Genomic DNA, 72089 nt, shown 5'->3' with positions numbered 1-72089 from the left:
TTTATTCAATAAACACCAGGGCAGTTAAGTGCCACTGGTAAACGACCAAGTTTAATTCACTTTTTTATTATTTACTAGTAAAGAACAGTACTTACCATGCCATGAATGTAAATAGGAAAAATAAGCCTTGTGACCAAATTGTTCTGGATGTTCCTAAGTGCTGCCCAAGAAACATCGAGAACTTTCAATAAATAAGCTCATTTTATCTGGATTTTGCTCACTGGCAAATAAATGCAAAACTGTGAACAAATGAAGTGCTTTCAGACATTTTCTTGTGTTCATTATGAATTGTTTTTGACAACATTAACATAATTATTAGTTGCTTAGAAGGCTATTGGGCTACAAAATGGAACTGTTTCAATGCAATATGGCTGAGGATTTTCAGTTTCTTCACAATCACAAAACACAATATGGAATAGCATTATCAGCAGATGTTAAGTAAGCTACAGAATTTTTGGGCTGTATTTTTCAATGACTTGGCAGAGAAAGAGTGGAGTATGTCACCCTGAGAAATGGCATGTAAGTATAACGGGAGGGGGGGAAATGAAGTCTTGGAAGAATGAGGTGGTTGCAGGGAGATGTTGGATACTGGATCAATGTTGGCTGAAATCAGCAGGATTGGCAAAATGTGGACTTTAAAGCAGAGTTGTCATCTTTCAACCCAATCCTCACCTACACCACCAGCAGTTTGCTCCCACTGTAAATGGAGGCAGATACCTTTCTATAGGGCAGGGAGTCACAAGCAGAGAAAGATGGAACCCCCGAGTGAATGTGTGAAGCTGTCACAGCCCAAATTGCATACCTCAAAATTCTTTCTTTCTTTAAAATATTTCTATCCTGCCCTTCATCATACAAGATGATCCTAGAGCAGGTTACAATCACTTGCCAACAAAATACATAGCCAACTATAATAGACCATGTAACATACCAACAGACTCCAGAAATATAAAACACCAGCAACAATAAAATAAACTTCATCGCAGCAGCCATATAAGTCAATCAATCACCCAAAGGCCTGCATAAATAAATAAGCCTTTAATTGATGCTGGAAGCTTAAAAGAGTTGGCAACAGCTGGATTTGGGAGGGAGTGACATTCCAGAGTCGGAACCCCTAAACCAAGACCTTTCCCTGTATCGCCAGATATCTAATTTCAGGATGATGTAGAACCCTCAACAGGGCATCCTTGGCAAATCTTAGAGTATGGGTTGGTCTGTAAGAGTAAAGGCGCTCTTTCATGGTTCTCAATCCTAAGGGCTTTGTGTGTTAACAGGGATGGAAAGATCTGTCCATTTTGGTTCTCTCAGTTTCTCATTTTTCCGATCTTAAATTCAGTTCTCCACATTTCTCCAGGAAATTCATGGTTTTTTTAAAGAAAAACCTCATGAAAATTCTCCAGCATTTTAGTGCAAATTTCTCCTAACACATTTTTGTATGCAGTTTTGACTGATGTACACATTTTTGAAAGCAATTTCTACGAATATAAAGCATTTTTGCATGTTGTTTTCCCTCATATATTCATTTTATGATATTTCCCCTAATATGTGCATTTTCATAAATATTGTTTGGTTGACAAAATTCAACTAAGTGCAAATTTTGAAGGATGGCTGTGGTTCGGTTCTCATATTGTTTTAGAAAGTGTGAATTTGATAAATTCAACTTGAAATGCAAACTGAATCAAAATTCTTGCCCATTCCAAAAGAGGCATGCACAATGACAAGCAGAGGCCCAAGGTAAGAAGACCCTTGATTAGACTTTTAGGGGGGAAATGCTAACATATTTAAGGGTATGTTAATGGGCACACTGAGCTTAAGTTAAAAGTAAGTAAACACTTTAGGGAAAACTAGAACTCCACTTCCCAGAACAGGAAACCTATAGTCAACCTTTGCATGAATAATCATTTTAATTATATCCTGCTGCCTCTTTTATTACTTACATACTTATTTTGGGAGCCTTGGGATGAGACGCATAGGCAACCTGCTAATATTCCAAGTCTTTTGAACTCATAAGTCTCTAGCCCTTACTTCCTTTGTTCCCAGGGTGGCCAAGCTTGCACATGTCACAACATATAAGGCAGTGGGTTATGGTTGGCTCATAGATCATCATCTGTGCCTCTTAGGGTAGAAATTCTATCTGACATCTCAAAAGGAAATTGTTGCCACTATAATTTTATCTTAGCCCTTTGAATGGCTTGCTTCTATAATATACTGAATTGCAAAGCTCTTTTCACTGGAAACAGGGTACTTATTTAGAAAGCCAGCAATATGAACAATATTTAAAACAACATGGGGATAAAAATCCTGCTTGAACTTGCAAAAAGCAAATTCTCTCAGCAAGATGCTAAGTATTCATGTGTATGCATTCTCATACACAAACCCTCTCCGACATCTGTCTATTGTACTAGATGCAGATGGTAATGCTAGTCAAATGTTTGCTGGAAGGCAATTCGTAAGAGTATAAGCAGAAACACACAGCTAAAATATTTTCTGAAATTAGGGTTGCCAGGCTCAGGTGGGATAGCATCCAAAACCAGAAAAAAGAAAAAAAGGGGGGGAACCCCAAGATGCTAGAAAAATATATTTTATTCAATAGCCCAACGTGTTTCAGCCACTATATATAGGCCTTCATCAGGGGAAAAGCTGGTGTATAATATCTTTCTGTGCACAAAATTGGTAGCAATTATTATACACCAGCTATTCCCCTGATGAAGGCCTATATATAGGGGCTGAAACGCGTTGGGCTATTGAATAAAATATATTTTTCTAGCATCTTGGGGTTCCCCCCTTTTTTTTCTTTTTGCCAGGCTCAGGGCCTGAGAATGATTCTGTATCTATATATAAGAGAAGCGGAAATTCAGCCAAGCACAGGTTTTCTTGCAACACTGTAATGGGAAAAGCCACAAGGTGAAATTCTCCCTTCCCCCTGCACAACTTTTAAAGATACAGAAGACCGCTTGGTTGCCAGGCCCAGCCTCCAAGAGGTCTTCTGTATCTTTAAAAGTTGTGCAGGGGGAAGGGAGAATTTCACCTTGTGGTTTTTCCCATTACAGTGTTGCAAGAAAATCTGCTCTTGGCTGAATTTTCTCTTCTCTTAAAGATACAGAATCATTCTCAGGCCCAGAACCTGGCAACCCTATCTGAAATATGAAGTATTTTGAAATATCCCCCTTAGCTGTCTGATTTAATGGAGTGTAAATTAGCTGCCTCTGGCACAAATCTTGCATGTTTAGACAGAGTTCTCAGATGTACAGAAAGTCTGAATATGGAAGTGACATGAGGGGCCACACCACGGTTCACTGGACAAACAGATGAACATAGGAAACCTGGGTTTGTTAGATGCCTTGGGTAACGTATTATCTCTCACCCTGGTTTCCCCATCTATAAGACAGGAACAGCAGATCACTGCAAGGATGAGGAAAGGTTACAATGTTGGGCTTTTTCACTTTGAAAAACAGGCAAGTAAGGAGAGGAGCAGACATAAATGACAGAGGTGTACACAATTATGCATGATGTGGAGAGAGTGGATAGGGAAAACTTTTCTTCCATCTCACAGTGCGATAACCCAGAGACACCCAATGAAGCTGAATCTTGGAAGATCCAGGAGAGACAAAACAAAGTCTGTGCACACAGAGCATAGGTAAATGATGGAATTCACTCCCATAAGATGTAGTGATGGTCTTGGATGGTTTTCCACTATGGCTTTATAGCACATCTAGCTGGCAATTCAACCCACATTTAGCTCAAGCCATTTTCAACAGCTTCTACTGGCTGCTAAACTGAATATTCATTTATTTATCAAATTCATATTCCCCCATCTCCTTCACCATAAAATAGTCACAGGGCAGGTCAGAACATACACATTACATAGAAACTCATCCACTGCATATGAAATACCTTCAAAAGATAGACATTGAAGGAATCACAGGCCATTTTAGCATGTATCAATGACTTCAAAGTGTTCAGAACCCTTCAGTTTGGTCATGTGAATTGGTACTCAGTTGCATTTGCACCAAACCAATGATCTAGCTATCTTAAATACAGCAGAGAAGTCCCATAGAGCCTGACTATATGCATATTTACTAGGAAATAAGTACCTTGTCTTACATACCAGTCTTCTTCATGTTTCCTCATGTAAGCCCCATTCAGTTCAATCAGGCTTACTCCCAAGTAACCTTTAGGCTGCAGTCTTAGGCTTTGGGGATACATAGTCACTTCAAAAGCAGCGAGAATGGTTTTTCTGGCTGCATTTTGAAGTGACTATGCCCATGGCTGGACACACCTCCCTTCCTCACTGCTGACTTCAGACCTTTCAGGACCACCCACAGCAAAATGTTGGGCCAGTCACTGTCTCTGCCTGAGCCCAGAACAAAGCATCCTCATTGGCCCCACCTGAAGGGGCAATGGGTTGATCTATCAATCAGTTGTGAAATCTGTCTGAAGCTGAATTTAAAAAACGCACTCGAACTGATCCAACCAGATTTTACACTAAAAAGGTGCAGAGTTGACTAACGTCACATGCCCCCATTTTTCTGAAATAGAGGTGGAGACACACTGGAACTGGCACAACAGTAAGTGTGTCTCTACCTTTATACCTGCTCGCCCGGAAACAATCCTCGTTGAACTTGATGGGGCTTACTCCTGAATACATAGGTATAGGATCACTATGTACAATTCCTCTGTTATAGATATTAGGTGACATCTGACTTACTCAGACTAGGTGCAATAAAATTAATATACTTAAGTCCATTTATTTCAGGGGGTCTACTCCAAGTATGGTTAACATTGGCAATCACCACTGCACTAAACTTCCCCACAACTATTTCTTTAGGAACACTTTTAAGAAACTTTAAGGCCATTTTTTTTTACAAAAAAATAACTTAATCATATGTCTTATTTACTATTCCTTGAGTGGTTTGCTGGTTACAAGGCAATAAACCCCATTCATATCTCTGCATGGAGAGGAGTTCTTTAGGACTTGTCAGTTTGGGTTTTTTATTATTATTATTTGCTCCAGTCTGTTCAGTGTCACTGTGTTAGAACAGCAACAGGGCTCCAGCATCCAAGCCTAGGAAGCTGTACATCAGGCACACTTTAGCAGATTTATGTCATCAACCCCCACACAGTATCAATCATTCTTCAAGGTCAATTCTTAGCTGCCAGAGCAAGTGCTGTATTGAAATCAACCAAGACAGGCTAAGCCAGTTGAATCACAGATCAGTTTTCAGGTGCTGTGTGGAGGAAAGAGGGGGTCAGCTTAAAGCAGCCTTCCCTAACCCAGTGCCCTCCATATTTTGAACTACAACTGTGCTGGCTGGGGCTGATGGGAGTTGTAGTCCAAAACTTCTAGAAGGCACAGGGTTGGGAAAGGCTCGGTTAAAGAACTCTTGGCAACATGTCCCAAAAGGTTTGTGATGAGGGGGGGGGGGAAGAATGATGTTGTTGCCATCAGCATAAATGCAAGATGTCTGTGTTAAAGAAACCAGGGCACATTTTTTGAGACAAATAAACAGTGATTTATCAGTCTCTGGCTGCAGTTTTATGAAGTGCAACACTGAAAGGTCTCTTCTGTCTCTTTCAAACCTTGCCGAACTAAATAAGATGCATCCACTGATCAACAGAAAGGACCATGATCATTTCAAATAAATATCATCCAGATGATGTTGTTTCATGTTGTTTTTAGAAGTTATCATTTTTGAAAGCCAAAAAATTCTATTGATACAGAAATTTTGCAGCTTTATTATTGGTTCCAATTTCTAAAAGTTTACAATACAGAGGAACAAATGTCAGGGTCTTTTTTTCTTGTTCAGGAAATCTCAGAAATATTCCATCTCATTACTATTTGGAAGGTCAAATGCTTAGTGAGTTTGTTTCCTTATTAAGGGAATCTCATTAAAAGCATTTTTCTCTTTTGATCCTGAAAGAACCACAGCACAATAGCTTCAAATGGACATGAAAGTGAGATGAAAAGCAGTCTAAAGGTTCCCCAGCCCTATATCCTTCAGACCTTTTGATAAGGTTTCCAGACCCTGGCCTGGTTCACAGATCACATTAAACCAAACTATAGTTTAATGTAAACCCACAAGCATGTAGGCTCCTGGATGAAATCACAGCTGCTTTGCCCCCTTCCCATGTCATTTTGCTACTGTGCTGCGCTAAACCATGGTTTGGTTTAGCATGTTGTCTGAACCTGGGGTCCTGGTTTAGTACTCCCGGACTGTTGCGTGAAACCCCAATCTGCGAGGGGTGAGATTTCCAGGGGTCCCTGAGCTCGCCCAGGGTTTGGTTTCTTTGGGAAGAAGGTCAGCGGAGACTGTGGTGTCTTTATGAAATATGGTTTATTTACACACATCCAACCTGAGTTTAGGATGGAGGGGTTCAAGGCATCAGCAGTCCAATATCCAGCTTTTCCATCAGGGTTACAGGAGACATCCTAAAGCCATGGTGCAGAGAGCCAGTCTCTCTGTCTGCCTCCTGTTCCCAGCCTTTCTCACACACAACTCATAACACAAGCCTCTCCTTGGCCCCAGGAGGTGGGGAGAGGCTCTCCTGAAGAATTTCAATGACAAAAGAATTTCCCTGGCCCATTCACCAGTTGCTGGGCACGTGATAGACCCATTAACCCACCTGGCCACTCTATTAGATTAACAATGTATCTATGTCCACCGCCCAGAGAGCTATTGCTAGTCGGGCGGTATATAAGTTTTAAAAATAAAATAAAAATAAATAAATAAACAAAAGAAACTCATCTGACCAGCAGAGTGAGTTTCTCACCCCCCAGGTGCAAGTCTCCAAATCAGAGGTTGGAAGGGGACTCATAGGAATTATCCATCTCAACCCCCCAAACTCACAACACGGACAAACCATGAGCAGTAACTAGGGTTGTCAGGTTCATGGCTTGAGACTGATCCTGTATTTTTAGGAGAAGAGAAAGTCAGCCAAGTGCAGGTGTTCTTGTAACACTATAATGAGAAAAACCACAAGGTGGAATTTCCCCTTCCGCCTGCACAACTTTTAAAGATACAGAAGACCTCTTGGTTGCCAGGCCTGGCCTCCAAGAGGTCTTCCATATCTTTAAAAGTTATGCAAGGGGAAGGGAGAATTCCACCTTGTAGTTTTTCCCATTACAGTGTTGTTAGAACACGTGCACTTGGTTGACTTTCTCTTCTCCTAAGGATAAAAGATCAGTCTCAGGCCATGAACCTGGCAACCCTAGCCATAACCTATAGGACAAACCTTGGTTATAGCTCATGGTGTGTCTGAAAAGGGTTAAGCTACAAGCCCAGGTTTGAATGACATGCTAAGTCAAATCATGACTTAGCGCAGCACAGCAGCTGTCAGGCCCAGGATGTGACTCAGGAACCAGACCAACGGCTGTAGTTAATTCGTGTTTTATTAGGGTAATGTCCAAACAAAGACTGCGTTTTCTCATGAATCAATACAGGGATACAGGTCCTGCGGCATTGGGAGAAAGTTGACAGAGCAAGGGACTTCTTCCCGCCTGTTCTTTAAGAAGGGGCCAAACGGGCGCGCAATCTTTCGCTCCTCCTTAACTGCCCCTCAGGTACTGCCCGCCTTCCCCCCCTTCTCTCCTGTCTTTTCAGCTGTCTGCATGTGCGCGGTGAGGGGGGAAACATCACCCCCTCCTCTTCTGAAGTTTCCGATTCCAGGATGGGGGTTAGGGGAGGGGCTGATGGTAAACTGCCTCCCTGCTTTTCGGCTGTGAGCAGCCCTCCCTCTTTCCCCTCTTGCTCTGAGCCTGAAAGAGGGGGAGGCGTGAGAATGTCCAGGGAGGGCTCAGGCTCCCCGTCGCTAAGCGACCTTATCACTGGCAGTTCCTCTGTTTCGTCTTCGCTCCAAAGGGGGGAAGTTCCTCCCCCTTCCCTCTGCCATCCATCCGAATACTCTTCTCCCAACTCTCCGGGATCCAGCTCCCCGGGATTGGGACCCCAGCTCTGCCTTCCGACACCATCCCCCCTCCCAGGCTGTGCCCCCCTCCCCTTGTCTGGCTTGGGACGGTGGGGAAAACGTTGATGGAAAAGTTTTACCAATTCTGGAGCATGCACATCAGCTGCATCTTCCCATGATCTGTCAGCCACCCCATAGCCTTTCCAGTGAATCAAGTACTGCAGCTTGTGGCGTCTGATCCTGGAATCTAAGATCTCCTCAACTTCAAACTCAAGCTGCTCATTTACCAGGAGTGGAGCTCCGGGAGGTTCCTCCGGCCGTAACTCACTGGGAGGGGCGGCTTTCATTAAGAGGGATTGATGGAACACAGGATGTATTTTAAACGTGTCAGGCAGCTTCAGTCGGTACGCCACGGGATTGATTTGAGTTTCTATTTCGAAAGGACCCACCCTCTTGTCTTGTAATTTTCTACATTTGCCCGGCATCTGGAGGAAGCGGGTGGACAGCCATACCTGGTCTCCCGGTTGAAGGGGGGGGCCCTCCTTCCTGTGCAGGTCAGCAACTCGCTTGTACTCCGTTTTGGCTTCGTTTAACTGCTGTTTCAGTGTCTGTTGCGCCGCTTGCAATTCCTTAAGGAAGTTCTCAGCTGCTGGTACCAGCATTCCTTCTGAGCTGCTTGGAAAGACTTTAGGATGGAATCCATAATTAGTGAAGAACGGGGTTTGTTGAGTGCTGGAGTGCAGAGAATTGTTGTAGGCGAACTCTGCAAAGTGCAAATATGATACCCAGTCAGTCTGTTGATAGGACACATAACTTCGTAAATATCTTTCCAAAACGGCGTTCAAGCGCTCCGTCTGCCCATCTGTCTGGGGGTGATGGGCGGAGGAGAGTTTTAATTCCGTCTGCAACTGTTTCCACATTGCTCTCCAAAATTTGGCTGTGAACTGAGTTCCTCGGTCTGAGACTACGCTGTTTGGCAATCCATGCAGCCGGTAGACTTCTTTTATGAATAACTTGGCCATTTCTTTAGCCTCTAAGGCCCCTGCACAAGGAAGAAAGTGTGCCATTTTGGTAAGTAGATCCACCACTACTAAGATGGCTGTCATTCCTTGGGACTTGGGTAGATCAGTTATAAAATCCATGGAGAGGTCCTTCCAGGGTTCGTGTGGGACAGGCAACAGTTGTAACAGTCCTGCTGGTGTCCCTGTTTGTGTTTTTGTCCGCAGACAGACAGAGCAGGACTTTACATAACTCTCAATATCCCGACGCATTTAGGCCACCAGAAGTCCTTGGCCACGTTCTGAATGGTCTTGTAAATCCCAAAGTGTCCCGCTGTGATGGAATCATGCCACTGGCGTAGGATTCTGAGCCTTAATTCCCCTTCTGGCACATATCTGGCGGTTTTGAACCATAACAGTCCATTTCTCCAGTGAAAGGTTACTTCTGAGTCTTGACCTTGTCCTGTCTCCTGCTGATATTTTAGCATGTCTGCATCTTCTTGTTGTGCCTTTTTGAGTTCCTCTTCCCATGAAGGCTGGCATACTCCCAACGTTAATTTCTCTGGCGGGATTACGTACTGAGGCTGGTCCTCAGATTCACTTTCTTTGTATTGTGGCTGTCTGGATAAGGCATCCGCTCTCTGGTTTTTGGCTTGGGCATGGTAAGTAATCTGGAAGTTAAACCTAGTGAAGAACTGGGACCATCTTATCTGTCTCTGGTTCAGCTTTCTGGCTGTTTGGAGGCTTTCAAGATTCTTGTGGTCGGAGCGCACTTCAATTCGATGAGAGGTCCCCTCTAGGTATTGTCTCCAGTTTTCAAAAGAGTCCTTGATGGCCAGCAGCTCCTTCTCCCAAACTGTGTAGTTCTTCTCTGCAGGCTTTAACTTCCGAGAGAAGTACGCACAGGGGTGCAGCTCCTTCCCTTCTTGGTCTAATTGTAGCAGGACCACCCCGATGGCAAAAATCTGAAGCATCTGCTTCCACTACGAAAGGGCGGTTCGGATCAGCAAAGCGCAGAATGGGCTCAGTAGCAAACCTTCTCTTCAGCTCCTCAAAGGCCTCGGTGGCGTTCTCTGTCCATTGAAACTTCTTCTTCCCCCTTAAACAGTCAGTCAGAGGAGCTGTTAATTTGGAAAACCCTGGAATGAACTTTCTGTAATAATTGGCAAACCCCAAAAACCGTTGTACATCCTTTTTGGTGACAGGTTGGCCCCAGTCCAATATGCAGCTTACTTTCCCTGAGTCCATCTCCACGCCTTCCGCTGAGATTCGATATCCAAGGAAGTCTAGAGACTTGAGGTCAAATCCACATTTCTCTAATTTAGCATACAGGTGATTTTCTCTCAGTCTCTTCAACACCGTCTTCACATGCTGGTCGTGGTCTTCCTGGTTCTTTGAGAACACCAGGATATCATCTAAGTAACAGATTACATACGTGTCCAACAAGTCTCTAAACACGTCGTTCATGAATTTTTGAAAAATTCCTGAACTTCCACAAAGCCCGAACGGCATGACCAGGTATTCATACTGTCCGTAAGCGGTCAAGAATCCTGTTTTCCATTCATCTCCCTCCTTCATTCTGATCAGATTGTACGCTCCTCTCAAATCCAACTTCGTGAAGATTTTTGCAGAGCGCAGTCGGTCCAGCAACTCTGAGATCAGGGGCAGCGGGTAGCTGTTGGGGATGGTGATCTGGTTCAATGCGCGATAGTCGTTACAGGGTCTGAGTCCCCCCCCTTCTTTTTCACAAACAATAGTGGCGCTCCAGCAGGGAATTGTGAGGGGCGTATGAATCCTCGCCTCAGGTTTTTATCCAGGAATTCCTTCAGGGCCTCCCTCTCATTCTCTGTGAGAGGGTAGATTCTCCCTGATGGGATGCTGGCTCCTGGCACTAGGTCAATCGCACAGTCGTAAGGGCGGTGGGGGGGTAAAGTCTCTGCCTCTTTTTCATCAAACACATCTTTGAATTCTTCATACTTTGGCGGCAGGGTCACTTGCTCGATCTCTTGCACTGCCCCCGCTAGGGTGTTCTTGATTCCTTCAGGTTGATAGTTCTCCTGGCAATACTGTGAGGTGAACCACACCACCGCCTCCTTCCAACTTATTTTGGGTTCATGCTTTGCTAGCCAGGGCATTCCCAGAATCACCTCAAAGTTCGAGAGATCTGACACGTATAGCAAAATGAACTCTTCGTGCCCAGGGATTTGAAGTTTCACTTCCTCCGTGGCTTGTGTCACCCCTCCTGACTTCAGGGGTCTCCCATCGATAGTCTCCACAGCTAGGGGAGCGTCCAGTTTCCACCGGGAAATTCCATGACGCTTGACTAACTTTGCATCAATAAAATTTGTGGAGGCTCCACTGTCAATTAAGGCAGTGGAATTAAACACCGCTCCTCTGGAAGTTGTAATCCGAATAGGCAAGACCAACACCCCCTTTGAGGGAGGTTGGATTGTTGGGGGGCCTTTATACAACGCTGCCCCCAGTCCACCGGCCTGCACGTGGACTGGGTGTTCTAGTTTCCCGATGGCTTGGCTTTCCCCCCTTTCAGTCCACAGTCTCTGGCCACATGGCCCGGCTTTGAACAATAAAAGCATAAACGTTCCCGGTGTCGTCTTTCCTTTTCTTCTTCCGACAGTCTTGGCCTAGCCCCTCCCTGTCCCTCAGTTGCATTACCTGCCATCCCTGCAGTGGGAAGGGTCTTGTTGCGGGATGCCGAGGCTGAGTATCTCGGGACCTCCTGCTTCCTTTCCAGGCGCCTTCCTTCCATCCAGTGATCTATCTGTAGGCATAGCCGGATGAGCCCTGGTAGGTCAGCGGGGGGGGAGGTCCTGGCCAACTCATCCAGGATTTCAGCATTTAATCCACTCCGGTACATAAACATCAGGGCAGCGTCATTGTAACCAGTTTCCTGGGACAGAATTTTAAAAGCGTTAGTGTACTCGGAAACAGTCCCTGTAGCTTGCTTCAGAGCGCCTAGTTGCCGTGCTACTGTTTCAGCCCTTTGCGGGTCTTGAAACATCTCGGTCATCTCCTGTATAAATCCTCTGTACCTTCCTAAGACAGTATCCTTTCTCACGAGATACGGAGTCACCCATTTTGCAGCTTCTCCCTCCAGGAGGCTAATCACGAAAGCTACTTTAGCCCCATCGTCTGGAAATTCCATGTGCCTGACATCCAGATATAACTCACATTGAGCCACGAAGGTTGCCAACTGATCACTTTGTCCCGCGTATTTTGGGGGCAATCCAATGGGAACCTTTACTACGGCAGCTGGAGGGGTTGTTCGCATCTGGTCTATCGTGGCCTTCAAGGTTTGATTATCCGTCTTCAGCGCCTTGACTGCTGCTAGCAGGGCTTGAACATCCATCTGCAAATCAGCTACCTTAGTCCTCAAGAGTTCCACTTTTTCCGTCTCAGAAGTGGGGTTCGTCCCCCCCGCTGCTCCCTTTGACATCTTGTCCCAGTCAAGTGAAGAGAGCGTTGAGGGTGATTTAGGTGGCTCTGTCAAGCTGTCAGGCCCAGGATGTGACTCAGGAACCAGACCAACGGCTGTAGTTAATTCGTGTTTTATTAGGGTAATGTCCAAACAAAGACTGCGTTTTCTCATGAATCAATACAGGGATACAGGTCCTGCGGCATTGGGAGAAAGTTGACAGAGCAAGGGACTTCTTCCCGCCTGTTCTTTAAGAAGGGGCCAAACGGGCGCGCAATCTTTCGCTCCTCCTTAACTGCCCCTCAGGTACTGCCCGCCTTCCCCCCCTTCTCTCCTGTCTTTTCAGCTGTCTGCGTGTGCGCGGTGAGGGGGGAAGCATCACCCCCTCCTCTTCTGAAGTTTCTGATTCCAGGATGGGGGTTAAGGGAGGGGCTGATGGTAAACTGCCTCCCTGCTTTTCGGCTGTGAGCAGCCCTCCCTCTTTCCCCTCTTGCTCTGAGCCTGAAAGAGGGGGAGGCGTGAGAATGTCCAGGGAGGGCTCAGGCTCCCCGTTGCTAAGCGACCTTATCACTGGCAGTTCCTCTGTTTCATCTTCGCTCCAGAGGGGGGAAGTTCCTCCCCCTTCCCTCTGCCATCCATCCAAATACTCTTCTCCCAACTCTCCGGGATCCAGCTCCCTGGGATTGGGACCCCAGCTCTGCCTTCCGACAGCAGCAAAATGACCAGGGAGAAGCTAAGTGGCCATGATCTTCTCTCCACCAGCCTGTAAGTTTGGCTTAGCATGACATACGAGTCAGACCACTATAGTTGTGATCTAGAGTACTGCATGTTCAGTTGGAGTCAACTGCCAATAATGGCATGTGAAACTGAATAAGTGCCTAATATACAGGGCCAGCCCTATCATTAAACAGACAGAGTCAACTGCCTCAAGCAGCTGATTTTGGGTATCATGAAAGGAAACAAATTATTATTTATTTTTATTGTATTTTTACTGCCAGGAAAAGTTGCTTGTAGGATTTTATGTCTCAGGTGCCAAAATAACTTGGCCTACCTTGCGTGACTGTGGCCATGACTTTGCTGTTTCAACTCAGGCAACAAAATGCCTTGGGCCAGTCCTGATAGTGCAGCAACTCAATCTCTAGGTTTTAATCAAGGAGACTAGCCTTGAAAAATGGGTAAAGTCAGAAGAGACAGGTCACACTATGAGATGCATACAAATCTCCAGTTGGTCCTTTGCCCTCCTCCCGTAAACCTATTGTCTCTGTACTGAAGACAGTGGTCAGGGAAGCCATGAAGGAGGACAGTCCATTTAGTATAGGTCTTCCATATACATGGATTACTGACTGGCTAAAATAAGGAAGACATTTCCTATTGCACTCCTGTAGCCCCAAAACATTCACTGCTACTGCTTACGATATTTGCCATTATAAAATAAAAAAATGGTGGACCTTAAGTAAGGGCTGGCTCCAGGTTTGAGGGTCCCTCTGCAAAGTGCCCTCTTGTGTCTGCCTCCTATGTAGGTGGACCCTGACCGTGGGGGCAGGAGGCAACAGCACTCAAAATCAGCATGAGTTGCCTGATCAGGTGCATTGTGGGAAATTAAAGCAGTGGTACCTAGCACTGATTGTAGCTGATATAGAAAGGGGACACTGTGCCAGCAAAATCAGTGGCCCTGCTAGAGTGCCAGGGACCCTTGGCACCTGCCCAAGGATGATGCTTCCTGACACTGGGCCTGTTTTTCATAATTTCTCTAGAAGGAACAGCCTGAAATTTAGACAACCCCATCAGTGCCTAGAAGAGACTGCCCTCCCAACATGTCCCTAATAATGTTGCACCTTTCTATGTGTGTGTGTTATGTGCCTTCAAGTTGATTTTGACTTACGGTGACCCTATGAATCAGCGACCTCCAATAGCATCTGTTAGAAACCACTCTGTTAAGATCTTGTAAGTTCAGGTCTGTGGCTTCCTTTATGGAATCAATCCATCTCTTGTTTGGTCTTCCTCTTTTTCTACTCCCTTCTGTTTTTCCCAGTATTGTCTTTTCTAGTGACTCATATCTTCTTATGTGTCCAAAGTATGATAATCTCAGTTTCAACATTTTAGCTTCTAGTGATATACACCCACAGAAAAAAATGGGACTAATTAATTTAGGGAGGGTTCTGCAAGCAGTGAACTCTAGGATCAGACCCCCAGATGGTTGACTCCCTGCCTGCTTTGTTAGGTGGCATTCAGTGTGTGGGGGTGGAGAACCTTGAATTAATTATATATATGATCTTCAGAGGAATGGTTGTGACTGATTTTTTTTTTTTAAAAAAACATCTTAATGTTTGCTTAAATGTTTGGGGAAGTCATTAATCAAGACTAGCTGCCATCAATCTCAAAACCTGTAAAAGTCAACTGAAGGAGGCAGGAATACTTTAAAAAATGTGTTAAGCTAAAGGAATCATATGGAACTTTTTAAAGGAACGTATCAAGGGAATTTGCAAACTCTAACCCCATACTACTACAGGAAAGGCTACTGAGGTTGTGATCCTGGGCACACTTACCTGGGAGTAAGCTTCACTGAATCCAGTGTGTCTTACTTCTGAGTAAACATGTATTAGCTGCCGCTGCTGTGGAAGTGTGAATTAATTTAACACAGAATTCATCCTTAGTTGTTCATAAGAAAGAGCAGGCACCGGGGAAATGTAGAGAACAGAGTAGCATGTAAAATATAAATCTGAGCAAGAGAGAGAGAGAGACAGACAGAAGGCACACTTGAAAAGCTAGGCATCATTCTAAAATACACTAGACACGATGATTGATTTCCCATAGGGGGTTCTAAAAGATGTGCAAAGGGGGGAAGAGGAAGAGCCTATCATTTTCAAAAGGTCATGAGAAGAGCCAGAGCAGAAAAGAGCATTTGATCAAAGCAAAGCTGTCAAATCGATGTGCTGAGATATAGGCAGCTAAGTAAAAAGTGCTTCAGATCCTGAGCACCAGCCGCTGCATTGCAAAGAAGGTGAGCAGTTGTTAAGCATTGCTGGAAATTGGAACTTTTCAAAAGGGATAAAAGTTGGCTCATGTTTGGGTTGGCCCTCTTTTGACCATACATCAGATCTAAGCAACACCCAGTTTCCCCCTTACCACTTCCTCTTCAGCAGCGCCTCTGGCCCAAACTGATAAACTGCTGTTAAAACTCATAAAGAGGTTTGCACTGCAGCTATGTATGGATCACATCTTTTATTTATTTATATTTATAACTTGCTTTCAGTCAAGATTGGATCCCAAAGCAGCCTACAATTAAAAATCCACAGAAAATACAAGACAAGCAAAAAAGGTGGAGGCAGGCGGAAGGGTCAGTACTGGCCCAAGACATTTCACTGGCTAAATCCTAATGGACCTCCATCCCTCACTAGGGCTAATGCTTTAACACATCCTGCTGCACCATTGAAACACAAATTCCTGCCCTCGTCCCTCCCACATGCATGCACACACCCTCCCCAAGGTGCTCACCTGTCTCTGGGAAGGGTGGTGCTTGCATTTTGCTAGTCCAGCAACATGTCAGTGGGACTTATTCTGAGTAGACATGCATAGGATTGTCTATGCAATTAAATAAAAATTAAGGGAAGGGTAAAATGTCACACATAAGAGCAACTGCAGAAAAATTGACTTGATTTGATAAAAAGATTAACTAATACCGATTAATTATCTATTCTGATGCAAGTGCAGAGAGCAGCGTGTCTAATAATAAAACATCAACAGTCCAACCACATAAAGTTTCCATGGACTTTGGGAATGTTTCACCATTAAAATTCTAAGATATAATATGAAGCATAATAAGGTATAGTATTAAGGATGCTCATACTTGTCTGTAAATAGACATATACTATCCATCTGTCCATTGTGATTTTTTGATTGCTTTAGAAACATTAATGGTGAATCCTCTAGGATTTTTTATTCCATGGTTGCGCAGACAGAGCCCATTTATTTCAAAGGGGTTTTGCAAAGGAGAAATTCCCAGTAGTTTGTGTCCAAAATCTTTTCATTACTTTAGCATAGAATGTCTGATCCATATGTTAAGCAATACTCCACCATGTGGCATTATGTGAAAACAGAGCATTTTTAAAAAAAGCTTCCAGAATCATAGATACAAACTTTAAGTTACTTAAAAATACTACATCAGAGTCAGACTTATTTTTCTTCCTGTGGAAACACATTCTAAGAAACTTTTATACAGGATATTTTCTCGATCATGTTTCAAATAAATAAAAATAAATAAATAAAAATATAAATCTCAGCCAGAAAAATTCAACCAAAACCCATTTAACATGCCTACCCCTTGGGGAAAGGACCATAGCTCATCAGCAGAACGCAGGCTTTGCATGCCAAAGGTCCCAGTTTCAATCCCTGTCTTCTCCAGTCAGGGCCAGCTCAAGGCCTTTTGCTTTCCGAAGCAAAGGAGACAATGTCGCCCCACCCCTTTCCATGTACAGAAGCCAACCGGACTGGCACCTGAATCTTACTTCAACACTGGTTTTCCAGTACTTTGCTGCTGCTCCCTACTCTTCAAGCATGTGCCATTTGAGGCAGCAGCCTCACTCTGTACAAGGTTAGGACCAGCCCTGTCTCCAGTTAAAAGGTCAAAAGGCAATGCAAAAACTTTTGCCTGAGACCTTGGCTGCCAGTCAGAGCAGACAGCATGGAGTTAGATAGACAGTCTGTCCTGATATAAAGCTGCCCTTTTGGGGCTTTTTAGTTTAGAGAAAAGGCGGGTCAGAGGAGACATGATAGAAGTGTATAAAATTATGCATGGCATTGAGAAAGTGGATAGAGAAAAGTTCTTCCCCCTCTCTCATAATACTAGAACTCGTGGACATTCAAAGAAGCTGAATGTTTGAAGATTCAGGACAGACAAAAGGAAGTACTTCTTTACTCAGCGCATAGTTAAACTATGGAATTTGCTCCCACAAGATGCAGTAACGGCCACCAGCTTGGATGGCTTTAAAAGATTAGACAAATTCATGGAGGACAGGGCTATCAATGGCTACTAGCCATGATGGCTGTGCTCTGCCAGCCTAGTCAGAGGCAGCATGCTTCTGAAAACCAGTTGCCAGGCACCTGGTTGGCCACTGTGATAACAGGATACTGGACTAGATGGGTCACTGGCCTGATCCAGCAGGCTCTTCTTATGTTCTTATGTTTATGATCCAGATGTGCCAAGATGTTTATTTCATGCTTCCCTGGGAAGGGACTATAGTTCAAAAGCAGAGCATATGCTCTGCATGTAGAAGGTCCCAGATTCTACTCCTGGCATCTCCAATTACAAGGATCAAGTAGGCAGTGATAGGAAAGACCTCTGCCGGAGACCGTGGACAGCTGCTGCTGGTCAAAGTAGGTAGTACTGTACTTGATGAACAAATAGTCTGTCTCAGCTGGCATAAGGCAGATTTCTACCTTCCTATCTTTTTTAGGGTGGGGGAGGTGGCAGTTGTGTTGTAGAATAGTCTACAAATGCTTCATACCTGGTATGTGTAAATATGAATTAAATTAATTGAATTAAAATTCACTAGACCCAGTTTAAAGAAACAAACAGAATTTTAGAAATAAGAAATTGCTTTTCTCTCTTGGCAGCCCTTAACTAACATGTCTACATTTTTACTGGCTGTATAAAAATCGCATATACATAAGTGTTCTCTGCAATAATGCAAGAGTTCAACTGAGTACCAAAGAGTTACTTAGCATGCAATTCTGAAATGTATTAATATCAATGGGAACTTTACATTGACTTCAATAGCTGTGGGATGCACTGTTAACAGCTTTTTTGAATAGAGGCCTAAACGTTTTAAACAATGGAACAGACTAGACATCTCTTCCATATGGAAAACTATCATTCCCATAGATCTCAGATTTCATTCTACTGCTTTTAGTCATATTTTGGAGATCCATTTAACTACTTTTAAAAAAAGTCTTTGATCATGTTTTATTCATTTCCTGCAGCATGCTAACATCTCTTGGCTGTCTGCTCCATTAAGAGCTAGTTTTATCCAGCAATGTTCAGATGATTTAGAATCACAACTGTAACAACGCATTGTATGTTTCCAAGATCTTTTGAAATGAATGGACGGATGGAAAGGACCTCTAAGTTGTAGTCCAGAAAGCTCCTTTACTGAGCCTTTTTGATTGAATAGCAGCAGCCCTGTGTCACACTACAAGCTGCTTTTGAAAGTCCAGTTTCAAAAGCGTTCCCCCACCCCCGTACCTGAGACTTGCTGTTCATAGAAACAAAGTCAGAAATGCAACTGTGCTCACACAGTGATTTCATACAACTATGCCATACTCAGAGAAGACCCATTAAACTCAATGGATTTAAATTAGTGAAAATTACTGATTTCAGTCTGAGTATGACATAGCTGGATATGACCGATAGAGTTAATCCCACAATTTGGGATTGTGGCCCAAATGTCCTGGAAATCTATATTTCTTGCTTATTTATGTTTGGCATTTCTATACTGTTCCAATTAACCATGTTCTCTAAGTAGTTCACAAATTAACATCAATAGAATACAAAAACAATAGGCAATCAATTAAAACAATCATTACAGAAGCTACACTAGCCAAAGGTTAGCACAAAATCATATGAAGCCACATAGAATCAATAAAGAACCCAGTAAGGAGGAAAACAATTGTTTTGTTAAGGCCCAAGAGAACACAAAGATCTCCACCTGGTGCCAAAAAGATCCTAAAATATGTGTTGGGAGAGGGTCTCTGAGGAGGGCATTCCATAAATGGGATGCCACCACTGAAAAAGTATCTCCCTAGTAACTATTCACCTCACCTCATTAAGCAAGGGAATCTACAGTAGGGCCTTCATGGTCCAAGCAGGTATATATGGGAGAAGGCAATCCCTCAAGGATTCTAGCCCCGAGGTAACAGGTCAGATCACATCACTTGGAAAATAGTCACAAGATTAATTGCAAGTATGTGCTGCCACACTTTAGTCAAATTACTTACCTTTGAACTGAGAGGTTGTGCTTTCAAAATGGGCCATAAACAGTTAGTCAAACGTAATGGAATTAACGGATTCAAAGACTTCTAACTCCATGCAAGTGTTTCCATTGATTCCATAGGACTTTATTTTAGGGTCTCAAACACCTTCATGGAATTTCATTATGTGCTTATCCTCTAAATCGACAATGAAAATGCAATAGTCTAAGCTTCAGGTGCCTTCTAACATCACCAACCATGTCCTTTTGGTCTATAATGCATGTTAAATAATTGTAAGTTATGTCATAAATCAAGACAGAATGAGACATTTTTGAGGCCTATCAGCAGTGTCTGAAATCACCAGAAAACTCTGAAGTTGCATTTTTAGCACACTGTCTTTATTAAAATGATTCATATACACAGTCCTGGCAGCATAAACATAAACGTTGCCATATTTTATTAATTGGCCACATGATAGACATGGCTTCCAATGGATTTTTTAAATTGTGATGGATTTTTTAAATTGTGATGGGTGAGTTTATTTTAGCTTGATTCAGAAACACCTCAGTAATTATGAGCTTTCGGGGGAGAATCTGCTTGACAGCTTTCTCACAGCATCTGCAGTGATGACATTAGACCCCTGTAGTCCTCAGCTTCAGTCAGTGGAATCATGTGGAACTCCTAAGGAAAAAAAACAACCTAGGAACAAGAAAGCATTTTAGACCACCTAAACCACTTACAAGAAACCACCACATAAGCCATTTGCAAGAAACAATTGAAAACATTTCTTATAAAGAGAAACTACCAGCCCTCCTAACTCCCCAGGCTGTTTGGTCAAGTATCTCTGAATAAGGATGAGTGCATTAGCTTTGCCTCTTCATGCCCATCATCCTCTTCAAGTTGAAGTGCATCTTGGATGGCCAACATGGATAGCTTTAAACGGGATTTAAGACAGATTCATGGAGGGCAAGACTCTCAATGGCTACCAGTTGTGATGGCTACTACCTTCAGTACTGGAGGCAGTATGCCACTGAATACCATTTGCTGGGAACTGCAAGTAGAGACCACTGTTGCGCTCAGGTCCTGCTTGTGACTTCTTGTAAGCATTTGGTTGACTACTGTGAGAATCTCATTTTACATTCCAAGCTGGAGAAGCCTTTTGCAGGGAACTGCTGTTGTTTGTAATATAGCTGAGCATCACAAGCTGGACAAATTTGTATTAAGAACCAAGTAACAACACATTTCAGCAACATTACTTTTTAGTATACTTCCACTGAACTCCTAATTCTATTATGCTTTGAAAACCATACTTCACTAAATCTTTTTAACCCACAGTACATCGTTTAGGTTCCAGTCCAAGCTGGTTTATAGTTGATATACATATATTGCCAAGCATTTGTATCCATCCTTAGAAAGCAGTAATGGAAGCTGCTTTTTTAAAATGTGGGCCCAAGTCCATCAAGCAGTCACCTCTTCCTAAGGATGGACTTGAATTAGCTTAAGGTGGAACCTCTTCACAGCAGTGTTTGTGTTCTCTATACTCAGATTTTAAGTGACATCTACAGGTTAAGATGGAGATCAAGTGGTTGACTGGTGTGGAAAATATCAGGCAAATCTCTGGAGGAATTCCCACATCTGTCCAGCATCAGATCTATCATTTAGTTATATAGTATAGAAATAAAAACAGCAGCCATCCCCAAGGCTTATTTTTAATCACAGTTCATTTTTCTCTGTTTACAGAAGGTGTAAGATAATCAGAATGAAAACAGCTAACTTAGGTGGGCCTCAAATTCTAGACATACCCAATGAGATTTTCGTGTCCCCCCACCTTTGAACTGCAAATCTAAAGTAGCAAAAAAAAAAAAAAAAGATGGGGGGAACACATCATCAAAAAGACACCAATTTGCAAAAGATGCCAATAAATGCACATTTAGAAATAACTATTAATTTAAAGAGAAATACATGATAGAAGTCTGTGACCAGGTTACTTATGTGCCTGTTCAGTCTGCTGCCCAGGTGCTAACTACGGATAGGCAACTTCAATGTCCCCTGCTCTCCCTTCTTAGACGTTTTTTCTAAATTTTTAAACAAACTATAACAGAGGACACCTTCTCATAGAGCACTGGTTCCCAGACATTTCCCCCTATGGACCACTAATCAATGAGGGTCTTGACAGACCACTTAATGATTTTCTGCCTGTTGTAGCAGTTGTAATGTGCTGTGCTGGATGCTGTATGGTTTTTAATTGTATTTTTATTGCTGCTTTTAATCCTTTTATTGTATTTTACTGTATTACAATCTGAATTCCATGGAATTCAAATAATACAATAAAATACAAAAATAAAAGCAATTAGTTAAAACTCAGTATGAACATTTAATGGACACACCGCAGACCAGTTTGGGAACCCCTGACATGGAGGACTGTTCTCTTGTAAAATAGGCAATATCGCCACCCTAATTGTTGTTTTTATGAAATGTTATGGAATGTCATTGTTGTATTTTTATGTAAACCACTTAAGAGATTCCATGGTGACCATCAGGGAACCCCCAGCCCTGGATGTGTGCCACCTGGCAACTAGGGTCACATAGCACCAAATATGTGAGGCAGAGCATCTCAACTGGGCAGCTCAGGACTCTGAAGCTCCTAGCTCTCCCTGGGTGCAGGGTGCCCAATTAAGGTACTCAGGAAACAATGATGTGAAGTGTCAGCTGCCCAGACCTTAAGATATACTGCTAGTATAGTGGCTGTTCCAACAAAATTGCTTTATGTTTAGAAAATAAATACTAGGAGTCACTTGTACGTATTGCACAAGAGAACAATTGTTTCATAAATGTAAACAGACCACCACCACCACCCCGCTTACAGCAGTTTTCAAATAGAGGCTTTCTCCAGGCCTCCTTATTCCAAAATATCCCAAAACAATTTCAGTATCTTTTTATTGAATCCCTCCAATTATCTGCAGTTAGAGGGTTCATCTTGCAGACAGCAGCTGTCAGTAGGCCCAAACAATACTAAATGCAGAGAAGAGCACTCATGGGAGGCTAGTATCTCAAATGAAATTTGCCAAGTAAAACTGAAACCGGTTTCAGCTTTCTATCAGTAAAAATAAATTTTAAAAAGGAGCTACGGTTTTCCTAATTTTAGGATTGTAAACCCAATTATTACCAGAGTTAAAAAGCAAGCATTATATTAGCCTTTCACCAGTTGGTCCCAGGGCAGATTACAGGAATTTAAAATACGGTATTAATATGTACATTTATTCCCTGAATAGTGTAAAGATGCCATGATAGATAAATAAAACAACTGGACAAAAAAGGTTCAAGCTACATCACTGATGTATGCTTGTAAAGATCCTTATTCACCACATCAAAGCACTGTTCTTGAAACATCAATTCCTAGTTGTAATTAAATGAGATTTAGTCTATTAAAAATAAAAATTAGAGAAACCTCTCTGCTGAACATCCATGATTTCTCTTTCACTTTAAGAACAAGGACAAAACAGTTCATCATGACGCCATTTCTGAAATTCTACAAAGTATTTTTACACCATGTATTGACTAGACTTTGGTAACAAGGCAAAGCTGGTTTCCAACAGCCTCCAACCTGGTGCCAATCAGGAAGCAGGTCCTCTAAAACTGTGCTTTCTTTGTCACTTCTGAAGGAAGATTGATTAATGACCAGAGTTCTGAAAGGAGGTGTGTATTGCATGAGCTAGGACCTGTCAAAACAGAGGAGAATCTGCTCTAGATGTTGCTGGACTATAGTTCCCATCCTCCCTGCCCATGCTGGCTGAAGCCGATGGGAGGTGGGAGTCGAAAACCCTCTGAGGGCCAGAGTTTATCCATGCCTGTGCCAGAAGACAGAAGAAAATATTAAAGGAAATAAACTCTGAAACAACTTCAGGCCCTAGATGGGAAAAGTGAACACTCTCACTTCCCAAGCTTCCTAAGCAGTTGGGTACTTTATGGTATCAGAACATTTTATATAGGCATAACCGTTTCTTGCATTTGCCATGTCTTCTAAGTATTTTTTGGGTTATGGATGTTTAAAATTAAAAAAACATTTCCTGAGAAAGTTGGAAAGGATGGCGGTCCTGGCATCTCATTTAGCACTGTGTTTCAGTTTATGCAAACCCAAGTGGAAGCATCACACCAATTTATAACAGAGTAATCGCTCTACCTGCTATTTATATTAGTTTCACTTGTAAGAAAGGGTAACAGCTGTCTCTCTCCAAACCTCATAATAGAAGAAAATACATGTGTACAGTTATTCTTCAAAAATATCAGTTAACAAAAATTTTGTGGAATAGATTCATAGTTCATAACATGAGAATAAAGAATTTGATTTTTTAGAATGGATTTCATAAAGCAAAGTAATAGTATTTGGCAGCTAAAAACTGTACAAAATATTATTAAGTTCTCTTTTCTTATACTGTTTATCATATAATTTATTCATCTTTCCCACATGCGTGTATATATAATCTAGCCTCCTTCAAACACAACTGGTGAAAGAGTTCTAGGTTCAAATTAAGGCACTTTGGGTATTAGCCATACTCATTCCTTTCTGTTCTTTTTAGTTTTGGGTTTTAACAATCCAGGGAGCCCATTTTCTTCCTCGCTAAGTTTTCTTCTCTTTTTCTTAGATTTGCCGTGATCACTATAGTAGCCACTCGAGTCACTGGCAGGCAGTCCCAAGTCTGCTCTTTCTTGTCCATCCACGTTCTCTGGCATATCATATATTCCATTATCAATGTAATTATTTTGCATCTCTTCAACCCCAGTTGTTGCTATGTCAAGCTCCATCTCCTCTGTGCTATTCTGCGTATCACACGGATTGTCATGTTTTTTCTTGTGCTTTTCCTTTGGTAACTCTTTTCCAGTGCTACAGTGCAAAAAAATAAATAAATGCAGAGAATCAGCTTTCAATACTATCACATGAACATAAGGAACTGCATTATTAGACTTTAAAATTAAACCTACTTATTCTATTTTAATTCAACTGTTTCCTTCCTATACTATATTTCATTTTTTCTTTTCTTGTACAGACAGGCAAAAATAAATGTTTTTCCTACAATCTGGACTTGCTGGTAACCAAAACCTGAATACAGTGAACCTCATCAATTTTTTTTTGTATTTTACAACTTTCATCTTAGTCGTTACTCTCATTAACTAGACTGACATTACTCTTCAATCTGAAAATAGCAGAAGATCCAAAAACAGACTCTTGGGAGACCAACTATTTCCCACCCTCATTTTCACATTATGTTTTCAACTTCTGATGTATCTTACAAACCTGTTCTGTAATCCCTAGCATCTGGTGTGGAACCAGTCTGAGAGGCAAGTATTTGCTCCCTATTTATGTGCTTGGAGTAGTTTGTAAAAGCCACATTATTACTGTACCTCTTTCTACACAGTTTTCCTCGGATGCAGAATACTCCAGCAGAATCTGAATCAAAACACAACACTTTAAATATCAGTCTATTGCCTATTTGGAAGCCAAGGTTTTTCCATTCATCGGCTGACATGTAATCAGGTTTTGGGATGGAAGCATTGAAACATCCATGTACGAGACAGCCTATGTGGCTAGGTGCAATTTTATTGATCGTACCCTGGAAAGAAAAAGACAAGTTAAAGTCACACTACAAAACACAAACACAAGCATGGCTTAGTTACTATTCTCACTAGCCCCATGTACATTCTATATAGAGAATACAAAATGAGATTTAAGAGATGCTACTATTACATTAAAACAGAGACCAGTCTCACAAATATATAAAACATTTAGTCTGCCAGCTCACATTATACTGAGTGACTTAAAGATGGGGTATACGTTGTTTTAAGTTTAATGCTTACCACAGGATCTGGCCCCATCTTTAGTAGTATCGCATTCATTTGAAGATTCCTTGCATTGCGGATGCATAAAAAGGAGTATGGAGCTATGGTGTATGCTAAAACACACAGACACACATCATCTTGCTACTTTTAGAAACTACCTTACCCAGCATCTTTTAGGATTTCCGGAATCCTATTCTGTATCTGTTTAGATGACAGACATTGCAGATACATGAAATGCTATTTCCCTAACAGCTGAATCCGTAATCACTTGGAATTCGACTTTTCAGAAGCAACTGTAGTATCTTCTTTACAAAAAATAATTGACAATACCACCATACATCATCTACAGTTTTTGGTACTGCTGCATTACTAGCTGTTGCTAGGAGTAACTAAAGAGAACCACACTCAGAAAACAAAATGTTAGAAGACAACAGTGTTTGCAGTTAGGCACATCTAAAATATTTAATTTCAGAGGACAAGTATGCCCAATACTGCATGCAATCAGGCTGTAAAAGATAAATGCCTATAGCAAAGTAGTCTTGGATATTACACCCTGGAGCAATACAACAAATCAATTCAATCACTTTGTGGCTAGATTTACCACAGAATACTTGTAACATTTACAAGCACTTTAAGCATTAAAATCACTGGCCAAACAGAAGCATTTGTTTATTTACATACCACAAGTTTTTTCCCTGGTTTAGGCTGAAAGATGACAAAATTTGCTTCAACATCCAGATGGACAGCTCCAATGTCATCAATTATATCTCCCAGTTCATTTGTTATTTTAATATCATCATAAGCCACAGGAACACCTTGAAAGCTGCAAAATAAAAAGCCATTTTTAATAAATGAGAGCAATTATGAACTATGAAGGGCTTTAAGGCCCACTGAGGGTATGCGCTCAAGAACTCTACCAAAATCCTGAAGCTACCACTGGTTATGGCTTACTTGTCAACATATTATGCACTGTTACTCAGTAAATTTAACAAATGCTGGTGTGTCACAGTGATTCTGGTACAACAGGAATGAGGAATCTGTGGCTTCTCAGATATCATCAAACTTCAAGTCCCATCAGTTCTGGCCATCAGGGATGATGGGAGCTGGAGTCCAACAACATCTGGCAGGTCAAAGGTTTCCCATCTCTGTATTATAAAGTTAAGTAAAACAAAGGAGGCTGATACCAGCTTGTATACTCAAACCCACAGTAGTCCATTTATGTGTACTGCCTTAAAGAGTGACAGACTAGATTATCGCAAGCAGTAGCTGTACCCAAACCAACTTGCTTCATGCATGAAACAAGGCTTGGCATAATTACTCAAACAGAAACTCTAACATGGTTTGAGTCACTTTTTGCAACTTCACTGCCATATGTAAGCATCCTGCACCTTCAAAGGGATTTTCTCTGAATCGCTCTAAGTCAGGGGTAGCCAAAGTAGGCCCCTCCAGATGTAGCTGGTACCCCAACTTCCATCAGACAGATCCAACATGGCAAGGGTCAGGGATGATGCAAGTTGCATTCCAGCAGCTGGAGGGTGCTATTTTGGATACCCCTACTCTGAGCAAACATGATCTAGATGACACCTCCCTAATGTGCAATAATTTGGAATTAATACCACTCCTTAGTTCTGAATTCTGAGCAACTGATACACAATCAGCTCCACATCTAACTTGCCCACCTCCTGGGGACAGCCATCCACATGGGCAAGAAGTGTGTCTGGCTGGCTACTCACACTGCTACACACATACATGAACAGCCTCTTTACTGAAGGTGGTGGATACGAGGAAGAGACATCAGCCTTTCACAACTGGATTATAGAGATCTTGTACACCCACAAAAAGTAAAAGTACAAGGAGCAGCATTTAACACAGCAGGACCTGTGCACATCACTGCTCTCCGAGTCTGCTATTTTCAGCAACCGGCATCCAGAGGCATTCTGTCTCCAACAGTGCATGGAGAACATAGCCTTATCTTCTATAAATTTGTCTAATCCCTTTCTAAATCCATTTTATGGGAGCGAACTCCATCGCTTAACTGCGCTACCTGAACAACTGGCAGAGGCCGCCAAGGGTCTCAGACTAGAAGCCTGTCCCAATTCTACCTAGAGATACCAGAGACTGAATCTGGCACTTCCTTCAACAAAAACATATGGTCGCCCACTGGGCTTATAGTTCCGCCATCTCTCGCACCAGACGAGATTTTGCGCACACCCACCCACTTCTTGTTACCTCTCCGAGAAGCGGCGCAGCTCGGCGTCTAGCTGCGCGCGAATCCCCGTCCTCTTGCGACAGAGGAAACGCGGTGGCAGCGCGATGTGCCTCCTGTGCCCGGTCGCCACCAGGCAGGAGTAGTGGCTCTCCATCAGGGCTTGGGCAGCCTCGAACGAAGGTACCTCGACGCAGGGGGCAAAAGAGGGCGCCGGGGTCATCGTCGTCGTCATGGTAGATGCTCCTGCCTGGTCAGGGCCGTCCTCTACCTCCGCCATGACGTTATAAGACTGAACGGCCCGCTCCTGGAGGTGCTCGTCTCACTCACAGGACGCCTTGTCGCCTTGCTGTCGCCCAGCAATGACATTGCCATGACGAGGAGGATAACTTCCTCAAGCTTGCGACTTTCGGGGGGAGAAGGAAACAGTTGAGAGGTCTATCTTTACTTCCGGGATTGGCTTAGTAGCCATCTTGTGTGTGGCCTACCTCATCCGGGTCCTTCAGAAGGCAGACTTTTTTCCCCTAAAAGCCAAGAGGCTGGAGAACAGTTGGGTATCCGGCAGAGGACGCGCCCCTCCTAGCGTAGCGTCATCAGTCTGGCTGGAAACTCCTCCTACCTATGCATGATTAGCCAATCCTTGCTCTCCAGCTGTATTTGTTTCACCGTTCTACAGAGGCGGAGAATGTTTCTTTTTTGGTGTCACGTGTACTAGTTATTTGAGTTTACATAATTCACTTGCTGCATTGGTTTGATTGTGACCATGTTTTTTTCTTATGATATTTATTAATACCTGCGTCGGCCGCCGTGAAATTGTGCTTTGTTTTTATGCCTATATCGCTACGGTTAGGTCCTATATTTCTTGCTTAGCAAATCATAGTTAAAGTTTCACAGTTCTTTAGCGAGGAAAAGGGGGGGGGATCCGAATCTCCAGCACCACCGATAGGGTTTGTTCCGATTTTTTCTGTCCTAAAATCATGTCATAGAAAATTGCTTTCCCGGAGATAATTCATCTCAAAGTTTTAGGCTTGGTGGCAGAACGGAATCCTCTGGTTACAGTTCTTGAGATCCAGCTTGTCTGGACAAAATGCAGTAAGGAACATTTTCAGAAAATGGGGTAAAAACCTAAAACAGCCAAATGCAGAAGGGCAGTAGTTACTTGTGTTTTCTTCACTCTATATAGGATTAATGGGGAATGTTCATTTTGGTGTACGTAGTCACGTTGCCTACTTTTATGGAAATTATGGGATTAAATCAAAATTAGTAGAGAGACTAGAAGAAGGAGATGGTTTTGCAACTGAAATTAAATCCCTTAGTCTTTAATGCATGGGTGGGGAACCTGTGGCCCTTCAAATGTTGGACTTCAACTCCCATCAGCCCTGCTAATGATGAGGGGTAAATATGAAAGTTGTAGTCCAGCAATATCTGGACAACAGGTACCCCAACCCTGCTTTAATGGCTTCATCTAGAAAGTTGTACTGATACCATTTCTTTTCGTATTTTCTTTCTTCCAAATGACTGCATTATAGACACTCATTGCGTCCTTGCATGGAAGTCCCTGAGTTTTTGTCTTGTTACTAAAGTAGGGGAAATGACATCAGTGTGCACCCCCAGGTTCTACCTACACTTCATACACACTGTACAGAGCATCTTCTCACTCCAGCTGTATTCATTTATGGGTTCACCTTGGAAATAAACACTAGATTCATAGGCTCCAGCTGTCACGATACATTGGAGCCAATCCTTCGTCCTGACAAATCACTCTTCGGCTGTTTTTGCCTTTGGGATCATTTGTTAAAATGCTGCTAGTATGAGTTGTTAGATGATCAGTCTTCAGGGTCCAACTCTTTCCCTAAGGTGTCTCTATAGTTAAATATTTCCAGGGAAGGCTGATGGGCAAATAAGCTCAGGGCAAGAATAGGAGTGTTAGGTATGTATTTTCAACACACTATTTTCAACTTTGAGAGGTTGAACCGTTTGTAGATTTAGGACAATGGTGTGGAACCTGTGGCCCTCTAGATGTTGTTGAACTACAATTCCCATTATCCCTGTGTTACCATTTTTCCACTCACTGCCATAGACACTCCCCACAGACTCTGCTGCTACTCTCCATAGATTGTTCACCAGTGTTTCTAATAGGATTGAAATAATTCTAGAACATGGAAACCCTCTTCCTGATAATTCATGTGATGTTGTCAGTGTTATAGGAACATAGTAAACTGCCTTATACTGAGTCAGACCATCAGACCATCTAGCTCAGTTTTGTCTACCAGTCTTCTTCAACCTTGGGTCCCCAGATGTTGTTGGACTACATTTCCATCAACTCCAGCCAGCTTAGGCAATGGCCAAGGATGATGGGAGTTGTAGACCCAACAACATTTGGGGACCCAAGGCTGAAGAACAGTGGTTCAGCCTGTCCAGGGATTCAGGCTGGGTTTTCTCTCAGCCTTATTGAGAATGCCAGGGATTGAACTTGAGACCTTCTGCATGCAAGGCAGATGTTCTACTACTGCCAGAAATATCCAATATGAGATTCTTAACAGGGACCTTATTGCGGCAAAGCTACATGAAACATTGTTGCCTGAAAGTATCATCACAGCACAAAATTATTGAACATTAGTGTTGTCAAATTCCCGGTTGTGAGGATTTTCTCCCACTCTGTAGGCTTTTAAATGCAGTGGAATGTGACTAACCAAGAAAGCATGTATGCACACATGAAGAAAATGGATCAGTGTGTTGTACTGCCATGCACTTTGAGCACAAATTATCACCACATACCACTGAGCAGTTCTAAATTCTCCTTGAAAAAGGCACTGTCTGGTGAGGACCACAGGTTAGCCACCCCTGGCTGAGGAAATCTTTAGCAATGCTGATTGGGGACTGCTGTGAGACTGAGCAGTGAGACATGCCAGGGGTAGCACTACCCAGGTTTTGGATTCCTTCATGGGAGGAGAGTACTAGATTGTTTGGTTTATTATAAATACTCAAGTAGAGCATAAGTGGAATGCAGGCAAATGGCAGTTGCACTCCTACCAGGCAGCAGATTAGTCATCCCCACATCAGACCTCCAGAGAAAGAGTGTATGTACAGAGCCAGCCCTACCATTAGGTAGGGTAAAGCGGCCACCTAAGGTAGAGGATGCTGAGCTGGGGTTAAGGGCATCTGCAGCAACTCCCCTTGCTGTACCATGGTCATTCCCCTCTGTAGGAGGACAGAGTTGTGTGTTTACATGGTGTGCCTTGTGCCCCCTAAGCTAGTCTGCTGCCCTTAGGTGTGAAGGAGGACTCCATTCTGTCCCTAGTGTTGAAGTGAAATTCAACTGCCAATCCAGTTGGTATGCATGTGTGTGTGTGAGTGAGTGAGAGACATCTTTGCCTTTGCCTTAAGGCAGTGAAATGTTCTGAGCTGGTCCTGGAGAGGAGGACATCCTATACCCCCAGATCCTCCCAGCCTTAACTCTTAGCTGTTTTTCTACTTCTTTCTTTCTCTATGTCAAAACTGCCTCTTTTGTTCCTTCACACACACAAACACACCTTACTCCACCTCCCCTTAGTGATGGTAATGGCACAGTAAGAAGGGTGTGCCACTTCCCAAGCTCTCCTTGCTCTTCCATTCAAACGCTCATGGGAGATCTCCAGCTATTTCCTAACCATTAGCTCTCAACCTGGGCCATTAATATGCCTAACAAAAGGAATGACCTGGCCAGCAGCCATTAGCAGTGTGATATGCAGGGCTCACAAGCGCAAGAGCGATTGGCCATAAATGCAGAGAGCTTAAATAGGCAATATTTTACAGAATCTATTAAACAGCCCTTTCAATAAAGATTGACTTGGCTAAAGAGGTAGAAGGACATAGGGCTCATCCAAACGGAGTGGGATAATCCACGTTTTCCATATCCGGTTTGTCATCTGACAGTCCTCACTTTCCCTGTTTGTTCGCTCTTTCCCAATAAAAAACCCCCGCTTTTTTTGTGCCCACACACACAGCAAGAGGACCCGTACTTCTTCTCACTTTTCCCCAGCTCCGCCCATAACACTCCCCGCTATCAGCCAATTGGTCCGCAAAAATATGATGTATGCTTCTCTCCCCCTTTGCAACAAAGCACAACAAGGCGCATGCACTTGAAAGTACGAGCACGAAAGTTTGAATTTCCTAATGGTTTGGTAGTAGTGGCTGTAATGGAGTTCCTTGTCGCTCACCACTCTGGAGCAGTGCCAGCTGAGCGGGGGGTGTCTCCAGGTGCCCCTGACCATCCAGGGGGATTGTGGGCAGTGCAAGGGATCAGCACTTGTAATCGCTGGGCGAATCCCCCCATAACCCTTGGGCTCATTAACTGCAGGGTTCAGCCCCGGACTATTATGCGGCTCGGCGGCAGGAATGCTGCCCCTGAGGGAAGCAAACAGCCCCCCCCACGTGTGGCCGCTCTTGGCTCGGGCAGGGAATGCGGGCAAACAGCCCCACGTGCTGCTGTGTCAATCTGTGCTGAAGCAACCAGCACAGGCTTTGCAGTGTTCCCTCTGATAAAAGAAACATGCAAACCACTTATATGCCTATAATTCCTGTATTTTTGTTTGTCTGTATTTGCGATATTTTGCAAAACTGACTGTTTCTGGAGATACACATGATTGCAATTCCACTTATTTCTCCAGAACAGCAAGTAATGATGTGTCATGTCTAGGAAGGTAGACCACCAGTCTGTATGGTTGCGGGTGGCTGAGACACTCTAACAAACCACTCATATGCCAATAATTCCTGTGCATTTTTTGCTTGTATTTGCCATATTTGCAAAAGCGACTGTATGCTTTTCAGCTCATCTGGGCTGGGAGAACCTGCAGGCTGTGGTTGAAATTGAGAAGACTCAAAGAGAGTAGCCTTGCAGGCAGGAAAGCGAAATTGAATAAGGGTGCATGAGTGTCTGTAATCCAAGAGGAAAGCCTCTATTTCTCTTCTGCTCCCCTCTCCCTCCACTCTGGATGCCTGGAAGCAAAGACCAATACATTCAAGAAGGGCATTTGATGCAGGGGGTGAGGGGTGGGAGGTGGAGGTTAGGCAAAGATAAATATTTTCTCCCGTGAAAAAGTTTACGAACAACCACAATTGCAGATCTCACCCTGAGCGGCTGCCCAGTTTGCAGGCTGGCTAAAAATTAACCGCTGTTGCTGCTTCTGCGCAAATGCGCTTTTTTGCATCTGCGCAGTAGAAGTTGCAGGGGGTGGGGCCCAATACCACACCATTGCTCTGATAGGTTCCTTTTTCCCTGGCTTTCCCCGGACATTCGTGCACATACGCAACAGTGGAAATATGTGATTGGCTGAGAATGAGGGAAGGGATATGGGGAACCGCCCAAGAACCCCCCATCAAACGCCCACAGCTGTAAAGTCCGTGGTATTGCATCCAAGCGCCTGAAGGTACAGCGGATGATTCCTGGTTTAAAAAAGCAAATCGCATGATTTGCGGTATTGCAGGAGCTGATTTAACCACGTAAAAATGTGCAAAAGCATGCGTCGTCATATAGATGACCGAAAAATAATGAAAACACAAAGTGATCATGTCGCACATTTTACAGTCGTCTGGATGAGCCCTAAGATTTAACCATTTGGACATAGAACAGTAGACTCTAAATATTCCTTTTCCAAATTGCTCAGCAACAATATTTGAATCATAGTTGCCCTAGGCTCCTGCCAGGAGGAAGGGTGGGATATAAATCAAATAATAAATAAATGAAATAAATTGCCTACAAATAAGGTTAAATAAAGCCCCTCCCCAGTTCTGAAGGTTTCGTTCCTCAACATTTTGGCAAAGTCCAACCCTGAGCATGTTTGAGGCAATACAAGACATTTTAATGGTTGCGCACATGGATTATTTCTAGCCTTTTTTGGAAATTTTAGCACAATTTGTAGGTTTGAGTCAACTTCTCGCTCTGGAGAGAAGGCGAATATAGATGGGTGAGGAAAACTAGTGTTAAACAAATGTAGTTTCAGAAGGAGTCACCAGATGGCACAATTGAGCCTTGAATATATCTAGAATTGCTTTTAAGAAATCCTGCTCTTAACCTCACTGAAATCAATGGAAGCATTTTCCACTGTTTAATATCAAAAAGCTGAAGCACAGTATTCTGCAAAATATATGCTAAAATCTGAATTTGAACTTGTTCCTGTGACCATACTCAGTGCTGACTGTTGTGATCTAATTGTGACGTTTCATAGGAAATTGTAAAGATAGCATTATAGAATTATTTTGCATTTCTCTCACTTTGTTTTTGCTTGTTGAAAGCCAGTGTGGTGTAGTGGTTAAGGTGTTGGACTACGACCTGGGAGACCAGAGTTCAAATCCCCACATAGCCGTGAAGCTCACTGGGTGACCTTGGGCCAGTCACTGCCTCTCAGCCTTGTGAAAACCCTCTTGATAGGGTCACCATAAGTCAGAATCTACTTGAAGGCAGTACATTTACATTCTTGCTTGTTCTTCATAGTAACATTTGGAGGAGGATGGGCATTTCCATGAATATCCGCTGTGACTTGGACCTTAAATTTTGCCACCCTGGCCTCTGACTGGGAGGAAGAGAGGGATATAAATTAAATGATAAATAAATAAATTCATCTTAGAGGTCTTTAAATACTATGAAATTGGGTACCATTTTTGCCTACATTGAAGTCATTTTTTTTAAATTAAACACAGCTAAAATATTTCATAAACATGCCCAAAGACATGCATAGAAATAAATCCCATTGATTACCATTGGTCTCCCAGGTTTCTAAATGGTGTTGGGAGAGTGTAGCAATTTAGAGACATATCCTTAACAAGAAACATTGGGATGGGAGTTTAGAGATAAACCTTGGAAATTGGTGTGAGGAAGTGGAGCCTGACTGCCTGAAGAAGTTCCAGCAGAAAACTAGTTGCAAATGCTAATAAGTAAATCCACCATGTTAACTCTTGTCTCAAGATACTGAAACCAAAGTAGAGAGTCTGCCCAATTAGAGCTGTTCTCCACTAGAGAAGGGAATTTTGCATTGGGTAAAAACAGTTTACGAGTCAAGAGGTCAGATCGCTGAAATCATCCTGGCAGGTTAAATGCCTGCAGAATAAAAAATGTCTTAAGTAAGCCATGAAAAGAAAAATCAAGGAAGAGGAGCTGAAGAGCCTCCTGTGGCAAGGAGTTTCATTGGCTAGACCAGTGGTCCCAAACTTTTTTTCCCCGTGGACCGCTTGAAAATGGCTGAGGGTCTTGGTGGACCACTTAATGATTATTCTACCTATTATAGCAATTGTGATGCGCTGTGCGAGATGCTATATGATTCTTAAATGTATTTTAATTTTTAACCCATATTTTATGGTTTTAATTTTTCTCATAGTTTAATTCTTTTTTAATAGTATACTTCTGTATGCTTTAATTGGTTTTGTTTTTAGTTGTAAGCCGCTCTGAGTCCTATTGGAAAAAGGGCGGGGTAGAAATAAAGTTTATTATTATATTATTATTAATTGCTTCTTTTATTTCTTATATGTTATATAAGGTTGTATCCCATAGAATTCAAATTGCAATGCAATAAAATACAATATAAGAAATAAGAGAAGTATTTAAAATACAAATAAAAATCTATCTGAATATTTACCTCGGTGGATGTGCTCTCTCCTGTCTTCAAGCACAAATAACCTGCAGACCACCTGAATGATGCTCATTGGCCACTGGTAGTCCACAGACTACAGTTTGGGAACCCCTGGGCTAGATGCAGTCACAGAAGAGGCTGTCTCTTGCATCCTGTCCATCCATGCGTCCATTCTCTTTAAGGTGTGAATAAAAGCACACACACCTTGGTCTTAAAGATCACTTTTGTAGTTTTATTATCATATTTAATAGTGCAATCTGAACAATACCTTTGAACCATTAAATTCAATAGGGCTACCTCTAGGTAAGTGGGGTTAGGATTACAGCTAAAGTCACTAAATATGTCAATACCCTTTTAATTTACAGGGTTCTGTAAGATATTTAGAGAAGAAACCTGTAGTCCTTAAACTACCACATTAAAACTTGAGTTACAGTACCAGTTGGGTTATGATGTGATTCAGGAATGACAAAGCTGGTTGAATGATGTAAGGGAACATGTAAAGGCAAAGAGTTGGCCAACATTAATATAAATGCTAGATGATCCTATGCATATTTATTTAGAAGTAATTCTTGATTTAGGATTTGTCAGCACCATGATGACTATGCCACAGGTTAGTGCTGAGCTGAACTTGATTTAGCCAACAGCTGCCTTGAAGCATTTACCTTGAATATATTTGGGAATGAATATAAATGTTATCAACAGCTATCTATGCAAAGTTCACATAAAAGGAATATATGTTCTTCTTAGAGCAGGGATGGGGAACCTCTGCCCTTCAGATGTTGTTGGACTACAACAACAGTCAGGCCCAGTCAGCATGGACAATGGTCAAGGATGATGGGCTTTGTAGCCCAACAACATCTGGAGAGCCACCAGTTCCCCATCCTTGTCCTTGATTATAAAACAATTATACCCTTAGAGAACGAATCACAGATTATGTCACTGTTTAGATGTCATAGCCCCAAACATTTAATCTATTACAAGGAGTGAACATGTGGATCATTTATTAATCTCTCTTTTTTATGGTAGAATATTTCAATTAGCTGTTTTACTTCCTTTGGCAATGTCAGCTTTCCGTGACTTTGCTTTGAGCCAAAAACAAAGTTACTAGGATACAGCGAGTGGGATTATTCCATTGCTTCGTTAAACCAGATAGAAATCTCTTGAGACTTCTCAGACTTCCTGATCTGTGTTAGAAAGGCAACGGCAAAGAGAACTTTATTCCAGTTCAGATCTAAACCACCTTTCTGTTCATTGCTATGTTCTTAATGCCTTCAAAGGAGGAGACTATAGGGGAGAGTAAGGAATACATTTTGCTCAAGCAGTGGGAAAGGGCCATTGCAATGGCTGCACCACAAGCCTAGGATAGTTTCAGTCAATTGATTTTTAATGCACTGATTTAACAAACTGCCTCCATTTTGCACACTACTTACTCTGTGTGATTCAGGGTGGTAGACTTAACATCAGTTGAATATTTTTTACATAAGTAAAATTGAAGCCTAACATATGATATATATACTGAGGGAAAAGCAACTCAGCTGAGCAGCTCATTCATTTGGCAACAATGTTGCCATGGTCTGAGGACCTCACTGCCCAGGCTACATTTGATCCTATTTCAGATAGACATCAATTTTGTGTGGATACCTATTTGGACATCTGGAAGGCTTATATCAGTGGTTCCAAAACTTTTTTCCCCCACGGACCACTGGAAAATTGTTGAAGGTCTTGGCAGACCACTAAATGATTTTTCTGCCTGTTGTTGCAATTGTAATGCATTGTGCTAGGTGCTGTATGATTTTTAATTGTGTTTTTACACATGACACGTGGTTTTACATGCCATGTGACATGCCACAGATGACATGAATGAAACTCATGGACCACTAGTGGTCCAGAGACCATGGCTTATATAAGCCCTGGCTTATATTAATTTACATGTTTAACTCAAGATGCATGTACTGATTGTTACTGTATCTATAATGTAAACTGATGGTGGTTTATTGTTAGTATCAGTTTATTCACACATTTCTTTTTCCCATTTTTTCTTTATTTTTTCTATTCTTTTTCCTTGCCTTTGTTAAATTTTCAAATAAAATTAAATTAAAAACCAATGTTGATGGATAACTTTAAGGATGAAAATCAAACAGACTAATGCTGCAGTCCTATACATCAGGTGGGGAACCCATGGCCCTCCGGATGTTGATGGACTTCAACTCCCATCAGCCCCAGCTATAGGGTCAATGGTCAGGGATGATGGGAGTTGTAGTTTAGCAACATCTGGAAGGCTACAGGTTTCCTGCCCCTGCTGCACATGCTTACCTGGGAGCAAGTCCCACTGAACTCAGCAGGACTTGCTTCTGCATAGACATGCAAGGAGTGCACTGTAAATGTTCCCATTAATATTTAACTCAGCTTTGTTCTCTTCAGACAATTGCAACTAGGGATGGGTGAGACTTTTGATTCAGTTCGCATTTCAAGCAGAGTTTATCAAATTTGCAATTTCTTAAACAATATGAGAACCAAAACACAGCCATCCTTCAAAATTTGCATTTATTCAAATTTTGGGATGCAGTTTGCCAACTAAACAACATTTACAAAAATGCATATATTAGGGGAAAGCATGCATAAAAAAGAACACATGAGTGAAAATAACATGCAAAAAGGCATGAAATGATGAGAAATGGCTTGCAATAATATGTACCTTTGTCAAAACTGCCTACAGAAATGTGTTTATTTGGAGCAATTCACATTAAAATGGTGGGGAATTTTCATGAGGATTTGAAAAAAAAATCCGCAGATAGCTGTAGAAATGTAGAGAACTAAATTTAACATTGGAAAAATGAGAAACTAAGAGAACTGAAACAGACAAATTTTCCATTCTAATTGCAACTAAATCAGCTTAAGTGCAAATAAGCTGTCTTCAGTGCCATATAAATCATGCCATTCAACTCCTTACAATTATACCAGAGAGAGCTCTTTTGGAATCAGCTTGTGATGACACTGTGATGAAAGTGGCATTGTTTTCTGGGCCAAGCGGCATTTATTTACTAAATGTTTTTCCTTGTACCGAGTCTGACATTTAAGTCTTCATTTCTTCTCCTAGTACCCACTTCAAGATTCAGCTCTTGACTAGGCTTCATATATGCTTATGTTGCAAAGGTTCTCTGGGTTGAACCTCTGAGTCAAACATTTGCAATGCCAGAGCCAATATTTTGTGAGCTCAGCCAGGCTCCATTTATCCTCCTTTTCTTCTCCATTCCTGTTTTATACTTGTAGGGAAACTGAAGCCTCCTTGCTCCTGAAGGGATGAAACGCCCTGCTGAGAATCCACTGGTGTGTGCTTCAGTGTTGCATTAACCTCAGTGGTGTTTTGCAGGCTTCTGCTCTTCCTCTGCTTCCCACTCAGCTTAAGATTTAACTTGGCAGCTCTTCAGGTTCTCAGTGTAACTGGTTTGACTGTTTACCATCCTATTCATCCACCCACATGTGAAAAATAAAGTAAAAACCCAAGATGTCAAAAGTCAGTGTTGTCTTTTATTTTATTTTAGACAAGCAAAACACAAGAAATATGGAATATCTGAGAATTGTGGCAGAAGCATAGCCTTAGTTGTGAGCCCACGTATTTGTAAGAATGCTGAAGCAAATGCCCTGAAGCCTAGCTCTTTTTGCTAGGCTAATATTCAAGCCATTTAAGAGGATGGTTGCTTAACTGTTGCTGTGACTACAATCTGTTTTAAACGTGGAATCAATCATACAGATCTTTCATGAGCATCCAAATGACAAACGAATCTTGTTAATTAATGAAGGCAAAATAACAGTCTGCTCCAGGCAAAATGAAGTACTGTTGATTTCAGTTAGTTGGAGGTTTGAATCTCTCCCAGTTGTGTCTGCCAGGTTGCTCTGAAGCCTTTTGTTCATGGAATGCCTCAGAGTTCCATCTTGTCCTCCGTGCTGTTTAACATCTCCATGAAACCACTGTGAGAGGTCATTCAGGGATTTGGGCCCAGGTGTCACCAGTTTGCAGATGATAGTCATGGAAAAGCCATTTCTCTGTGGTAGAGCATCTGTTTTGCATGCTGAATGTCCCTGGTTCAGTCCCTGGCATCTCCAGGTAGAGCTGAGAAAGTCCCCTGACTGAAACCACTGCTAGTCAGTGTAGATAATACTGAGCTAGATGGATCCACAGTCTGGCTGTGTATATCCTGTGTTGTACCTCTAGTTTCCATGAGGTTGTTCTGATGTGGATGAGTGTGAATAAGCTGAAACTTGATCCAAATAAAATGGAGATGGTCGTCCTAATCCTGTTCTGAATAGGGTTTAAATCAACATGTGAGGAGGGGAGTGGGTTCATGGGTACACTAGCTCTGCTCCATCTCATTGTCCTAAGTGTGTTCCAGGTTGACACTCTGCAGCAGGAACGGCTCCTGCACATTTTGGAACCCTGGTTTTCCAGGGACATAAACCCCATTCAAGATGCCTGAATAGGGCTGCTGTTGAATGGGAGTTTTACTAACCTGGATGGAGGTATGCATACTGTTTTCATGGGGTTACACTCTGCCTTTAGAATCAGGTTTGCAATTGGGGGTTTCTCCTGAGCCATATTCACGGTTTACTTGCATGTTGACATTCATGTGTGTAGCAATAGGAGCAAGGCTGTACTATCAGCCCTGCCCCTCTATTTGTGTGTGTGAGGCACTGACATTGCTTCCCTGCCACTGAGATTTCCTGCTTGGACCTCCAAGCTCATGTCAATACTCCAGCTCAACTGCATTTAGAGGGCCCCCAACCCCACATTATCTTTAGCTGTTTGGGTGTCATCATGGCTAAGCCAGTGGGGTCAAACCGGAATCTGAGAGACCAGAGTTCAAATCCCCACTCGGCCCTGGAGCTCACTGGATGACCTTGGGCCAGTCACTGTTTCTCAACCTAACCTACCTCACCGGGTTGTTGTAAGGATAAAATCGGGGGGGGGGATTATGTTGGTATACCACCTTCAGCTCCTTGGAGGAAAGGTGGGATATAAATATAAATAAAAAACAGGATCTTTTCCTAGTTTCGGTTGGTTTGCTATCTGGAAAGAGCAGACCTTCTCTCTAGTACCCATGCACTCGTTACATCTCAGCTGGGCTGTGTAATGCTCTCTACAAGGTGCTGTCTTGAAAGATAGTTCAGAAACTGCAGTAGGTTCAAAATACAGCCTCCAGGTTGCTGGTAGGAGCAAGACAGTCACTACACATTTTACACCATTGTAATTATAACTACATTGGTTGCCAATTAACTTCTGGGCTCTGTTTGGATGACTTTAAAAGAAGATTGGACAAATTCATAGAGGATAAGGCTGTCAGTAGCTACTAGCCACAATGGTTATGTTACCCTTGCACTGTGGGAGGCAATATGCCTCTGAATACCAACTGATGGGAACTGCAGGTGGGGAGAGCACAATTGCACTCATATTCTGCTTGCTGGCTTTCCAGAGGCATCTGGTTAGCTACCCAGAAAAGAGGATGCTGGACTAGAGGGGCCTTTGGCCAGATCCAACAGGGCTTTTGTTATGATTTCAACCGTTAAAGTCCCTTAGCCATCTAGGACCAGATTATCTGAATGATAGCTTGCCCATATGAATCTACCCATGCCCTTAGATCACCTTCTGATGTCCTTCTCTCTGGTCCATGATTAGCAGTTATCAGATTAGTGGGTACCCAGGATGAGGCTTTCTCAATAGTGGCTCCACAATTTGGGGGTGTCTCGACCCACTATGAGCAAATGTCAGATTGACCTGAATTCACCTGATTCTGTTTGGGATCCAGGATTTGTCTGGAGCTGGTGCATAGCCCTATTTACCAGGGGCCTCTGAAATATAGTCTCTCTCCATGCATGCTCCACTAGCCATGTAATAAAAGTAATAATTTCCATTTATATATATAATTTATTACGGTCAAGGACCAGCAATATAATTTACATTTGTATAACACTTTCAAGTGTTCAAAGTACTTCACATGCATTATCTAGTTGTAATCCTTACAACAACCATGTAAGGTTGTATTTTTCCCCATAATAATAAATGCAGATGGGGGGAGAGTGGCTTGCCTAGAGACACCTAGTGAGTTTATGGCAAAGGGTAAATTCAAGCTGCGGACTTCTGGATTCATAGGTTAGTCAGTTTAGCCACCATGTTAAACATGACAATCATTTTCGTAGATTATATGTATATAATACATACACATACATCTCCATCTTTTTTATTATTTGCATTATTTGTTGTGTGTGCATGTTTTTGTGTGGGTGAAAATATCCACATGTATTGAAATAGCATCCTATTTCCTGGAATATGTTGCCAAAATACACAGTGGAACCATTTGAACATTCTGCATGTGAAACAGACAAAAATGGCTTCCCCTGAGGGCTGCAGTTACTCAGAGTATGCTGGGATTAATAATGGAATAATGGTGTGTGGGTTTCTGAGGTCATTATTAACCAATAAATAGAGGATTAATGGCTGGTTAGAGGATTTAATGACTTCTTTAAACAAATTTAAGCAAAGTCTTGCTGAGGGCATTCCATGGCTTTCTCTCTTTCCCCCCTCAGTCATTATTTTACCCTCTGTCATCTGAGAGATTTACAGTACAATCATCTGTCTGAAATGGAAATGGACTGCCTTCAAGTTGATCCCAATTTATGGCGACCCTATGAATAGGGTTTTTATGGTAAGCGGTATTCAGAGGGGGTTTACCATTGCCTCCCTCTGAGGCTAGTCCTCCCCAGATGGCTAGGGTCTGCTCAGCTTGCCACAGCTGCACAAGTCAGCCCCTTCCTTGTCCTCAACTGCCAGCTGGGGATCAACTGGGCTCCTTGGGACTATACAGCTTGCCCACGGCTGCAGAGATGGCTTTACTCCTTAGTAAGTGAATATAGGATTACTGCTTTAGCTTCTGAAATATCTGGTATCATCATAATTGTATCAAGTAGCTGGTATGATCATCACCAGTTAGGGGAAGGGCTGTAGCTTGGTTGTAGAGCAGTTGTTTTGCATGCAGCAGGTCCCAGGTTCAATCCCCAGCATCTCCAGTTAGGGCTGGGAGAGACCCCTGTCTGAAACTCTGGGGAGCCACTGCCAGGCAGTGTAGGCCATACAAAGGACACATCCACACCAGACATTCATTCCACTTTAAACAGTCTTGGCTTCTCCCAAAGAAGACTGGGAACTGAAGTTTATGAAGGGTGCTGTGCGTTATTAGGAGACTCTGTTTCTCCTGACAGAGCTCCAATGGCCATAGTGGTTTAACAGTCAGCCCTTCTTCCCAGAGAATTCTGGGAATTGGAGCTCTGTGAAGGGAATGAGTCTCCTAACAACTGGTGAGACAGACCAGTGGTTTGTAAGGCAGAGTAAGGCAGAATTCTGTGTTTCTATGTTCTATCGTCATCGATGTTATGTTATGGTTTATTTTTATGCCGCCTTTTGGCCAAAAAGGCCCTCAAGGCGGCTCACAAAAGTTAAACACAAATACAAAATACACATCAGAAAAGAACAATACAGTTTACAAAAAATTAAATAACAAACTATTAACATTGTTAAAAAAGCAACAGCAACATTATTGTTTTAAACTGTATATTGCTTGTTTTTAATTGATTATGGTTTTTATTTGTAAGCCGCCCTGAGTTCCTTGGAAATAGGGCGGGGTATAAATATTTTAAATAAATAAATAAATAATAATAAACATCTTTCAATAACAATACAGTAACAACCAGTCCTTTCCTAATGTTTTGACGGTGTCTACTAGTCCTTAACATCAATGTATTGACATCAAAGCGTGGTGCCACTGGGGTGTCCTGCTGGTACTGCACCTGCCAGTCCTGGTGCAGGAAAGGGAACAGGAGCAACCCCAGCTTTTTGCCAACATAGACAGTGTCCACAGCAAAATAATACTTCAGCTTGGTCACGGGAATGAAGCGATCAGTGTTCTGGCCCACAATCTCCTTGCTCGTGTGTGTGTCTGGTCATCAGTTCAAAATACACCTCAGCTGCTGCCGCGTGTCAAATGGCAGGCCGTGCATTGCATTGTACTTTAGCAGCCATTTTAATGCACTGGCAAGTGTTATAGAATTGCTTCCTTAGTCTCTGCTTGCTTATTGTGCCTTATCCTTTGTACAAGAAATGACACCTTGAGCTCCTTTCAGGGACAGCAGGATGGATGTACATGCATCCATACATATTTTGGGTACTCCCTTCATCTTTTTTGTCAGATGATCAATATCATCATGATTATTTTAAAAAAGGTAATTCAGGCACGATGATATGCAGGTTTAATATCTCAATTTTATTTCGCCAAGGTACATTCTGAATTTATCTTAGAATATTTTTGTCTCTGTGTGTGTGGTTGTTCATGTATGAGCGCAATCCAACCAAAATTAGTGTTTTTGAGTTCAATTTGAAAGCTGCATCCTATGTCCACTTACCTGGAAGTAAGCCATATTAAACATAATGGATTTTCTGGGTAAGACATATTTAGGATTACACATTTTCCATAGAAATAAATAGGACTTAAAAGTACTTGACTCTGACTTACCTGCAGTGATTTGGGTTTTCTGGAAAATTCTGAATTTAAAAAAAACACGCCATGAAATCAATGGAGATATACTTTTGCTTATTTATTTGGCTTATGTTTAGTAAACAAATCTAAAAATACATTACAAATTAGATGGAATGTGGCCTCTTCTATCAGTTCATTGAGAAGGGATAGACAAGTCATACTCTCTCAGGCCACATTTGCACCCTACATTTAAAGCTGTATTATACTACTTTAAAGGTCATGGCTTCCCCAAAGAATTCTGGGAGCTGCAGTTTGTGAAGGGGGCTGAGAGTTGTCAGGAGAACCCTATTCCTCTCACAGAGGTACAATTCCCAGAGTTCCCTGGGAAGAGGGATTAACTGCTAAATCCCTCTGGAAATTGTAGCTCTCTGAGATCAAGAAGCTGGAGCAAGGCCATAGTCCCTGTGTTTCACTCTCTGTAAAAGTCATCCATCTGGGTAACCAAGGCTGATGTAAGGCTGAATCCAGACTGGAATGAATTTAAATAAGCTTCCAAAATATCTGGTATCAAGAATGCTTGTGGCTGCCCCACCACAACTCTATTCACCACCTTCCCTAAGAAGGGGGTATTTACAACTGATTGATAGTTATTCCAATCAAAGGGGTCCCGGGCTAGTTCATTAGGAATGGCTGCACCACTGTCTCTTCCTAGATATCAGGGATCACCCGCTCAGGCAAGGAAATGTTAACAATGCTCTGGACAGAACCAGTCAAACCCCCTCTGCTAGATTTAATAAATCAGGAGGGATGGGGGGGAGGGCATGTGGTTGGGTGTAAAGCCGCCAGCACCTTGTCCACATCAGCTGACTTTACAGGCTGAAACCATGATGCATCATTGGCTACTTCATCTAGAACTGAAACAACCACAAAGTCACAGTCACTCTGAAGCCGAGCAACTTTTTCCTCAAGATGTTCTACTTCCACTGTTGGAGGCAGTATGCCTCTGAATAGCAGTTGTGGGAATTAAAGCAGGGAGAGTGCACTCATGTCCTCTTTGTGGGCTTCCCATGGTTGGTTGATATGACTATGACTATGAGTACAGGATGCTTGTCTAGATGGGTCTTTAGCCTGATCCAGTAGGGCTCTTCTTGTGTTCTCTCTCCCCACTCTCTGCTCCCTGCTGTGTGTAAATATGAGTTAGGATTGCTCTGCCTGTTAATAATTAGTGTTAAGAAACAAAGCATTTCTAAAAATGGGGGAAATTACACAGAGATATATAGTAGTGGAATATTTTCTATATTTCTTTTCTGTGGAAAAATGTCTACCCCCCCCATCTGTGCCCTATATTTCTATAGGCAATCCTACACGTATGAAAATGTCTAGTAAGTGTGCCAGGTTTGTCAATTATTTAATGCAGTTATTTTCAATTTTGTCCATTAGTATAAGGATCTGACAATGTTAGATTTATAGATATAGAATGACTGAGATTTTTGGCTGTTACAAGCTTTTAGTAAGAAATATTAGATGTGTTTCCATGGGAAAGGCTCAAGAGTTCATATATTTACAAAATGAGTGTGCATTTGCCAAGTTATGAAACAGTATTTGGATGTAAAGTTTGTTTTATTCTGTACTTAACAATGCTTTTATAAACTTCAGAAATAAAATGCCTAAGCTCGATATCTTTAAAGGGAAATATGAGAAAACTCTTAATTTTAAATAAATGTATTGTTTTGCAAGCCTCAGTGTTGCCTTGAAGCAAAATATCACTTTGAGACATCCCTTCTGACATAGTAAGAATAAAACTAGCCAGAGTTCCCATTAAAACATACACCAACTTCAGTTAAAAGGTCTATGAAATAAAACTGCCATAACCTGCCTTCCAAGAACTCGGACAACAACGGGCAGACACACCAGGAGGAAAAAGGAGAACTCGACAACTGGGGTGCCAACAGCAAAGAAGCTCTACATCTTGTTCTGACGGCAATACTTCTAATGTGGGGCACTCACAAAAGAATCTCCTTGGCTGATTTCCATGAGTGGGGAAGAAGTATATGAGAAGTAGTATTTCTTCAGATAGAGGACCTAGATCAGAACTGCAGGATCTCTAGTACTCCAACTCCCATCAGCTCCAGCCAACAAGGCCAATAGTCAGGGATGATGGGAGCTGTAGTGAAGCAATATTTGGGGGCCTAGAGGTTTCCCATCCCTGGTCTAGACTGTGGGTCAAACTATGACATAGTTCTTCACATTTAACGCGTAGGGTTTTTCTTTCAATTTAAAAAATGCAAATAGCATATCAGTATCACAACATGTGCAAAGGGGGTTAACCCTTTCCTCCCCTAGTTTGGTCCTAAGAAAAATCCCTGCCCTGAAGGTGGGATTTGCATTGGGAGAAAATCCAGTGCCGGGCTGTGCTTGTTGGAGGGAGGGAGATATTTTTTTAAAAATGTTCTACAGAGCTATTGCATCAGGTCACCCCTGGTGTGAGGAGATAGAGAGGAGTGGAGACATACAGGCACTTCAGAAGTATCTTGCCAACTTTGCCTATAACTGGGTAGGCAAAGGGAGATGAGACATTGGAAGCCAATGAAGTTATTACCTAGCATGGGGATGGGTAGGTGGGTAGAGGTACAAAAAAAAGCAGTGGTACATGGAGGCAAAGGAGAAGCCAGGAGGAAGGTGAAGAGAGAGCACTGGAAATTATTTCATTTCCAAAGGCTTCCCCAAGACAAGTTATAGTATGTGAGCAACCCCTTAATCTGGGAATGTCCTAAACACCTACCAGTGCAATCCTATACATCTCTACCAAAAATGGAAATGGACTGCCTTCAAGTAGATCCCAACTTATGGCGACCCTATGAATAGGGTTTTCATGGTAAGCGGTATTCAGAGGGGGATTACCATTGTCTCCCTCTGAGGCTAGACTTCCCCAGCTGGCTAGGGCGTGCTCAGCTTGCCACAGCTGCACAAGCCAGCCCCTTCCTTGTCCTCAACTGCCAGCTGGGGGGCAACTGGGCTCCTGGGGACTATGCAGCTTGCCCACAGCTGCACAGGTGGCAGGGCACGTAACCCCTGAGCCACTCACTGTGGGGGTGATCTTTAGCTGGCTCTTGACACCCAGGAGACATGCAAGGGGATTTGAACTCACAGACTCTGGACTCCCAGCCAGGCTCTCCTCCCCACAGTGCTATACCAGCTGTCTCTACCCCACTGAATTCAATGAGGCTTACTTCCACGTAAGTGAGGACAGGAGTGCCCACTTGCAGAGGAAAACCACTGAGTAATGGTGGAGCTATGCCTTACTGCTGGTACCTCCGATTTAAGACCAGCTATTATTATTATTATTATTATTATTATTATTATTATTATTATTATTATTATTATTAAACAATAACAACAACAAAATTTCTATTCCTTTCTCTCAGAAGAAACCCAGAGTGATTACCCAGTCAGCAAAGTTTCAGAAACATTTGATCATCTGCAAGGAAACAATCTGGTGGCCACAGCCCTCCAATCTCAAACATTCACCCTTGGTGCATTTTTTATGTTTTGTGACACAGGTGTAACTTCTCTATGCCCTGTGTGCATCATGCATTAATCTATTAGGGCTGTTGCTAAACTCCTGTCTCATACTCTAAAAATGGAACACTTAACCCGTCTGAGATTTTAAAACCTATATTACTCAGAATCCAATTATATTTCAACTTTTGATAGCCTGACAACTCAGAGATAACTTTGCAAAGGAAAATCCTTGGCCTCAAGGAGAGCTCTTGATATGAATATTGGTCTGCATGAGATAATAAATTGCTTTTGTGTAAGCCTAGCACTGAACTTGATTCTCCCACTGTCCAAGCAGTTGCTAATTCATCTTAATGCAATAAATATGTATTCAAGAGAGGACAGTGCAAAGTGTTTAGTCATATATCACATGCACCACTTTGTTCCTCATAATCTGCACTAAGATTCCCCCCCTTTTGTCAAAATTCAAACCGTCTTTGCTCATGAAAACACGTAGTTCATTTCCCATAAATCAGCAGGTATAAATATTTTGCAGCCTGTCTAAATGTTAATGCACACCAGAAGGAGTCCTTTTCCCCAAAATAATGCCGTTTAGTTTTTAGGAAGTAGCTTGAAATGAACTAGAATTTTACAAATCTATTTAGGACTGATTCACACATGATTCTTTTTATCTACCTAAAACAATTTTACACAGCCATGCAAAAATCCCTACAAAACACCATACAAGTATCAAAATGATCAAAACCACACCCCAAAGCCCCATAGCAACAACAACATCATAAAATCATCACCACACTCTATGTACACCTAGTAGCCTTCTTCACCAACCACCATCAAATGCCTTCTGTAAAAATCTTAAGAACATAAGAAGAGCCTGCTGGATCAGGCCAGTGGCCCATCTAGTCCAGCATCCTGTTCTCACAGTGGCCAACCAGATGCCTGGGGGAAGCCCGCAAGCAGGACCCGAGTGCAAGAAGACTCTCCCCTCCTGAGGCTTCTGGCAACTGGTTTTCAGAAGCATGCTGCCTCTGACTAGGGTGGCACAGCACAGCCATCATGGCTAGCAGCCATTGATAGCCCTGTCCTCCATGAATTTGTCTAATCTTCTTTTAAAGCCATCCAAGCTGGTGGCCATTGCACTGTTTCCTGAAGGCCACAAGATTAGTAGTCTGGTCTCCTGTAGGAAATTGTTCTATAACCCCTGGGCCACTTCCCATAACGTCTCCACTTTATACTGAGGTCTTCTGGCGCATGAAGCAAGGGGGCACATAAGGAGAAAAGCAGTTTCTGGAATGTACAAATCTTGGGCCATGACAATCTTTAAAGGTTAGAAACATATTCAGGTGTTTGTCTGAACACATGGTGGTTAAATGTGAGGAGGGAGCAGGGACATGCATCCAAGCCCTATCTCCACATTTCTGTGTGCATCCATTCTCTATGTTCATCAGCCCTGACCTTCCTGTCCTGAGTGGGGAAAGTCTGTGGGGCTTTTTCATGTTTGCTTGATAAGCAGGGTCCCTGATTATGCTGAGAGTTGTACTCACCTTCAGGCAAACATGAGCAAAAGCCAACTGCAGACCTTCCCTGCTCAATATGGAAAGATCAGAGATTGGGCAGGTGGAGCTGATGTACACAGTGATGTTGGGGTTTGCATGGGTGCCCTGACCCCCATCCCTACTTTTAACCGTGGTGTGTTTAGGGAATGAATTCATGATTAGAAAATCATGGCTGCAATTGTATGAAATGCTGGTAGGTGTATCTATAATCCAGCTCTCTTTAGCACCAGGATAATAGGCAGGGATGATGAGAGCTGCAGTCCAATAACTTCTCGAGGGCACCTCACTGGCTGTCCCTGCTGTAGTCCAACACACAAACAGGGAGCTGCTTTATACCAAGACAGTCCATTGGTCCATCTAGTTCAGTATTGTCTACAATGCGTGGCAGCAACTTGCTAGGGCGGTCTTTTCCCACATGATGCCTTCTAGATGTTTTGGACAAAACTCCCATAATCCCTGGCCATGCTGGTTGGGGCTGATGGGAGATGTACTCCAAAACATCTGTAGGTCTCCAGGTTGAGGAAACCTGCTGTAGGGTTTCAGGTGGGAATCTTTCCCAACCCTTCCTGGAGGTTCCAGATCACACACTGCATCTTTACTTAAGCTCGCGTATGCAGACTGATCAGGACCAATCATGTTAGACCCAAAACTTTGTGTCGAACTGCCTTTTCCCTGTTAGTGGCTACTAGAAACAAAAACACCAGACCCAAACAATCAGCTTATAACTACACAACATTGTACTTGCAATCAATTCAATTCAAGACCTTTTAGACAAAAAGTTGCTCATTAAAACCATGAGGACATTTATTTATTTATTTATTTTATTAGATTTGTTAGTTGCCCATCTGGTTGGTTGTCCAGTCACTCTGAACAACGTACACAAAAAAGCATACAAATACATTAAAACAATACAATCTCAACCAAGAATAAATAAAAACCTAACCCTCCCCGAAGGCCTGCCTAAAAAGCCAGGTCTTCAAGGCTATTAAGTTTCTAATATCAAACTATAAAGACAGATTTGTGAAGAAGCATGTTGGTAATTCTTTTGCTGCTCACTAATAAGCCCCTGGGCTGCATTCACATTTTCACATGATCTGAGTTCAGTATGCCAGCTGGACAGAAGGAGCTGGAAACATCTGCATCATGTGTAATCTTTGGCAGCTTGTTCAAAATCACCCGCCTGTACTCTACCCTTTGAAGTTCAGTGCAATACTGGACACTTGATGAAAGTCATTACATGCATAGGATGCTGCCTTACATGAGCCTCTATCTAGCCCAATATTGTCTACACTACTGTTCTTCAACCCTGGGTTCCCAGATATTGCTAGACAACAACTCCCATCAACTCCAGCCAGCTTAGGCAATGGCCAAGGATGATGGGAGTTGTAGTCCAACAATATCTGGGGATCCAAGGTTGAAGAATAGTGGTCTACACTGACTGGCAGTGTTATCAGATAGGGGACTTTTCCACTTGCACCTGGAAATGCTGGGGGTTGAACTTGTCACCTTCAAGCAGATGCTCTACCTTGAGCTATGGATCCTCCTTTCCCTGTCCCTTTGGTAGAGAAACAGGCTTATTTGGGATCCTCCAGATCACCTTTGAATGACTAAAGGGAGAAGGATGTTCCCTTTGACTGCCTATGGATTAACTATTCCAGATTTAATCTATTTCAAAGTCCATTGATCTATCGTTATTTTAGTGGGCTACTGCAGGTCAAAGAAATACAATGCCAAGCCAAGCAGAGAGAGTCCAGATCTAATTACATGATTAGCCATCACATCGTCAGTTTTAAAAAATGACACAGCAGGCATGGGGAGAGCCCTCTCTCCACAGTCATGATATTGGTTAAAATCCACCCTTCCCCGGGAACAGCAGTTAACAGTAGTAAAAAATCTGCCATTGATGCCAATGGAACAGTGAAAATAGCCTATTATTGGTATGGTTTCCCAATTTTTTTAAGTTACTGGGAAAAAAGCTGGGGGGGATAAATGGCTTGCCCATGATCTTCAGTAGTACTCACAACACAAGGTGTGGGCATTTTGAGTTTTAGCCCTACAAGAGATTGTGAGAGATGGTCAAGGAGGGGCTCAGTCTTCCTCTTGTCAATCACCCACACCTCCCCATCACACTTTGAGAACTCCTGCATTAGACCAATAAGAATCACCACCACCTCTTTGTGAGGGGCAAGATATGACATTTTCTGGAAGCAGTGAAACTGTTGTTACTCTTAAATTCAAGCAAGACATTAACAGCTACAGAGTTCATCTACATTCTGTTCTCTCTCTACATATAATTATACAGCCAAGGGATTTTTCACATTGCGCAATGTTAAATTGAAAATACCCCCATGCCAATCTCCTGCTTCCCATAATCACATTTCAAAACAGAACCTTACAAAACCTATAGTCCTGAACTCAGAAACACTTGCTTAACAACCCTCTAAGTTTTCATGGCAATACACAAAACACTCACAGAGAATCGAGAGATCAAAGTCTAAAACAAGATAAAAAAATCCAGAACTCTGTTGGACTTTTTTCTGTCAGAGTTCTTATAATTTGTTGCAATTAATTAAAAATCAGCCATGTTCACAGATTACCTGTAATCCTATTACTGTCCTTGCCCCATAATCTGACCTTCATCTTCTGAGTTTAAAAGTTAAAAAAATGCATGGTTGATCTTTAATTGATTTAATTAATTAATTTAAGAAATTTAACATTGGAGTCAATGATAAGCATGAAACCAACTGTCAGTGTTCTAAATGCCAGACTCACAACTGTTTCGCTTGGCTAATCAGGTGGCCAAACCCACACCAGACATTGATTCCACTTTAAACAGCCCTGCCCCCCCCAAGAATCCTGGGAAGTGTAGTTTGTGAAGCGTGCTGAAAGTTATTAAGGGACTCCTATTCCCCTGACAAATCTCCAGTGGCCAGACTGGTTTAACAGTCAGCCCCTCTTTTGGGGACTGTAGCTCTGTGAGGGGAATAGGGTCTCTCCTAGCAACTCTCAGTACCCTTCACAAACTAAACTTCCCAGGATTATTTGGGGGAAGCTATGACTGTCTAAAGTGAAATAAAGGTCTGATGTGGGTGTGGTGAGGGACAGCTTTGGTTTAAATTTGGGTGGGAGGCTACATGTGCCTACTGTAGAATAAAAAGGTGGGGAAATGCTGAAAAAGAATGATGCTGTTCACAATGTTTTCCTTTTGGAGAGGAAAGGGGCTTCCCCTCTGCCCAGTGCCCACCCACTCAATCTCCTCCCCTCCCTTCTCTTCCCCCTCCCTCTCCCCTCCACCTTCTTCCCTACTCCGCCCCTTCCTCCCCCTCTCTCTGCCTACTCCCCCTCCCTGCCCCTCCTCCATGCCAGTTTCACTTATCCAAAGCATAATTGTACAGGAGTGAATCCCACTGATCTCAAAAAGCATGCAAAGATCAAACCTGCCCTCCCCTCCTCCTCCCTCTATCCCCTCCCTTTTGCCCCTTCCACCCCTCTCCCTCCAGAGGCACATGTTACCAAATTCTTCCAAGCTACGAAGGAAGTGGATTGGACTTTGAAAGACCAACCCAAATTGTGTTTGCATTTTTACAAATCTGTAGGGCAGTCAGGGTTCCTGCTCCCCTGGTGCATTCACTATAGCTGCCCAATTTTCTTGCTTTTTAACATTTGATACAAACATCTGTTGGCTATAGGTACATTCTTAAAACACAAGGGGTTTTTCTGGCCTATTAGTGAATGTGTTCTCTAGGATGCACTGCCCCCTAGGATGCACACCTTAATGTGGTGAGGAGGTTTGAGAGTGTCGAAGAAGCTGAGAGCAATGCCATCAGAGGCTAGACCAAGAGGCTAGACTCCTAGCAGAGTCACCCAAGGCGGAATGGTCAAAGCTGAGACACCAGACTAAGACGCATCCAAACTCAGAGGAAGGCAATGGTGAAACCACCTCTTACCACGAAAATGCAACACAAGATACTGCTGGAAGATGAGACACCCAGATCAGAAGGCACTCAACAAGCTACTGGGGAAGAACAAAGGACAAGTACGAGTAGTGCTGTGACTAATGGCACAGCTGGGTCAAAGCCGAAAGGAAGCCCAGAGGCTGATGCACACAGATGCAAAACTGGTAGAAAGTATTATTAAAGCTAGATTAACTAAGCACATAGAAGAACAAGCCTTGCTGAAGCAGAGCCAGCATGGCTTCTGCAAGGGAAAGTCCTGTCTCAGTAACCTATTAGAATTCTTTGAGAGTGTCAACAAGCATATAGATAAAGGTGATCCAGTGGACATAGCGTACTTAGACTTTCAAAAAGCTTTTGACAAGGTAACTCACCAAAGACTTCTGAGGAAGCTTAGCAGTCATGGAATAAGAGGAGAGGTCCTCTTGTGGATAAGGAATTGGTTAAGAAGCAGAAAGCAGAGAGTAGGAATAAACGAACAGTTCTCCCAATAGAGGGCTGTAGAAAGTGGAGTCCCTCAAGGATCGGTATTGGGACCTGTACTTTTCAACTTGTTCATAAATGACCTAGAATTAGGAGTGAGCAGTGAAGTGGCCAAGTTTGCTGACGATACTAAATTGTTCAGGGTTGTTAAAACAAAAAGGGATTGCGAAGAGCTCCAAAAAGACCTCTCCAAACTGAGTGAATGGGCGGAAAAAATGGCAAATGCAATTCAATATAAACAAGTGTAAAATTATGCATATTGGAACAAAAAATCTGAATTTCACATATACGCTCATGGGGTCTGAACTGGCGGTGACCGACCAGGAGAGAGACCTCGGGGTTGTAGTGGACAGCACGATGAAAATGTCGACCCAGTGTGTGGCAGCTGTGAAAAAGGCAAATTCCATGCTAGGGATAATTAGGAAACGTATTGAAAATAAAACAGCCGATATCATAATGCCGTTGTATAAATCTATGGTGCGGTCGCATTTGGAATACTGTGTACAGTTCTGGTCGCCTCATCTCAAAAAGGATAATACAGAGTTGGAAAAGGTTCAGAAGAGGGCAAACAGAATGATTAAGGGGATGGAGCGACTCCCTTACGAGGAAAGGTTGCAGCATTTGGGGCTTTTTAGTTTAGAGGCGGGTCAGAGGTGACATGATAGAAGTGTATAAAATTATGCATGGCATTGAGAAAGTGGATAGAGAAAAGTTTTTCTCCCTCTCTCATAATACTAGAACTCATGGGCATTCAAAGAAGCTGAATACTGGAAGATTCAGGACAGACAAAAGGAAGTACTTCTTTACTCAGCACATAGTTAAACTATGGAATTTGCTCCCACAAGACGCAGTAATGGCCACCAGCTTGGATGGCTTTAAAAGAAGATTAGACAAATTCATGGAGGACAGGGCTATCAGTGGCTGCTAGCCATGATGGCTGTGCTCTGCCACCCTAGTCAGAGGCAGTATGTTTCTGAAAACCAGTTGCCAGAAGCCTCAGGAGGGGAGAGTGTTCTTGCACTCGTGTCTTGCTTGCAGGCTTCCCCCAGGCACCTGGTTGGCCACTGTGAGAACAGGATGCTGGACTAGATGGGCCACTGGCCTGATCCAGCAGGCTCTTCTTATGTTCTTATGAGAGTCCGGAGTTGTACGATGCACACAATAGGAACATGGAATGTGAGAAGCATGAACCAGGGAAAGTTAGAAATTGTCAAACAAGAAATGGAACATATCAACATTGCAATACTTGGCATAAGTGAATTAAAATGGACGGGAATAGGACATTTTCAATCAGGCAACTACAAAATATTTTATGCAGGAAATGAGAAATTAAGAAGAAATGGGATTGCTTTAATAGTGAGAAGTGATGCAGCAAAAGCAATTAGGAGCTATAATGCAAGGTCTGAGTGAATGATATCAATGAGATTTAATGGGAAACCTATTAACATAACTATCATCCAAGTCTACACTCCAACAGCAAACAGAAGAGGAATTGGAGAGATTTTATACAGAAGTACAGGAAGAAATTGATCACACACCAAAACAAGATATGCTGATAATGGGGGACTGGAATGCAAAAGTAGAGAACAGAGAAGAACTAGGAATTGTGGAGAATTGGCTTAGGAGATAGAAATGAAGCAGGAGAAAGACTTATTGAATTCTGTGAAGCCAATAATTTATTTCTTGCAAACATATTTTTTGAGTAACCGAAAGGACGACTGTACATGTGGACATCACCAAATGGTCAATATAGGATTCAAAATGATTATATAATTGGTAACAGAAGATGGAGAAGTTCCATACTTTCTGCAAAAGCAAGCCCAGATCATGAACTGGTAATATTGAAAATCAGAGTAAAGCTGAAGAACAACAAAGCAATCATAATGCCAAAAGACATGATCAGGGAAGAATGCAAAAAGACAATACCTGTACTTAAAAAGAGAAAAAAACTTCAATGGATGACTGAAGAAACTGTTAAAATGGTTAAAGAGAGAAGGAAAGCAAAATGAGATAGAAACACAGTTAGAACCCTAAATGCAACAATACAGCGACTAGTACGTAGGGACAAAGAGAACTATTACAGTAGTTACTGTATAAAAATAGAAGAGGACAACAAAAAGGGTAGAACAAGATGCCTATTCCAAAAGATTAGAGAAATGAAAGGGAAATTTAAACCACGAGTAGAGATGATGAATAATCAACAGGGGAACACACCAGCTGACTTAGATGAAATAAAAGGAAGATGGAAGCAATACACTGAAGAACTCTATAAAAGAGATGCTACAAGCTACTGAGACTGAATCTGTCCAAATTTTGAGTAAAATCTGTCAAGAAATATGGAAAACTAAACAATGGCCCACAGACTGGAAGCATTCCATATACATCCCAATTCCAAAGAAAGGGGATCCCAGGTAACGCAGTAATTATCGAACTATTGCCTTAATATCCCATGCAAGTAAAGTAATGCTCAAGATTCTACAACACAGGCTCTTGCCATATATGGAGCGAGAAATGCGAGATGTCCGAGCTGGATTTAGAAAGGGAAGAGGTACCAGAGATCATATCGCAAACATACGTTGGATAATGGAACGGACCAAGGAATTTCAGAAGAAAATCACCCTGTGCTTTATAGATTACAGCAAAGCCTTTGACTGTGTAGATCATGAAAAACTATGGAAAGCTTTAAAAGAAATGGGGGTCCCACAGCGTCTGATTGTCCTGATGTGCAACCTATAATCTGGACAAGAGGCTACTGTAAGGACAGAATATGGAGAAATTGATTGGCTCCCAATAGGAAAAGGTGTGAGACAGGGGTGTATTTTATTACCCTATTTGTTTAATCTGTATGCAGAACATATCATATGAACAGTGGGATTGGACCAAGATGAAGGAAATATGAAAGTTGGAGAGAGAAATAATCATTTAAGATATGTAGATGTTACCATACTACTAGCAAAAACCAGTAATGATTTGAAACAAATTCTGATGAAAGTGAAAGAGGAAAGTACAAAAGCAGCACCACAGCTGAATGTCAAGACTAAAGTAATGACAACAGAAGATTTATGTAACTTTAAAGTTGACAATGAGGACATTGAACTTGTCAAAGATTATCAATATCTTAGCACAGTCATTAACCAAAATGGAGACAATAGTCAAGAAACCAAAAGAAGGCTAGGACTGGGGAGGACAGCTATGAGAGAACTAGAAAAGGTCCTCAAATGCAAAGATGTATCACTGAACACTAAAGTCAGGATCATTCAGACCATGGTATTCCCGATCTCTATGTATGGATGCGAATGTTGCACAGTGAAAAAAATTGGATTAGAGAAAAATTAACTCATTTGAAATGAGGTGTTGGAGGAGAGCTTTGTGCATACCATGGACTGCAAAAAAGACAAATAATTGGGTGTTAGAACAAATTAAACCAGAACTATCACTAGAAGCTAAAATGATGAAACTGAGGTTATCATACTTTGGACACATCATGAGAAGACATGATTCACTAGAAAAGACAATAATGCTGGGAAAAACAGAAGGGAGTAGAAAAAGAGGAAGGCCAAACAAGAGTTGGATTGATTCCAATAAGAAAGCCACAGACCTGAATCTAGAAGATCTGAACAGGCTAGTTAACGACAGATGCTCTTGGAGGTCACTGATTCATAGGGTCACCATAAGTCATAATTGACTTGAAGGCACATAACAACAAGTGAATGTATATTTAAAGCATTGATAACCCACCCTTTAACCAAAAATGAGTAGTAAGATGGCCCCTGCCATCAAACTCACAATCTGAAAAAACATGGCACACAAGGGAAAAAGGTTGGGGAGGGAGGAGGGGTTAAAAAAAAGAGCAAGCTTTGGCACCAGTCCTTAAAGTTATAGGTTTTCTAACACCATTACGTTGTTCTGCCTACTTCAATTCCATCTGGCCTCCCTAAATGTAGGATGAGCATCCATCGTATGCACAGGAGCAGTAATATGATAATGGTATCTCTGAAGGGAAGATGCTTGAGGCTTCTCGTTGCATGTGAATGATGAATACTAGCATCATGACTCAGTTGGGTTTCCTATATTTGCATATATAACTCCTGTTCAAAGACATTCAACCTAGTACCGTGGCATAATGCGGATGACTGGCTGGGGTGAACGGGAGCAAGACTGGTCCCCTTCAAGGGTGTTTCAAATATTTAGGGCAAGATCCATTTATAGAATAGTTGCTCTCTAGTAATAGTATAGGGGAAGACAAACTGCTCAAAGATACCCTCAGTAATATTCAAGCGGAATATATTTAGCTTATACTGATGCTTCTGTATTTAATTTATAATTTATATTATATTTAATTTCATACAAGGGGGTCACCTGAACATTATTCTTGGCAGCTTCATGCTTTGCCTTTGTGAGAGCTTTTGTGCTGAGCACAAACGTATTACAAAGTCCTCTGCCTGCTTGTCTATATTCTATGAACTTGGCAGCAATGTCTGACAAAGCAATTTAATTATACTTTGGGTTTATTGTCCTTGGCCCAGATCCTGCTTCCAAAAATATGCAACTGGTGGATTTGTGTGCCCTGAAAAATAGTGGCATCTGTGCCATTGCAGCCCATGACCTGGGTATCAGCCAGATGATCTTTCCCCAGAATCATGTTATTATACAGAAAACAACCACTCTGCACTGTTGCAACAGTTTTGGCATAGAGAAAGCCACTGCATTGTGGATTTCATCTGAAGATTAACTATTTGAATGTTGTTATATACTTGCTTATTTATTTATTTATTTATTTTATTATACTTGTACACCCCCACATAGCCGAAGCTCTCTGGGCAGTTTACAGTAACTAAAAACATTAAAACAAATACAATTTAAAACAGATCTTATAAAAACAATTTAAAACACAATTTAAAAATTTAAACAGTATAAAACACATGCTATGATAAGGTTGAGTCTATGAACTTGGCAGCAATGTCTGACAAATAGGGTTGCCAGGTCAGAAGCATCCCAAAACCTCAGATTTCAGGGGTGCGCCCTAAAGATGTCATGAGGTGTGCCCTAGTGATGTCATGGGGGACAGGCCCTAATGATGTCATTAAGCATGATACATTAAGCATCAGCCACACTTGCTTGGAGCATACCACTTAAACAAAAAAATTCTCTGATTGAAAATTAATATAGAAATCTTTGCTAAATGAAGGTGTTTCCTGGTCCCGCTGAAGGGAGGGATCATTCCTTCTCACCTGCTTAGAGAACCTGGGTAAGGAACATTTAATCTAGCCTAATTGCTTCCGGCAAGAAGAGTTTAAGTGCGCTCAGGCCAGGCCAGTCACCAGAAGTCCATTGTAGGAAGAAAGCCTAGTGTTTTGGAGATGTTAGATGGGAGCACTCAGGAGTAAAGATGGATGCCCCTGAAGGCTGCAATTCTAAACATACTTACTAAGGGACTAAGCCCCATAGAACTCAACAGGACTTACTTCTGAGTAGATATGGTTAGGATTGTGTTGTGGTAAGGCTCGATTAGGGACCCTCTGCAATGATATCCATATCAAAGCAGGGTTGGCAACCTCCTGCCTGGAATGCCCTGCCTGCCTTTTAAAGTGGCTGCTCCAAACTTCTTTACAGATTTGACCCTTCACTGCAGAGAGAGGTTTGAGAAATGAGTAAGAGTTAAGAAGATTCTCTATTCTTTCCCGCCTACTCGTGTGCTGCTATAAACTCACTTTGACAGCCAACCCAATTCCAGTGAGCAATAATTGACAGAGAGAAAATACACATGGTTTGGCCTATCTTCACAGGCAGTAGATTGGGAAAAACAGCAATTGAAGCCACACTTTCCAGTATGTGAATTCTCTTGTACCACTATTAGGCAAGAAACAAACCATCATGCAAATAAAAAGGTGCCTCATCATTGGGTTTAAGGAAGTTGAGCTGACCACATGGAATGACTGTTGCTGCTTCTATGGATGTAAGGGAGTAAGGTCAGAGGTAAATGAAATTCAAATAGAAACAGAAAAGACAGTGATGATTTCCTAAATGTAATACCATACCAACCACAACAAGATTCCTATGAATAAGACCGAAAACTCAGCATACCACAACCAGTCAGGGTTCCTAACCAAAACTAAAAAATCTTGGCAGCCAGTCAGCCAAGGTCACAGAAATCCCCATGCAGCACAACCTGATTCAGGGGCTGCAGTTAGTGCAGAATGCTGCAGCATGATTGCCGACATGAGCCAAGGCCAAGTTCAAGGTGTGAAATCGATCCTTTAGTGTGGTAGTACCTACACTTTGGAACTCCCTGCCTGTTTACATTAGGCAAGCACTTCATTGTACTCATTTTGGCACTTGCTAAAAACATTTTTTTTTTGCAAGAGTACCCAGGCACATAGAAGCTATTATGTTTTTTCTGTTTTTAACTCATTGTGGGTTTTATTATTTAGAATATTTTTAAATACCAGTCTTTAACTGTTTTTGCCAATAATTATATTGTTTTAATTCCTTCTATAAACTGCTTTGAGTTCTTTTACAATAAAGTGGTATATAAATATGGTAAATAAAATACATAAATAAATTTCAGAGTTGCTGTGGCCCTTGGGTCTTTTTCTTCTTTTATACTGAGTCAGGCCTTTAAGCACCATCTGATGGCATGGACTAGCATTGGCTCTCCAGGATCCAGGCAATAGTCTTACGTTCTTAAATCGCAAGGGTTTTTTTGCTTGTTAGTGAATTTCTCTACTTTTTATTCCAGCAGGTAAGAAATGGGACCCTGTACAAGTTTGCTGAGAATGGATCGATCATTTGCATGTTTATTGAGTTCAATGGGATTTACTCCCATACAATCATGGCTAGGATAGGTAAAACTGACAGTGGAGAAGGAGGGGGAGGAAGGGACTTCCGGGAAGGGTGACTTCGCTTGTGCCTGCTTTTGAGACGGGCTTCCGCCGCAGAAGAAGCTTATTCAGATATAAATCAGTCAGAACATTTTTTTTTTTGACTGATGAAATTTCTCCCGGGCAGGGAGAAACGTAAAGATCAACCTCAAAAGCCTGTTTTTGTTGGGAGGACTGGATTTCATTAATTTATGAGAAAAGGTCCAGCCAGCAATGCCGGACGGACTTCCGAACAAGCTCTATCTGATTAATGCGATACGTTTATCTTTTCTTCAAAGAGAAAATGGACTAACAGGCAAGCACCCTTCTTTCTATTCTTTTTTTTACTTGGTTTAAATTGTTGCAGCAAAAAGAGATTTGTCAAATGAATCAGCTTTAAAGAACTTCTGGGTGAGCTATAACTCTTCTCTGTTATTCACGAAATTAACAGCTTATCTCTGTTTCTATTGCAAAAAGCTGTCCTGGAAGTGCATTCTAAAGATATAAACAGAAGAGGGATTTCTATTCCGAGGAACATTATATTGTCTGGGACTATTCTCTTTTTGGTCTATTTTATTTTGACGAATCTGCTTCTTCACGACGCCACTAACTGTTTTGATGCTGGGAACTAAATTTGTTTTGTATTCTTGAACATAGAGAGATAAGGCAGGCTGCTCTGTTTATACTGTGATGTCATCAAGCCTGGAATATTAGCCCAATTGTTGCTGAAATAAGAAGTGGTTCTTCTTTATTTTTGTTTTGTTTTGTTTTCGTGGTTTTAAAAATGGCAATCAAGAAAGTGGCTGAGAATCTGGAAGTAATTATGTTTCAGAAAATAATGGATGAGATTGAGATAACGAAACAAACCCTGCGACAGGGCAGTAAGGAGCTGAAAATGGAACTGAGCAAAATGACGCAGGAGCTTAAAGAAATAGGGGATCCTGTGAGAGAGGAGAGTGAGATCAGAGATGAGAAAAGAAAAAATAAAGGGAAGATACAAGCCCTGGAGATTGGAACAAATGTGGAATTGGAAAAAGATCTGGAGTTTATGGATATTAGAAATAAAATCTACTGTTTGGAATTTAACGTTATCTCTGAAGAAATTAATGAAGATATTAGAGATAAAGTTATCAATGGCTTGGATAATCTTCTGGACTGGAATGATGTGATGGAGCTTGATATAGAGAAAATCTATGGAATTAACTGCAGCCATGTGACAATGGAAAAACTCTCAAGAGATGAGCCAGTGCATTTTGTAAAAAAGAAGAACAGAGATATGACTTTACAACAATATTTCAGCAACTTATTCACAATTGATGGCAAGAAAATATTTGGGATAGAGGAAATTCCCATCAGACTCTTACTATATGACTACGGCTACGACAGCAAGATTATTATGGAATACTGATAATGGAAGATTGGACACTGAAATTACTGGACTTAACAGGACTATTGAAGATGGAAGATGGAATTAATATGGATAATGGAATAATGGCTATTGAAATTATTGGACCTAACAGATTTTGATGAGATGGATTAATCGATATGTTTATTTGGACTATGGTTATGACAATAAGATTATTATTATTATTAACGAGATGGATTAATCGACATGTTTATTTGGAGAAAAATTGATAGATATATTTCTTAAAGAATTGAAACCTCTCTTTGACTTTTTGTGGAAAGAATAAAGTAGTGTTTATGAGATTTGATGATTAATTAAGATAACTACTGGAGGAAAGTGATTTTATAATATAATTTAAGAGACAGGATTGTTATATATTGTAGACCTATAACTGATTTGATCTGTGACAAATGGGAAGTCAACATTTTATTTTTTTGTTTAATCATTTTTGTTTTGTTTTGTTTTTTGTCTTTGAATGTTTTATGATTTTGTTTTGTATGTTTTATGAAAATTTGAATAAAAATTATTGTAAAAAAAATAAAATAAAAAAGAGAAGGAGGGGGAGGAGGAGGAGGGAGGGAGGGCTGGAGCAGGCAGGGGAGGAGGAAGAAAGAAGAGGGGAGGGGAGGAAGAAGGGAGGAGGAAGAGAGAGGAAGGAGGGGAAAGGCAGGTCTGATCGTTTGTACGCTTATTGAGTTCAATGGGATTTACTCCCATACAATCATGGCTAGGATAGGTAAAACTGACCATGAAGGAGGAAGGGGAGGGAACAGGAGAGGAAAGGAGGAATAGAGGCAGAAGGAGAAGGAGGGGCAGAGGATTGGAGGGAGAGGGAAGGAAAGGGATAGGAGGGAGGGGGCAGCTTTGATCATTTGCATACTTTTTGAGTTCAATGGGATTCACTCCTGTACAATCATGCTTAGGATAGGTGAAACTGATTTGGGGGAGGGGTGGGAAGGAGGAGGGAGAGGGGAGGAGTTTGGGTGGGCGGGCACTGGGCAGAGGGAAAGTGCCTTACCTTTCCAAAAGGAGAACATTGTGAACAGTATCATTGTTTTTCAGGGTTTCCCCCACCTTTTTATTCTACAGCAGGCACATGTGGTCTCCCACCCAAATTTAAACCAAAGCTGTCACTGGCCACATCCACACCAGACCTTTATTCCACTTTAGGCAGTCATGGCTTCCCCAAAGAATCCTGGGAAGTGTAGTTTGTGAAGGGTTGCTAGGAGAGGCCCTATTCCCCTCACAGAGCTACAATTCCCAGAAGAGGGGCTGACTGAGTATGGGGCAAGGTCAGATTACAGGTACTCTGTGAACATGACTGATTTTTAATTAATTTCAACAAATTATGGGACCACTGACAGAAAAAAGTCCAACAGGGATCTGAATTTTTTCTCTCTTGTTTTACACTTTGAACTCTAGATTCTCTCTGAGTGTTTTGCATATTGCCATGAAAACTTAGAGGGTTGTTAAGCATGTGTTTCTGAGTTCAGAACTGTAAGTTTTGTAAGGATTTGTTTTCAAATGAGCTTATGGGAAGCAGCATGGCATGGGGGTATTTTTGATTTAACACTGCAGAATGCAAAAACTCCATGCTGGCTATAGTATACAGCCACTCTCATGGCTATATAATCATTTTATTAAATTTTAAAATGGAAATAAGCTACAAGGTTTAGTGGGTGACCATGGGCTACACACCACCAGTCAGCCTAATCTGCCCCCAGGATGAAAACAACAGAGGGCATCCATGACCACCACAATGAAGAAGGGCACACTTAAAATGTAGAGGAAATAATAATTTACAACCATAGTGTGAAATCAGATACATATCAAGACATAGTATGAAGAAATATTTATATAAGCATGAATGTCAAAGATGCTTATTATTTACACACACTCTAAAGATATTTATAGTGCAATCCTATGCATGTTTACTCAGAAGCAAGTTCTAAAGTATTCAATAGGGCTTACTCAGACAGGGAAGCATGCACAGGACTGCAATTCAGTGATAAGGAACTTCACTCAACCAATCCAAAATTCAGAATCATGCCAGATTATCCTATTTTGCAACTGTTTTATGCTTGTTTTGAAGTTTACTGGATTTTAAATGGCTTTATTTCTTGTTGTGAGCTGCCTTGGTTTCCAACCTTACCTCACAGGGCTGTTGGAAATATTCCATACACACACACTGGAGATGTAAAAATACATACACTCAATATAATAGTTTATTGTCAAAACCAGTTGTCCATTGCAGAACATTTTTTAAAATAAGTATTAGTTTCCTGCCAAATAAAAATAGTGACACCCAATTAAGCCCTCCCTAACTGCTTTTTTTTAAAGGCTTGGATAGGGAGAGAAAGATTTACAACTCAATCCTTTTCTATGTTCACTCAAAAGCCACAATGATTTTCAGCACAATCCTCACCATGTCTACTCAAAAGTAATTCCTACTGAATTCAGTGGGGTTAACTCCCAGGTATGTAGAATTGGCATTACAGCTTTACTCCCAGAAAACTTTCACACTGGGAAGATTTCAAAAGAGGTTATGCATAAGACAAATACACTGCCCTCTGGACTCTCCCCAAGCCACACCCCCTCTCCCTAGGCTACACTCCTCACTGGCCCTGCTTCACACTCTGAAGCAATATATCCTTGAACTTTGAACCTGTCTTGAACCCACTCTCCTTCTTAATGCTCAGGTGACATCTGTGACCAGGACCAACTGAAACACATATGAAGCATGAGAAAAGGCCATCAGAAATCTATCTCTTCAAATGCCTCCCGGCCTAGCTAATCTGCTTTTTAATGAAGTAGAACTCTGGGGAAAGAGAGGTAAGTGTGGACTTTTGGGGCACAGTGTGTTAACATTTGGCGTTGTGCTGCCAGAAGTTGACCTGTAACAGAGTCCCTGTCGAAGGAGTACACTTTACCTTGGATATAATCACACTGAGACTCTGGGTTTACGGAAACAATAAAGATTTCATTTATTATAGGAAATATATACTGGATAGGAAAGATCCTAGTTCTGTCTAATTAAGCTGGAGATGCAAAGAGCCATGCTTGTTCTTTCACCTCTGCAGGAGAGAAAAAGGAAAGATGTCTCCTCTCCCAAGGTGGGACAACGAAGAAAGGAACAGGAAATGAGGTCAGCAACCCTAAGAGTATCAGCCTAGCACCTGAAGAAAGGTCAGCACTGGTTAGGGCAGAAAGATAGTCTAGGAAGCATGGTGGTTCCCCTCTCTATCTACCATTCCCCATGCAAACCCACCAGGTTCTCAATATAACATCTCCAACAAAGGGGTGCATTTCCTCTGAGCCCAAGTTGACGTCCCAAAGGATTCTTTACACTACAAGGGAGAACTTCCTCTTGACAGCTTAAAGGACGGGGGTGGGAACTATGTGCCTTTAGGGATAAGTCCTCCAAGACCAATTTCCCCCATTAGAAATTCACCTGGCATATCTAGACTGTTGCAATGGCGGCCCCTTGTGCTGGCTCCATGGAGTGTAGTGGTCCAATAAGGAAGGATTCCTGGGTGCACCAAGATCGCACCATTCTCTTGGTTGGGCCCACTCTACTGAGCAGTATTTGAAGGGTTTATTTCTTCTCCTTCCTCCCTCCCCACCATTTTCTTCCCTTCTCTTTTTCCTTGACAAATTTGCTTTCCTTCCCCCCCCCAATCCCTTCCCCCAAAAATCTTCCTGGAAGGATGATGGGTATGGTGTTAGTGACTGTCTGTTTGCAGTTGCATGTTGTTTGGTGGTTTGTGTCCAGATCATTCCGTCCTTCCTTCCCTGCCTTCCCTTCTCAAGTAGCCCCTCCTCCCTGCCGTGGGTCTACCCTCCATGAGGTTCTTTAAAAAACATTTTTATTGATTTTTGATAATGCACAAACAAAGCACACATTCAACTCTAGCAAACAAACAAACAAAATTCATGGATGATACCATAGGACAGGAGCATAAGTACATGTCAACAAAGAACACCAACCATAGTAATAACAACTATACAGCAAACAAGTGTATATAATTAGGCACTGAAGAACACTCAAAAGAGCACAACCTTGTGCCCCATAGCCAGGAAATAAGGCAGAAGCTTTAACGACAAATTCAACAAATCCAAAATTGTAACTGAGAAGTTGGAGGTGGCCATCACCATTAAGAAAAGTTAGGTAGGGCCGCTGTATTTCTTCAGACTTATCTGATTTCATAGCCCTCTGACTAAGTTTAGTTTGCTGGGTGAGTTTCTCAAGCAGAGCCAAGCTCCAAACCTTATTCCATCACCCATCCATAGGAAAAAGGGGAACAATGTTTCCAGTGGTGAGCAATTTCAAGCTTTGCAGCGGCAAGGTAAAACAAAATCAACGATTTATGCAACAAGCGCTGTAGGTTTTCTGGAAAAATAGAAATAAAACCTAGTTGAGGGTCTGGGGGTAGGATTTGCTTAACTCCATGAGAGTTTTTTTTAAAAAACATGCTCACCTATCTCTTCCTCTTTCACTCAGCTGTTCAGGCCTGCTAAGTATCCAGGCTTATCACCCTCTGGTCAGTTTGGGCTAATCCAATGATGCTGGTGTATGCTGGTATGAATCCTTAGATGGGTCACATCTCAGGTGAGCTCTGATGCATCTGGTCCATTGAGGGGGTGGTTCCTTTGTTCTTTTGTTCTTTTGTTCCTTTGTTCTTTGTTCCATTCCTTCTTTGTTCCATTCCTCCTTTGTTTCCTGAGTCCAAGCCAAGCTGATGGCATTGAAAATTCTTAGTTGGAATGCCAGAGGCCTCAGTTCCCCAAGTAAAAGGTGGCAGTCCAAGGGGGTGGCTGAACATTTCCCTCTCTCAGTTCGGGATGTGGTAGCAGATCAGGATGGCCAGTAATTTTATTCTCACTATAAAGGTACAGATGGAAGTGTGCACCCTGGTGAACATCTATAAACCCAATGCAGATGCTCCAATGGGCAAAGACACCAAAAGCTGACCCTTAAAGCTGTGGTCCCATGCTGCTTTTGATCTTGATCTTGTCCAACTGATTTCCCTTGCTCATCCCATTCCCTACCCCATGAAAACAACAGGACAAAAGTGGTACAATTTCTGGACATTTTTTAAAATTTATTGTATAAATCTTTATTTAGTTTCAAAAATATAGAAAACCCATAATGTAATAACCTCACAAAATACCCCCAACCCCTTCATCCCTGCCCAGCACTTAATGCCACATGTGAGCATCTCCCAGAAAAAAGCACCACAGGCTCTGTCCAGTAGCTGTAGTCACAGTCAGAATTGTGACATCAAGTCCATTGCTCATTCTGGTGATCCCTTATCAGTCCCATTTCCAAAGCCTTGGAACTGTTGGGGATAACTCCAGGTCCAAACTAGTTTCAGTTGGTATCCTGTAGAAAATTATATCATGGGGCATAACAATCTAAGGCAGAGCTCATCCCTTGTGCTGCTCGGATGTTAACGTCCCATGGGCAGCTGGTTGCGTGTTGTGAGAACAGGATGCTGGATTAGATGGGCCACCAGCAGGATCCAGCAGGATCTTCCCATGTTCTTCCATGGTGTTGTTTTTGTTTTTGTTGTTGTTTTGTGCCCTTTGTAGGTCTTCTATTATGAGATTGAAGTGGAATTTTACACTTAACTGTCATGATGGGAGTGTATACTAGCACGTAGAGATAAGAGTGGTTTGTGGGAAAACACTACCATATCAGCCTTATTGAACCTCCAGGTGGAAGTAAATTCCCTAGCACAAGTGGTGGCCCAGAACCGCATGTCTTTGGATCAACTGACATTCTCGCAAGGAGGGATTTGCACCCTCGTTAACACCAGCTATTGCACACATATAAATAAATTAGGACAGGTAGAACTGAACCTGAAAACAATCTGCCAACAAGTTCAACACTTGCACAGCATCAGCAGTGATCCAGACAGCATAGATTTCTGGGGATGGCTTCCAGATGTCAGAGGTTGGCTGAAAGAATTGCTAAAGGGCGTAGTGATTTTAGGTTGCGTTATCTTAATTGCTAGCTTGCCTTTTTGTTGCATAATGAATTGTTTGCCAATTACTTTTGGGACTATAGGACAAATATTACAGATGGGGACGAAGCAAATGATGAAGGCAGAGGTGAGACAAATGTACTTGGAAATGGAAAAGGCAAGGGCAGATACCAAAAGTGCCATTATGGGACTGATGCAGGTGGACGTTTTTGACACGTCCAAAGGAGGGACTGAAGTGGAATTTTCCACTTAACTGTCATGATGGGAGTGTGTACTAGCACGTAGAGATAAGAGTGGTGTGTGGGAAGAGTTATGAACTTTCAAATGTCCCGCCTGTATCTAACTGTCTGCAGGAAATTACTGCACATCCTTTGCAGAGCATGTCGCAGCTAAGAATTCTCCTGTTTGCTGTATGGGATCACATGTCATTAAAAGTCACTGGGGTATATAAGACTGTGCTGATGTCTGTTCTGGCAGACATGCTTGTGTGATCGCTGTCTCCTTACGTAAGTAATAAAAGCTAGCTTTCTGTCTGGAAGTCTCGTGTGCACTAATTCCCCAGGAAAGAATAATCTTAAAGGTGGTGTCACAAATTTCCACCACAAGATCGTCTGGATGGAAGAGAAATAAAGAAAAGTGATACTTCAGGGAAGGGAACCCTATTGCAGGCACTACAAACAAGCACAAACTGCAATCTATCTTGTTGGCTACAATACAGTGCTTGTTTCAAGCCTGATTTCAGCAAGGAGGGAAAGGGGAAAGGAGATCCTTGGACACCAGAGGATGCCTCTGGGGTCACATTGGCACCCCCTAATTGAAATACTGTTTCACACTGACACGGGGACCTTGGCTTTCACTTCAAAAGCAGAGAGGAAGATGGTGGTGGTACCTTTCCTCCATGCTTCTAGGTGCCTCCGATTAGAAATTAGGATAGAAATCTTAGTTAAATGAGGGTGTTTCCAGATCCAGCTGAAGTGATGAGATCATCCCTTCTCACCTGCTTAGAGAATAAGGTACATTTAATCTCGCCTACTTGCTTCTGGTAAGAAGGGTTTAAGTGCCCTCAAGCCAGGCCAGTCATCAGAAGGCAATTGTAGGAAGAAAGGAGCCTAGTATTGTGGAGATGTTAGATGGGAATACTCAGGAGTAAAGACGAGTGAAGGCTGCAATTGAAGCCCTGAAGGCTGCAGTTCTAAGCACACTTACTAAGGGACTAAGCCCTACTGGATCACCTCTATCTATATGCATGTTGACACTGCCAAAGAACTCTAATAGTTCTAATGCTGGTTCTGTGTAAGCAAGGCTTGTTCTTCTATATGCTTGGGTTTTTTTTATCTTTAACGATACTTGCCACCAATTTTCCCGGGACAGATGTTAAGCTAACCAGCCTGTAATTTCCGTGATCCCCCCTGGATCCCTTTTTAAACATTTGTGTTACATTGGCCACTTTACAGTCCTGAAGTATGGACGCAGATCTAGGGGGCAAGTTACATCTTTTTGCTAAAAGATCAGCTAACTCACATTTGAGTTGTTTGAGAACTCTTGGGTGGATGCCATGCAAACCTGATAATTTGACACTTCTTATTTTGTCTATTAAGCCTAGAACTTCATCTCTCATCATCACTGTTTACCTCAGTTCCACAAACTCTGTTCCTGCAAAAGTTTGTTTAGGAACAGAGATCTGCCCTATAAGCCTCCACTGTGAAGACAGATTCAAAGAATTCATTTCATTTCTCTGCAGTCTCCTTATTCTGCTTTAGCACACCTTTGACTCCCTTGTCATCCAACGGTCCATCTGCCTCCCTAGACAGTCTTCTGCTTTGAATGTATTCAAAGAATTTGTTGTTGTTGTTCTTTATGTTTTTAGCAATGTGCCCCCTAAAATTATTTTTTAGCATCCCTTATTGACTGCTTGCATTTCTTTTGCCAAAGTTTGTGTTCTTTTTTATTCTCATCATTTGGACAAGACTTCCATTTTTTCCTCTAACAGCATCTTTGACTCTGCTTGCTAACCATATTGGCATCTTCTTGACCTTGGTGGTACCTTTCCTGATCTGCGGCACACGTTCCAGTTGAGCTTCTAAAATTGTGTTTTACATGATTCCCAAGGATTTTGGAGTGATTTAACCATGTTTATTTTGCCTTTCCTTTTTCTTTACACCAGTCCCCTCATTTTTGGGAAGTTTCCTCTTCTGAAGTCAAATGTGACCACATTGGATTTTCTTTGCAAATGACCATTTACATTTATGTTTAATTTAATAGTACTATGGTTACTGTTTCCAATCAGTTCAACAACATTTAAGTCTCACATCAGGTGAGGCGCCATTTAAGATTAAGTCCAGGGTCAATGCCCCTCTGGTTGGTTCCATGACCAACTGTTCTAGGGCACTGTCATGTAGGGTATCTAGAAATTTTATTTCTTTGTCATGACTGGAACACATATGTAGCCAGCCTTTGCCAGGGTAGTTGAAGTCACCCATTACTATACCATTTCCTAGTTTGGATAGTTCCTTGATTTCATTTTTCATCTGAAAATCTCTCTGAGCATTTTGATCAGAGGGCTGATAGAATGTCCCCATTGGTAAATTACTCTTAGGGCCTGGTACCACCACCTATCATGATTCTGTGGAGGAGTCTGTCTCTTTTGGGGTTTCTAGTTTGCTGAATTCAATGCCCTCTTTCACATCGAGAGCAACACCACCTCCAATACATCCTTCCCTGTCCTTCCAATATAGTTTATATCCAGAGATAACCATATCACACTGTTTTTCTCTGTTCCACTATGTTTCTGTTGTGTTCACTATATCAGTGCTGTCCTTTAAGACCATCTTGGCTTGGAGGCTTCTAGCATTAGCAAATAAACACTTGCATACAGTGTCTCTTTTTCAAGTGTCTTTGGCACTTTTGTTTTGGCCTCTGGGACTTTGGCCTCTCTGAATTGCTATCCTGTGCCCCTGCACATACAATGACCAGTTCTAGGCCTACCCCATTTAATTTTTCATCATTTTTTTTGTCTTCATACCAGGTGGAGGATTTGTTTTGAACTGAACCTTCCTCAGCTCCTGTTGGCTCCCCCATCATCAGTTTAAAAGCTGCTCTACCATCTTTTTGTTTTTAAGCACCAGCAGTCTGGTTCCATCCCAGTTCTGGTGCAGCCTGTCCCTTTTATACAGGTCTGGCTTGTCCCAAAATGTTCTTCAGTGCTTAACAAATTCAAACTCATCCTCCTGACACCACACATTGAGAATACAAAGCTGCACCTGTCTAGTTGGCTCTGTGTGTGGAACTGGTAGCATTTCAGAGAAAGCTACCTTGGAGGTCCTGGCTTTTAGCATCCTACCTAGGAACCTACATTTTGCTTCCAGGACCTCATGACTGAGTTTCTGTATCTCATTGGTGCCAACATGCATCATGACCACTTTCTCCTTCCTCCTCTACCAGGCTATCTAGATGACAGGTGACATCTGCACCACGCCAGGCAGGCAAATCACCTTGCAGCCTGCACGCCCATCACACTTGATTGGAAGGTATAGGTAGGGATGTAAGTAGGCATCATTTTCCATTCTGCCCTGTATTCATCATATGCAGCACTGTTTTCATTCCACTGTCATTTGTCTTCAGCTGAAAGCAATGTTATTCATCTTGTGGTCCACTATGGTAAAATTACATAACTTATGTAATATATGTAATTAATTACACAATTTATGTAATTTATATGATTATGTTGTCATTACAGTATTCCACCCCATTCATTTCAATGCAAAGGAAATAGGTGAGAAATGCAATCAATTCCATAACATTTGCTGACTGAGAGCAACAGCAACAGCAACAGTGAATACCAGTCATATTTTCTAGACTGATTTCTGTTTTGGACATAGGACAAATCAGCAAACATTGGCAATTTCTGCTCCCATTTCTGTCAGAAGCTTCTGACATCTCTAGGTACAAAAACCTGACATGGAGAAAACAATCCTTGACCAAAGACAAAATAAAGAAAAACAAATAAAGTCAAGGTCTAATCAGACACTATATGATTCTAAAAAATATAGAAATGAATAGTGGAAAATATAGTCTTGGCTAATAGCCGACAGAATGCACAATAATGCCCAATTTCAAATGCACATGCACTTTACTACACAGGGTATGATATGAATTGTTAGCTCTACAGACAAAATATACATACACTCCAATGGCAACACGGCAATAAAATGTAGAGATGTACAAATACAGAAATATAAAATGCAAAGATAAAATGCACAACAAATCTCAAATGATATGCCAAATATGCCAAAATATGCCAAATGCATTTCAACTTGAATCAAGTCTTCATCAGTGGCATCTATTCGGAGAGCTTCTCTTTGCACATGGATTCAGATTATACAATGCTTAAATATATATATATATATATATATAGAACAAAGATATATGGAAATGCTTTTTATTAACCTAAAAATGTACCAATTCATACTAAAATATATTAAAAATTAAAAATCAGGCTTACCATATGAACTACGTTGCTGCCGTGTTGTCTCTGGGAGTGTATGTATATTTTGTCTATAGAGCTGACAATTCACATCACCTTTGTAGTAAAGTGCATGTGCATTTGAAATTGGGCATTATTGTGCATTCTGTCAGCTTTTAGCCAAGACTATATTTTCCACTATTCATTTCTATATTTTTTAGAATCATATCATGTCTGATTAGACCTTGACTTTATTTGCTTGTCTTTATCCCTAGGTACAGGCCAGCCAAAATCATGCTGTTTTATTCCCATGTCTATTTCTCAGGTTTGTGGCAGAACATTTTCACAAATACTATAAAGCATCATATTTTTAGGTTTCATTTTATTTGACATCTTGT

General features: G+C 41.9%; 1 protein-coding gene across 1 annotated transcript; it reads right to left on the bottom strand.

Moving 5' to 3' along the window:
- Positions 1-19711: 19711 nt before the first annotated feature.
- POLR1F (RNA polymerase I subunit F) lies at positions 19712-27894 on the bottom strand. Its single transcript, XM_061587144.1, has 4 exons — positions 27364-27894; positions 25816-25957; positions 24700-24908; positions 19712-24181 (listed from the first exon to the last, which is right to left on the bottom strand). The coding sequence occupies exons 1-4, from the start codon at positions 27618-27620 to the stop codon at positions 23854-23856; spliced, it is 936 nt and encodes a 311-aa protein (XP_061443128.1). The 5' UTR covers positions 27621-27894; the 3' UTR covers positions 19712-23853.
- Positions 27895-72089: the final 44195 nt, after the last annotated feature.

This window comes from Rhineura floridana, chromosome 10, assembly GCF_030035675.1.
Source record: "Rhineura floridana isolate rRhiFlo1 chromosome 10, rRhiFlo1.hap2, whole genome shotgun sequence".
Taxonomy (NCBI): Eukaryota; Metazoa; Chordata; class Lepidosauria; order Squamata; family Rhineuridae; genus Rhineura; species Rhineura floridana.
The sequence above is the reverse complement of the archived record's forward strand: the minus strand, read 5'-3'. Positions and strand labels throughout refer to the sequence as shown.

Excerpts from the sequence above, each read along its gene's own strand:
- POLR1F (XM_061587144.1), bottom strand. The coding sequence starts at position 27,620 with ATGGCGGAGGTAGAGGACGGCCCTGACCAGGCAGGAGCATCTACCATG. Across the intron at positions 25,958-27,363 it reads CTGCGCCGCTTCTCGGAGAG|CTTTCAAGGTGTTCCTGTGG; the intron begins GTAACAAGAAGT and ends TTTATTTTGCAG. Across the intron at positions 24,182-24,699 it reads GGAAAACTGTGTAGAAAGAG|CACTGGAAAAGAGTTACCAA; the intron begins GTACAGTAATAA and ends TTTGCACTGTAG.